This window comes from Oncorhynchus clarkii, chromosome 33 (genome assembly GCF_045791955.1).
Source record: "Oncorhynchus clarkii lewisi isolate Uvic-CL-2024 chromosome 33, UVic_Ocla_1.0, whole genome shotgun sequence".
Classification (NCBI taxonomy): Eukaryota; Metazoa; Chordata; class Actinopteri; order Salmoniformes; family Salmonidae; genus Oncorhynchus; species Oncorhynchus clarkii.
Window position 1 is genome coordinate 4,058,635 of NC_092179.1, and position 60,948 is coordinate 4,119,582.

Consider the following 60,948-nt stretch of genomic DNA (forward strand, 5'->3'; position numbering starts at 1 on the left):
ATGCAGATAAGAAAACTTAAAAGTGAAGAGCCTGACAAAATCTATTTGTTCTGTTCCAATCTGACTAAGTTAAGACATTGTGAAAAAAACAAGAGTTATGTTTTTTAACAGATCGAGTGGTAACACTGGAGGGTGGCTGACAAAGTACATTTTCCTAGCTTCTATTCCACTATTGAACTAGGCTATACCAGCTCTCAAGAACCCAAGGGGGGTATGTCCAGTCCTTGAATTCTTAACTGAAGGTATGGACCATATCTGGATCAATGAACTACTATCCAGACACTCTGTTTTAACATTTATGAACTGTATTAATCCTCGCCAGTGATACGGTTTTGGAAATCTTTGGAACTTGAATTGAATTCATTTTTGGGTAACAGACATATACAACAAAATGTACAATGTGGACCCAGAGGATATCACTTGAAAGTATTCATTAAAACGCTTGTTTCCAAAGTGGTCCTCGGCGGTAAAAATGTTCATATAAGCGAGAAAGAATCTTTCAAATACAAAAGATACACTTACTGTACGCCGTTTAGCAAGGTTGAACCCAGCTGTTTTCACACACTGCTTCGACTACAACACATCCTTTCACCTTGCGCTAGCTTTTCCATTGGACCATTCCATTCCAAATTTCCGGTTGGATTGTATGTGGTTCTGGAAATATAGCCGGGTACACCTTTACTAAACTGCGTACAGTATGTGTATCTGTTGTAAATTATATCTCGCTGGTATGAAAGTTAAGTTCCAAATGTTTCCAAAGCCATCGGACAGCTTCGGAGTGTCAGTGCATTTTCCTCACATGGCAAAATGTGACGTGGAATATCTCCACTGTCATGGATTGGAATTAGAGTCATGAGAAGGGCTAGGCTATATTGAACTCTTGGGCTGATAGTCCCGACATGACCATGCTATCCAATCCCTGGAAAGGAGGGCCACGTATTATTGCATAGATGAAAACCTAAACATCTCTTGTCTGTCACAAATGTTGGATAAAATTATATTTTAACTTACTCTACCAATTGTCCATGGGGTTGGTTCTCATATAGGGTGGAATTTGAGACTATGAGTCCCCCAGACTACAAGTCCCCCATGAGTTATTGCTTGTTTGTGCACATTTGGCACAAGTCCAGGACTTTTATTTTGACAGGAGGAAAGCTGAGAAGAAGTGGGTCTACAACAGACCCACGTTTGGAAAGTCTGTTTAATAATACGTTCCTGTGGATATTTTGTCTCAAATTCCACCTATAGAAAAACCAACCCCACAGACAATTGGTAGAGTAAGTTCATATATGTGGATAAACAATAAGGAAGTACGAAATGTGATTGATTGATGTAAAAAATATTACTGTGTATATCACTAAGTATTTACTGTGGAAAGGAATGCCCATGCGATTTGAGGAAGGTAATCAACCAAGAACCAAACGGCAATGTATTGTTCCTTTTTATACTCCGTAGTTACGTCATCATTATTCCGTAGGTACGTCATCAAAACAAGCCAGAGTCGGTCGGATCGCATTGACACATTTCTGACCTTCACTTGGACAGTTACCCAATAAAGTAAGTCGATTTGCCTATTTATATCTTGACATTAAAATAGCATTACTGTTAAGTTCAATGTTGAGGTTGCTGTTTTGCTTGTGTGCTTTTTTTATTCATGCCAACGCGAAGTCAGATGATCAAGAAATGCTAACGTTAACTGGCAAGCTAACGTTAGTTTGCCGTTCATCCAATCTATCTGGTGGTGTCATATCACAGTTTGTATATAACTAGGCAAGTCAGTTAAGAATAAATTATTATTTACAATGACGGCCTAACCCGGCGACGCTGGGCCAATTGTGCGCCGCCCTATGGGACTCCCAATCACGGTTGTGATACAGCCTGGAAGCAGGGTCTGTAGTGACGCCTCTAGCACTGAGATGCAGTTCCTTGGACCACTTCGCCACCCAGCAGCCAAAGTCTGTGGTCAAATACTTTAAATAGGTACAAGGCTTATCAGTTAAACAACCCTCGTGCAACTTTGTCATCCTATTTAGCCTGTCTGTGTGTAATGTGTTCTAGGAATTTGTAAGCTTTAGCAGGATGTCTGTAAAACAGGCTTCAGTCCATGCTAAATGGATCATCGGCAGAGTGATCGGGACCAAGATGCAGAAGACAGCAAAAGTTAGAGTCACCAGACTGGTTCTGGACCCGTACCTGCTCAAGGTAAACACAGACGGGGTCAGCCCAGTGTCACAGGTGGGATCTCCCACGGGAGAAAAAAAACGTCTTGACCATTAGACCGAGAGGGACACTGATTTTGAAGTTGCTGGCAGGGCTACCTCATCACGAGACAATGAGCCTGACTCATGCCCACTACATTAGTACTCTGGGCCAGTCCAGCACATTCACTTAATAGGTGCATATCTATGGAGGCAACCTCTCCTCGTCGGCTTTACGTCATCTGCACTGATGTAAAAAAAATAATAACTAGACAGATACCGGCAAATTTGTATAGAAAATTCTCTATTGCTTTGGTTATTTCTCACTCAATGTTATAGCTTATTTTTTATTCAGGGTACTGTAACATCTACCATCCCTAGTTGTCCAACAACTGTACCAGTCCTCACTCTCACCTCTCTCTTACAGTACTACAACAAGAGAAAGACCTACTTCGCCCACGATGCCTTGCAGCAGTGCACCGTGGGAGATATAGTCCTTCTGAAGGCCCTTGCTGAGCGCAGGTCGAGACATGTGAAACATGAACTGGCGGAGATCGTCTACAAGGTGGGCAACGTGGTGGACCCCCTGACAGGGAAGAGGGTGGCGGGGAGCGAGTTTCTAGAGTGCCTCACTGACCCCCCACACAGTCTGGAGCAGGAGTGTCCGACGCTAACAGAGAAATTACAGGAACTCAACATCTCTGCTGCTACCTCTTCAGGTGCAACCTTGGTCTCATCATCCACAACCACACCTTGATTTTGCATCATTATTTGATTGAGGTGATTTGTATTTTGTATATGTTGGTTTTTTTCTAACTCAAAGTGCTTGACGTTGTATGGGGGTGTAAACTAATAACCAATTCCACCTGCTGTTATTTTATGTTTTTGTTTGTCATTGATTATGTTGTCTTGGTTTATATGCAATTCTGCAATCAAGTCTAAAATGTTTCCATATTTAAATTCAAGGTGAATTCAATAGATTTTTTTTCAGGTGTTGCATAGTTCAGCTGTTTTGAATTCAGGTTGTGTAAATCTATCAACCACATCCAATGCCATACAATTATATTTTATCATCAAATAAAAAGACCCCAATGGGAAAACAGTCATTTCCCCCTGCATTTGTTCCCCCACATAAGCCTACATGAAGTTGTTGATACAAACTTTTGCTTCATTCATTTGGATTTATGTTGATCAGAGGCATGCATTTCATTCTTATTTTGATAAAAGATCATTCAGATGACTTCACGTTGACACATGCAATAATTTTTGGTCATAGCATCCTGTGGTCACTTTTTCAGATTTGTCGGTATTGATGAATGTGGCTTTATCGCCATCTAGTGGAAACAGTTTATATTCTATTTTGTATGACCTGGAACGTTATAGCACAGAGTTTCTATACCCAGATACGAAACTTCCGCGAACGCTTGCGACCAAACTGACCGTGGTTTGGAGTTCGAGAAGTCAATGAGAAAAGTGACATTCTTCCTTAGTTGTTCATTTTGCAAACTAGTTTTTCCGAAATCGAAAAGCACAACCAGGAGTCGAGGCAATATCTTAAGCAGTTTAACTTATTCCTCCAACCTCGTGAAACAAACCCGTTTTCATTTGCGTCGAAAACAACTTTATATCGAAGGAGTCCCGTTGACGGCCTGCACATGCGCAGTTATGCGTAAAACGACGCGATTAGGTGCTTCAACGCATGAGTTTAGCTGGCCAACGTCGCTGTGACATCGCCTACAAGCAGTGGCGACCCATCATTCAGAGCCCCACCTGTTTTGAGCCCCACATTTTTAGCAAAAAAAGATATACATATTTTTGGGAGGGGTTTCCTGTTTTCCATTTTATTTTGGCAATTAACATGTGTCACATCTCAGATTACACTATCAAAATAAAGAAAGTCGCACACTCCATGTATAATCTCCCAGCAATTTAATGGGTATTTACCAATGTTTCGGCATCACCGTGCCTTCCTCAGGGTAATGTAATGAATACTTGAACCAGGTTATGTAGACACACAGTGCAATTAGTGTAACCAATGACAGTGGCGAGGGGTGTGTCATAATGATTAAGTTAATTAAAATAAATTAGTGAAACTGTTAAAAAGTAGTAATGGCATATAAAATATTATGCTATTTTATCATATAGAAACATAATGGAATATTGTACATCATATTAGCGTCAACATACATTATTGTTTCATTCAATTTCACATAATTTCGTATTTCATTTTTGTTACATGTAATCTTTTGGTTCAACCTTAATATATAATGAACATCAACAGGGGGAACATATTAGGTGTACGCTAAAAAGCTGTAAAAATATTTCTTACATTTATAAGACTTGTTCAAAGGAAAATGTGTTCATAAGAAGGGCCTGAGATCAAAGTCAACATTCAGACCACTAGGGGTCAATTTTTTTGGCAGGATATCCAGTAAGCCTTTCTTTGTAGTAGTAGGATCTCAATGTTACCTCTCCTTGGTAGAGCAACAAGCTCAATGTCTGTATATTTGAGGGAGGAGATGGGATGGTTAGCTTCAACAAAGTGAGCTGCTACTGGATAGTCAATGTTCGTACACCTGATTGAGCTGCGGTGTTCAGCTATGTGTTGTTTTAATTGTATTTTCGTTTGAGATAGATTACTTCCTTGGTTTGAGATAGATTACTTCCTTGGTCTTGCATGAGATGATACCCCTCACAGGGATCTTTCAACCTGTATGTGAGTGTCTGAAGAAAGACATTTTTATGGTGCTATTACACTGTGCGCATGAGCCACATTTGTAATTCCCATTTGGGATAGGTGTCAAGAGTGTCTGAGTGGGCTCAGGGGGCAGGTCAGATCTCACCAAACTATCTCCAATATTGTGACCACACTTATAGACCACCAGTGGGGTTTCCTTGAAGAGGTGTGCAATTTTTTTTGTTGTCTGATTGCAGAATATGCCAGTGCTTTTTCAGAATTGCTTTCATTTTCTCCAAACCCTTGGTGTACTTAGTACAAAAGACGGTTGCCCTGTTTTTCTTCTTTGGTTAGTTTTTAGTAATTCCGTTTTTTAGTTTGCCGTTAGTCAGCACCTCCACACAAGCTATTTTTCTGGATGTGTGCCAGCTCATGTTTTTTTATCTGTTGTTTTTTTACATATCAGATTACAAACAATGTAAAAAAAATGACCATATGATTCAGTTAATAAAGCTGCATACAAACATGGTCTATTTTTTGTTTTCTAGAATAAGGAAGCTCCAAAATGCAGGTGTTTCAGCCTAGTTCAGTGCTTTTTGTGGTGGTGGGGCAAGCCAGCAGAAAATACGGAGCGTTGCGCCGTGATTGGCTCAATGTTCTGTCACTCATGGGGACACTATATCACGTCCAAGTCTAAGGGTAGAGCTAGACAATTCAAGCCCTATAGTTACATTACCTGCCATAGAGTTACATTAGAAGTGCCCATCCAAGAAGGCTCAAGGTCATTGGCCACAGATAAAATGACATCAAATCACGTATCTACAGTAGCATTATATCTACATACTTTCAAAATCTTAGCTAGCAGTAATCATCATGAGTCAAGTCGACAATCTACTGGCAAATCCTTTTTAATCCCTGTCATATGAAGATAAATAATGAAGAGAATTATAAACAAAACGTATCAGTGCTCATTGGCCATTGGACATAAACATTACACAACAAGTTGGAAATCGCAAATTCAACAATGAGTGGTTTGGAAGGAATCAGTGGCTAACTGCAAGCATTGCAAAGCAATCATTAGCCTTCTATTCAGTGGAGTGGCTGTGTGGTACCACGTCTAAGATTAAGGGTCCCTTTTCCTAGTTTAAAATGATAAACATTCAACATTGTCAATGAAGCATGATTTGTGCCACGCTCAAAAAAAGTGTTAACTCTGAACTTCAAAATCTGACTTTGAGTTCATGACAACTGGGAACTTGGGAAAAACGAGCTACGACTGAGAAAATACGTTTTGAACTGTCATCCAACTTGGAATTGTAAATTCAGAACTCAGACCTCTTTCTAGAGCTACGACCTGAAGATCACTAACGTCATCATGATTTAACCTTTTTTCTTCGAGTTCCCAGTTGTCTTGAAAGCACCATACATCCAGAGAATGACAGACTTTGATGATAAGGTTTGATGACAAAATTTGCCCACGAAGGACCGCCGCGCCACCTACCTGTTCAAGTGAGCACAGCACAACAAAGTAATTCCAAAAATGTCTTGCATGCTGCTGCATAAATTATATGCCAGGAAGATATGTATACTGTAGCTAAAACAATAATGCTGAGTGTATGTTGTGTAGTAAGCTGTTAGTAACCCATGTGCCTCACCCTAATAATTTGGTCTATTTTCACCTCTTAATTTCACCTACTTTTCTGACTTTGTGGTGCACATGTAGCCTATAACCTGTTTTTTACAAATGTAATCATTGAATATTGTAAGAGCTTTCATTGTCTGCTTACAGTGCCTTGCAAAAGTATTAATTTCCCTTGGCATTTTTCCTATTTTGTTTTGTATTGTTTTCCTATGAACTTACAGTTCATATAAAGAAATCATTCAATTGAAATAAATGCATTAGGCCCAGTCCATGGATTTCACATGACTGTGAATACAATTATGCATCTGTTGGTCACAGATACCTTTAGAAAAAGTTAGGGACGTGGATAAGAAAACCAGTCAGTATCTGGTGTGACCTCAATTTGCCTCATGCAGCGTGACACATCTTGGCATAGAGTTGATCATGCTGTTGATTGTGGCCTGTGGAATGTTGTCCCACTCCTCTTCAATGCATAGCCACCGGAAGTAGCAGTGCTGAGGGTGCTGCAGCATCCCCTGAAAAATCAGAATTAGAAATATCTGAATAAAAAAATACAAATGTGTGTCAACATTTTTTTCTCTCAGAAAAGTAATATGCACTGGGCCTTTAATAGTCCTTTATTTAGTGGACTGATATATCTGTCTGCAGCGCCAGAAAAAATATTTCTACAGCACCCCCACCTCCAAACTACTTTCCGCGGCTATGCTTCAATGACTGTGCGAAGTCGCTGGATATTGGCGGGAACTGGAACACGCTTTCGTACATGCCGATCCAGAGCATCCCAAAAATGCTCAGTGTGTGACATATCTAGTGGCTATGCAGGCCATGGAAGACCTAGGACATTTTCAGCTTCCAGGAATTGTATACAGATCCCTGCTACATGGGGCGCTGCATTATCATGCTGAAACTTGAGGTGATGGCGGCGGATGAATGGCACGACAACGGGCTAAAAATACAATTGTGTTCGTTGTCCATAGCTTATGCCTGCCCATACCATAACCCCACTGCCACCATGGGTTACTCTGTTCACAATGTTGACATCAGAAAACCACTCGCCCACACGATGCCATACCACATGGTCTGCGGTTGTAAGGCCGGTTGGACATACTGACACATTCTCTAAAATGACGTTGGAGGCGGCTTATGGTAGAGAAATAAACATACAATTCTCTGGCAACAGGTCTGGTGGTCCTTCCTGCAGTCAGCATGCCAATTGCACGCTCCCTCAAAACTCGAGACATCTGTGGCAGGCATTGTGTTGTGTGGCAAAACTGCACATTTTAGAGTGGCCTTTTATTGTCCTCAGTACAAGGTACACCTGTTTAATAATCATTCTGTTTAATCAGCTTCTTGATATGCCACACCTGTCAGGTGGGTGGATTATGTTGGCAAAGGAGAAATGCACACCATCAGGGATGTTAACAAATTTGTGCACAAAATTTGAGAGAAATAAGCTTTATGAGACCAACACTTTACATGCTGCGTTTATATTTTTGTTCAGTACATGAAGACTATGCCTTTGTACATAGATGGAAACTGGTACAAAATACACAAAAAAAACATTTTTAGTTTAGGCCTACTGTTGGTCAAGGTCTAAGACTCCGTTTACACAGGCAGGCCAATTCCAATTATGGGCAAAAGAGCTAATCTGATTGGACAAATATGGTAAAAAAATATAGAATTGGTCTGTCTGTGTAAACACAGCCTAATGCTGTACATAATAACAATACACATCTAACAAATACCACATTATTTGATGTCTAGATTGAGGAAAGTACAGTGCGCTCTAAAATAGAGACCTCCCAAGCTATGAAGTCAGCGCTAAGTGAAAAACCCAGTTCAGTGAAGGCAAAGGTTGTTAACTGTATCAGGTTTCCCTCTCTCTGTCTGGGTATAGCTCACATGCAGTTGTTGACCAGGTAAATATACAGTATATAAGAATACTGATTAAGTTACCTCTTACCTACTTATGGGACCCCTTTGTGATAAACCCATGTATTCTTTATCCAACAGGCAGCTGATTTTAGGGAAGCTGTCGATCAAATCAAATAAAAAATGTAATTGTATTAGTCACATGCGCCAAATACCACAAGTGTAGACCTTACAGTAAAATGCTTACTTACAAGCCCTTAACCAACAATGCAGTTTTAAGAAAAATACGTTTTAAGAAATAACAAACAATTAAAGAGCAGCAGTAAAATAACAGTAGCGAGGCTACATACAGGGGGTACCGAGTCAATGTGCGGGGGAACAGGTTAGCCGAGGTAATTGAGGTAATATGTTCATGTAGGTAAAAGGTAAAGTGAGTGTGCATAGATAATAAACAGAGAGTAGCAGTAGCGTAAAAATGGGGGTGGGGGGGTGAGTCAATGCAAATAGTCCAGGTAGACATTTAATTAGCTTATGGCTTTGGGGTAGAAGCTACGGTAGCAAAGAGAACAGTCTCTGACTAGGGTGGGTGGAGTCTTTGGCAATTTTTAGGGCCTCTGACACCGCCTGGTATAGATGTTCTAGATGGAAGGAAGCTTGGTCCCAGTGATGTAATGGGCCATATGCCCTACCCTCTGTAGTGCCTTGCGGTCGGAGGCCGGGCAGTTGCCATACCAGGCGGGGATGCAACCATTCAGGATGCTCTCGATGGTGCAGCTGTATCACTTTTTGAGAATCTGAGGACCCATGCCTCTCCTGAGGGGGAATAGCTGTTGTCGTGCCCTCTTTGGACCATGATAGTTCGTTGGTGATGTGTACACCAAGGAACTTGAAGCTCTCATACCGCCCCCGTGTTGAGGATCAGCGTGGCAGATGTGTTGTTACCTACCCTTACTACCTGGGGGCGGATCGTCTGGAAGTCCAGGATCCAGTTGCAGAGGGAGTTGTTTAGTCTCAGGGTTCTTAGCTTAATGATGAGCTTTGAGGGCACAATGGTGTTTAATGCTGAGCTGTAGTCAATGAATAGCATTCTCACGTAGGTGTTCCTTTTGTCCAGGTGGGAAAAGGCAGTGTGGAGTGCAATAGAGATTGTGTCATCTGTGGATCTGTTGGGGCAGTATGCAAATTGGAGTGGGTATATGGTTTCTGGGATAATGGTGTTGATGTGAGCCATGACCAGCCTTTCAAAGCACTTCATGGCTACAGACGTGAGTGCTACAGGTCGGTAGTAATTTCAAATCAAATCATATTTTATTAGTCATATGCGCCGAATACAACAGGTGTAGAACTTACAGTGAAATGCTTACTTACGAGCCCCTAACCAACAATGCAGTGCACATAAGAATAAGAAATGAAAGTAACAAGTAATTAAAGATCAGCAGTAAAATAAACAATAGCAAGACTATATACAGGGGGATATCGGTACAGAGTTAATGTGCGGGGGCACCGGTGAGTCAAGGTAATTGAGGTAATATGTACATGTATGTAGAGTTATTAAAGTGACTATGCATAGACAATAACAACAGAGAGTAGCAGCAGTATAAAAGGGGGGGCGCAATGCAAATAGTCTGGGTAGCCTTTCGACTAGATGTTCAGGAGTCTTATGGCTTGGGGTAGAAGCTGTTTAGAAGCCTCTTGGACCTAGAGTTGTTGCTCTGCTACCACTTGCAGTGCGGTAGCAGAGAGAACAGTCTATGACTAGGGTGACTGGAGTCGTTGACAATTTTTAGGGTCTTCCTCTGACATCGCCTTGTATAGAGATCCTGGATGGTAGGAAGCTTTGCCCTTAGTGATGTACTGGGCTGTACGCACTACCCTCTGTAGTGCCTTGCGGTCAGAGGCCGAACAGTTGCTATACCAGGCAGTGATGCAACCAGAAGGCTCTCGATGGTGCAGCTGTAGAACCTTTTGAGGATCTGAGGACTCTTGGGGGGAGAATAGGTTTTGCCTTGCCCTCTCCACAACAGGCAGGTTACCTTGGTTTTCTTAGGCACAGGGTGGTCTGTTTGAAACATGTTGGTATTACAGACTCGGTCAGGGACAGGTTGAAAATGTCAGTGAAGACCCTTGCCACTTGGTCAGTGTATGCTCGGAGAACATGTCCTGGTAATCCGTCTGGCCCTGTGGCCTTGTGAATGTTGACCTGTTTAAAGGTCTTACTCACATTGGCTGTGGAGAGCGTGATCTCACAGTTGTCCAGAACAGCTGGTGCGCTCATGCATGCTTCACTGTTGCTTGCCTCAAAGCGAGCAAGGAAGGCAAGAGAGAGCCAGTGTAGTACGATTCAATCTTAGTCCTGTATTTACGCTTTGCCTGTTTGATGGCTCGTCAGAGGGCATAGCGGGATTTCTTAGAAGCATCTGGGTTAGAGTCCCGTTCCTTGAAAGCGGCAGCTCTACCACTTAGCTCAGTGCGGATGTTGCGTGTAATCCATGGCTTCTGGTTGGGATATGCATGTACGGTTACTGTGGGGACGACGTCATCTATGCACTTTTTTGATGAAGCCAGTGACTGATGTGGTGTTGTCCTCAATGCAATCGGAAGAATCCGGGAACATATTCCAGTCTATGCTAGCAAAACAGTCCTGTAGCTTAGCATCTGCATCATCTGACCACTTCCGTATTGAGCGAGTCACGGGTACTTCCTGCTTTAGTTTTTGCTTTTAAGCAAAAATCAGGAGGATAGAGTTATGGTCAGATTTGACAAATGGAGGGCGAGTGAGAGATTTGTACGCGTCTCTGTGTGTGGAGTAAAGGTGGTCTAGAGTTTTTTTCCCTCTTGTTGCACATGTAACATGCTGGTAGAAATTAGTGAAAACGGATGAAAGTTTTCCTGCATTAAAGTCACCGTCCACTAGGAGCTCCGCCTCTGGATGAACATTTTCTTGTTTGCTTATGGCTTTATACAGCTCGTTGAGTGCGGTCTTAGTGCCAGCATAGGATTGTGGTGGTAAACAGACAGCTATGAAAAATATAGATGTTATTGTGTGGTCTACAGCTTATCAAGAGATTTGTATTTGTATTTATTATGGATCCCCATTAGCTGCTACCAAGGCAGCAGCTTCTCTTCCTGGGTTCCTGCTAAATTAAGGCAGTTATACCATTTTAAAAACATTACAATACATTCATTACAGAATTCACAACACACTAAGTGTGCCCCCAGGCCCATACTCCACTACCACATATCTACAAAGCAAAATCCATGTGTACGTGTGTGTATAGTGCTTATGTATGCATGTGTCTGTGCCTATGTTTGTGTTCACAGTCCCCGCTGTTCCATAAGGTGTATTTTTACCTGCTTTTTAAATCTGATTCTACTGCTTACATCAGTTACCTGATGTGGAATAGAGTTCTGTGAAGTACTGTGCGCCTCCCATAGTCTGTTCTGGACTTGGGGACTGTGGTGGCATGTCTTGTGGGGTATGCATGGGTGCCAGTATTTTAAACAGACAGCTCAGTACCTCTTACAAAAACAAGTTATGAGGAAGTCAATCTCTCTTCCACTTTGAGCCATGAGAGATTGACATGCATGTCATTCATGTTAGCTCGCCGTGTACTTTTAAGGGCCAGCAGTGCTGCCCTGTTCTGAGCCAATTGCAATTTTCCCAAGTCCCTCTGTGTGGCACCTGTCCACACGACTGAACAGTAGTCCAGGTGTGACAAAACCATGGCCTGTTGGCCCTGCCTTGTTGATAGGGCTGTTAAGAAGGCAGAGCAGCGCTTTATTATGGACAGACTTCTCCCCATTTTAGCTACTGTTGTATCAATATGTTTTGACCATGACAGTTTACAATCCAGGGTTACTCCAAGCAGTTTAGTCACCTCAACTTGCTCAATTTCCACAATATTGATTACAAGATGTGGCTGAGGTTTGTCCTAAATAGAATGGTTTTAGTTTTGGAAATATTTAGGACTAACCTATTCCTTGCTACCCATTCCGAAACTAACTGTAGCTCTTTGTTAAGTGTTTCGGTCATTTCAGTTGCTGTAGTAGCTGACGTGTATAGTGTTGAGTCATCCGCATACATACCTTCTCATGGCTACACATGTATTTCCATGGAAATATAACGTTTATTTGGAAAGTAATAAATATATATATATTTTTAAAAGCATTCATGATTTGCATAAATGTAATATATTAACTATTACTGTTGTTAAAAATATGAAATGGTATTACATTTGGTGAAGAGCACATTAGGGACTCGAAACTCAAAGTTTAGAACTTGAGACTTGACTTGATCCTTGACGGTCTTGACTTGAGACTTGACTCGGACTTGCCTGTCTTGACTTGGGACTTGACTGCTAAGACTTGAGACTTACTTGTGACTTGCAAAACAATGACTTGGTCCCACCTCTGATGATCGATAATCTCAAAAGCTGCACTGAAGTCTAACAAGACAGCCCCCACAATCATCAGTCATTTGTGTACAGTGGCTTGCGAAAGTATTCGCCCCCTTAGCATTTTTCCTATTTTGTCGCCTTACAACCTGGAATTAAAATAGATTTTTGGGGGGTTTGTATCATTTGATTTACACAACATGTCTACCACTTTGAAGATGCAAAATATTTTTTCTTGTGAAACAAACAAGAAATAAGACAAAAAAAACAGAAAACTTGAGTGTGCATAACTATTCACCCCCAAAAGTCAATTCTTTATAGAGCCACCTTTTGCAGCAATTACAGCTGCAAGTCTCTTGGGGTCTCTATAAGCTTGGCACATCTAGCCACTGGGATTTGACTAGGCCATTCCAAGACATTTAAATGTTTCCCTTTAAACCACTCAAGTGTTGCTTTAGAAGTATGCGTAGGGTCATTGTTCTGCTGGAAGGTGAACCTCCGTCCCAGTCTCAAATCTCTGGAAGACAAATAGATTTCCCTTAAGAATTTCCCTGTATTTAGCGCCATCCATCATTCCTTTAACTTCTTGACGCACCCATCCCGTTAGCGGGATCATTTTCATCAACACTCACTGAATTGCAACGCGCCAAATTCAAATTAAATTACTAAAAATATTAAATTTTCATGAAATCACAAGTGCAATATAGCAAACACAGCTTAGCTTGTTGTTAATCCACCTGGCGTGTCAGATTTCAATACAGCTTTTTGGCGAAAGCATAACAAGCGTTTATGTAAGAACATCTCTCTCAATAGACAAAACATTACAAACACCTGGCAGCCAAGTAGTTTGGTCACGAAAGTCAGAAAAGCAATCGTTCAATCGCTTACCTTTGATGATCTTCGGATGTTTGCCCTCACGAGACTCCCAGTTACACAATAAATGTTCCTTTTGTTCCATAAAGATTATTTTTATATCCAAAATACCTACATTTGTTTGGCGCGTTATGTTCAGAAATCCACAGGCTCGAGCGGCCACGACATCACAGACGAAAATTCCAAATAGTATCCGTAATGTCCACAGAAACATGTCAAACGTTTTTTATAATCAATCCTCAGGTTGTTTTTTAAATATATAATCGATAATATATCAACCGGGACTGTCGCTTTTTCAATCGGAGAGGGAGAGACAATGGCTGCCCCACTCTGTTGCGCAAGCAAAACTCTGCGAACACCCAGCTATCCACTGACACAATGTTATCTTTCTCACTCATTTTTCAAAATAAAAGCCTGAAACTATGTCTAAAGACTGTTGACACCTTAAGGAAGCCATGGGAAAGGGAATCTGGTTGATATCCCTTTAAATGGAGGCAAGGCATCCAATGGAACAGAGAGCTTTCAGGAAAAACAGCACTTCCTGATTTGATTTTCCTCAGGTTTTTGCCGGCAATATCAGTTCTGTTATACTCACAGACAATATTTTGACAGTTTAGGAAACTTTAGGGTGTTTCTATCCTAATCTGACAATTATATGCATATTCTAGTTTCTGGGCCTGAGAAATAGGCAGTTTCAAATGGGTACGTTTTTTTTGTTGCCAAAAACGAAAATCCTGCCCCCTACACTCAAGAAGTTAATTCTGACCAGTTTCCTAGTCCCTGGCGATGAAAAACATCCCCACAGCATGATGCTGCCACCCCGCTTCACTTTGGGGATGGTGTTCTCGGGGTGATGAGAGGTGTTGGGTTTGCACCAGACATAGGGTTTTCCTTGATGGCCAAAAAGCTCACTTTTAGTCTCATTTAACCAGTACCTTCTTCCATATGTTTGGGGAGTCTCCCACATGTCTTTTGGTGAACACCAAATGTGTTTGCTAATTTTTTTCTTTAAGCAATGGCTTTTTTCTGTCCACTCTTCCATAAAGCCCAGTTCTGTGGAGTGTATGGCTTAAAATGGTCCCTTGGACAGATACTCCAATCTCCTCTGTGGAGCTTTGCAGCTCCTTCAGGGATATCTTTAGTCTCTTTGTTGCCTCTCTGATTAATGCCCTCCTTGTCTTGCAGGCTTGTTGTGGTGCCATATTCTTTCCATTTTTTAATAATGGATTTCATGGTGCTCCGTGGGATGTTCAAAGTGTATGATATTTTTTTAGAACTCAACCCTGATCGGTACTTCTCCACAACTTTGTCCCTGACCTGTTTGGAGAGCTCCTTGGTCTTCATGGTGCCGCTTGCTTAGTGGTGTTGCAGACTCTGGGGCCTTTCAGAACAGGTGTATATATACTGAGATCATGGGACACTTAGATTACACACAGGTGGGCTTTATTTAACTAATTATGTGACTTCTGGGGGTAATTGGTTGCACCAGATCTTATTTAGGGGCTTCATTGCAAAAGGGGTAAATACAGTGCCTTGCGAAAGTATTCGGCCCCCTTGAACTTTGCGACCTTTTGCCACATTTCAGGCTTCAAACATAAAGATATAAAACTGTATTTTTCTGTGAAGAATCAACAACAAGTGGGACATAATCATGAAGTGGAATGACATTTATTGGATATTTCAAACTTTTTTAACAAATCAAACACTGAAAAATTGGGCGTGCAAAATTATTCAGCCCCTTTACTTTCAGTGCAGCAAACTCTCTCCAGAAGTTCAGTGAGGATCTCTGAATGATCCAATGTTGACCTAAATGACTAATGATGATAAATACAATCCACCTGTGTGTAATCAAGTCTCCGTATAAATGCACCTGCACTGTGATAGTCTCAGAGGTCCGCTAAAAGCGCAGAGAGCATCATGAAGAACAAGGAACACACCAGGCAGGTCCGAGATACTGTTGTGAAGAAGTTTAAAGCCGGATTTGGATACAAAAAGATTTCCCAAGCTTTAAACATCCCAAGGAGCACTGTGCAAGCGATAATATTGAAATGGAAGAAGTATCAGACCACTGCAAATCTACCAAGACCTGGCCGTCCCTCTAAACTTTCAGCTCATACAAGGAGAAGACTGATCAGAGATGCAGCCAAGAGGCCCATGATCACTCTGGATGAACTGCAGAGATCTACAGCTGAGGTGGGAGACTCTGTCCATAGGACAACAATCAGTCGTATATTGCACAAATCTGGCCTTTATGGAAGCGTGGCAAGAAGAAAGCCATTTCTTAAAGATATCCATAAAAAGTGTCGTTTAAAGTTTGCCACAAGCCACCTGGGAGACACACCAAACATGTGGAAGAAGGTGCTCTGGTCAGATGAAACCAAAATTGAACTTTTTGGCAACAATGCAAAACGTTATGTTTGGCGTAAAAGCAACACAGCTCATCACCCTGAACACACCATCCCCACTGTCAAACATGGTGGTGGCAGCATCATGGTTTGGGCCTGCTTTTCTTCAGCAGGGACAGGGAAGATGGTTAAAATTGATGGGAAGATGGATGGAGCCAAATTCATGACCATTCTGGAAGAAAACCTGATGGAGTCTGCAAAAGACCTGAGACTGGGACGGAGATTTGTCTAATCTAATCTACAATGGAATGGTTCAAAAATAAACATATCCAGGTGTTAGAATGGCCAAGTCAAAGTCCAGACCTAAATCCAATCGAGAATCTGTGGAAATAACTGAAAACTGCTGTTCACAAATGCTCTCCATCCAACCTCACTGAGCTCGAGCTGTTTTGCAAGGAGGAATGGGAAAAAATGTCAGTCTCTCGATGTGCAAAACTGATAGAGACATACCCCAAGCGACTTACAGCTGTAATCGCAGCAAAAGGTGGCGCTACAAAGTATTAACTTAAGGGGGCTGAATAATTTTGCACGCCCAATTTTTCAGTTTTTGATTTGTTAAAAAAGTTTGAAATATCCAATAAATGTCGTTCCACTTCATGATTGTGTCCCACTTGTTGTTGATTCTTCACAAAAAAATACAGTTTTATATCTTTATGTTTGAAGCCTGAAATGTGGCAAAAGGTCGCAAAGTTCAAGGGGGCCGAATACTTTCGCAAGGCACTGTAGGTGAGGGTGGGAAAGTCACTAACAGGCAGCTGCCTGGTGGATAATGGTATACCACAGGGGAGTTTGATTAATCCTATGTTGTTCTCAATCAGGATTAATGATGTTGACTCTTAGGTAGAGACGGATATTGGGAGGTCATTATTTGCAGATGGGGCCTTATGGACGAGGGGAAGAAATGTGCCATACATAGTCAGGAAGGTACAGTAAGTGATTGGGCATTAATGTGGGGTTGCAGGTTCTCTGTAGAGATAACTCAGACAGTTTTCTTTACCAGGAGGAAGGTGGGAGACAAGGTTTGCTTGAGGTTATATGGGAGAAACTATGAGAGGGCGGGGGCCATCAGGTTCCTTGGGGTATACTTTGACACGGGACTGACCTGGGCAGAACACATCAAGAGAGCAGTGGGATGTAAGAAGTGTAAGAAGGTGCTAAATGTGATATGCTGTCTGACGGGGAAGGAGTGGGGGGCTGGGCGTTACTCACTGAGGACCATGTATGTTGCATTGATCCAATCTGTAATAGACTATGGCAGTATAGTTTATGGTTCGTCAGCCCGGACCTCATTGGAAAGGCTAGATGTCATACAAGGGCAAGGACTCAGAATATGTAGTGGGGCGTTTCGGACCTCCCCAGTGGCTGCACTACAGGTGGAGATGGGGGATATGCCATTGCAGATTAGGAGACATCATCTGGCAACGAATTATTGGGTCAACCTACAGGGACATGGGGTGTCTCATTTACAGGCATGCTGGAAACATGAACGAAGACAGAACACGAGCTTTGGGTGGGTGGGTAATACCAACGGTAGCTATTCCTGTAAATCCACCATGGCTACTCCCGCCTCCAATTGTTGGTCCAGAAGTTTTGGAGAGACTAGAGAAAGATAGGGTGTTGATCCATTTGATTAGTTCAAGAGATGTCTGGATACTGTGCATCAGGATTTTGTGGTCATTTTTTAATCCTTTATTTAACTAGGCAAGTCAGTCAAGAACAAATTCTTATTTACAATGACGGCCTAGGAACAGTGAGTTAACTGCCTTGTTCAGGGGCAGAACGACAGATTTTTACCTTGTCAGCTCTGGGATCCGATCATAGCAACCTTTCGGTTATTGGCCCAACACGCTAACCACTAGGCTACCTGCCACCCCATTTACACAGATGGTTCAAAAGATCCAAAGACAGGACGTACTGGGTCAGCATTTGCAGTGCAGGAATGTGGTGTGAAAATAAGGAAACGTGATTAGAAAGCATCCAACAGGAAAGTGTGACTATTGCCAGGAAACAGAGACCATGGAGTATGAATTGCTACAGTGTGGTCAGTATCAGAGGGAAAGAGAGAGGCTTAGATCTAGTATGAGGGAGAAGAGGATACAGGAAATTAATTTAAAGAGTATATTGAGTAGAACGTTATTAGATATAGTCTCAAATATTGTGTTGTTTTTTTAAGAGCAACAGGGCTGGCAGGTAGGATTTAGTTTCTCCCTGTCGCTGGAAAAAACTCCAGTACAGTAGGTGACGGTAAAGCACCATAACGTTGGATGCCACCGCCGATAAACACCACCGAAGAAGAAGAAGAAGAAGAAGAAGAAGAAGAAGAAGAAGAAGAAGAAAAAGAACAACAATTCTTCCTCTCTGGCTATAGCAAGTATTCAATCAAGCCAGGGAAAGATGGCGAGCCGAATCCTTCAGAAGGTGGGCAACGGCCTAAAACAGACGAGAAACGGAGTCCAGATGAACGGACAAGTCATACTTACAATCAGGTTAGTTGGATATTTGTATGAGAAAGTAAGTTTGAAAGTAAATATGCATTTGATCGTTAACAACTCTTGACACTTCCCACTAAGCCAGTGCTAGCTATCTAACTTTATCGGAAACTGTTTACATTTTAAGAAGCAAACGGAACGGAACAGGGAGGGACCTACCTTAATTTACCCAATAGAAACTCTCGTTTTCGTTGCAAAACCTTTTCCGTTTGGAGGAAGTAGTTTCTGTTGCAAAACGTTTTGCAACAGAATTTGCGTAATGAATACACCTGAATGACGCTGGAATGCGAAGGAAAGCCAGCTAACTAAAAGGCTAAGCTAGGAGCTTAACACTTAAAGGTTATGCATGACTTGGTAGGAAATTTCTACAAAACTGTTGCAACGTATCGACACTTTTAAATGTGTTTTGCACAGTTTATATATAATACTTGTCCTATCGTTGCAAATCAGTACACATGACAAAACATGACAGAACATTTGCCCGTGGAATTGCACTGCAGGTTAGTTGGCTGCGTAATAGTACATTTGTAGGATACAAGGGAAGTTCAATTAACATCTCTTTCAAGGTCATAAACAGTGTTGGGGAACGTTAATTTTAAAAGCAACTCATTAGTTTACGTTACTGGCATTGAAAGTAACGTTAGTCGTCATTACTTTTGCGTTTCCAAAACCAGAAAACCCTCATGCCTTGCGTGTGATGGTATTTTTATGCCAAGTAGAGGGCGCACACTACCTTAGAATGACTTGCCTACTTAGTACCAGAGGTGTGGACTCGAGTCACATGACTTACACTCACACGTTTGATGACTTGAGGCTCCGGTCCAAACACTTAAGACGCACCTTATCCCCTCAGCCCTCAAATTAAGTGGACACTCCTGATGACCTCTCATGACATGTGAGGAGTATACATAACAAGCAAAATAGTAATAGTCACATGCATACATGCAAACTCCTAAACCTAAACAAACAAATCATATGAATTAATAATACACGTTTTAATTACCTTTTGTTTTTCATTTTAGTGGTGCCATATTGTTTAAATTCATTTATAAAGTGAAAAAGTTAGGTTTTGAATTAGACCATTTGTGAATGTGAAATGTACCTAATATTAGCAGTTGAATTAAATATACTGATCTCTATCTATGTCAGAATTTCTGAAAAATAATTATATCAAACTATTAAATAGTACAACCGGTCCTATTTTTATTTATTTTTTTGTAACAAAATTCTCTATGTCAATCCCAAAAATGGTACTATAAATACAGGCAAAAAAAAATGCAACATTTTCTCCTCCATTCCACAGAAATCACATTTATAGTCAATATTCAGCTTGAATCTTTCCAAAACATTTTATTCTCAAACCAGTTACAAAAAAGAGACTCATTTTTAAATCATATATCTTTGTTGTTCCATAGAAAGTATCTGTGAGGGGAAACATTGTTTATACGCTAACATCCAAGCTAAAATTGCCTGCTTATGGAATTTGGCCAACTTTACCTGGATTTTATCAACATCAAAATTACATCGAAGCAAAAAATTCTAAACCACCAACAGAGTCCAATAAATACCCAGGGAAGACATTTCAAATACTGTTCTGGTTCTTAATATACTTAAGAATCCAATTTATTTTAAAAGTATTATTTAGAGTATTGAAATCTAAAACCTCAAGACCTCCTTGTTCTTGGGTAGTGAGGCTTGTTAATCCTTTTAAAATTATAAAGGATCTTATCTAAGTCCTTTAATTTTAGGGGGTAATTGAAGTGGTAACGAGACATGAACCGATCTGGATAACCCTTCAGCTTTGGACAATAAAACCCAACTGTGTAAAGAAATATCTCTCAGCAACCAGAGGTTCAATTTCTTCTGTGTTTTCTCAATAATGGGGTTAAAGTTGAATTCACTTATTTTTTTCCCCATCCTTGCATATAACAATTCCAAGATAAGTAACCTTGTCTTTAATTGGGATACCATATACTTCCTGTAAAACACAATCCTTGAGTGGAAATAAGACTGACTTATTGATATTAATTTTCAAACCTGAAACTAAGGAAAAGTATTCAATACAGGAAACTGCTTTAGAAACCTCATTCCTGTCTCTCAAAAATATGATTGTATCATCAGCCAGTTTACATAGTTTAAATTCATTGCCAAGTTCTGAAACACCTTAAAAATCCCCTTCATATGAAGAGCCATCATTTGAGTAACAAATAAAAATGGACTAATTGGGCAGCCCAGCCTAATGCCACAGCCAATATCAAATCTTTGGGATGTCCCTTAAACTATTTTTTACAGAGCTAGTACAATCACTATATAAAGTTTTGACTGCTTTCAGAAAATAACACCAAACCCCCCAAAAATTGCTTTGAACATGAACTCATGTTCTACAGTGTCAAAAGCTTTATAAAAATCAACAAACATAAGAAAACTATCATCAAGGAGGAGGTCATTATAGTCAATCATATCTGTGATCAACCTGATGTTATTACTAATGTGTCGACCATGCATAAAACCAGATTGTTCTTCATCAATTATATGATGCAAGTCTTGTTTCAACCTCTTAGCAAATACAAGGGCAAATCATTTCCCATCATTATTCAACAGGCTAATGGTTCTCCAGTTGTGTATATATCTTTTTTTAAATTTTACCTTTATTTAACTAGGCAAGTCAGTTAAGAACAAATTCCAACGCTCTAACCACTAGGCTACCCTGCCTCCCCTAGACTATCCTTATTATGTTTGGTGTATACAGCCCAGCCAACTTCCAATATGGATATTTTCTTAGACAATGTAGCAAATATTGCTAAGAAGATAAATAACGATTTCAGGGATTTTTGTGATAATCAATGGTTTCATTAATTACAAAATTATTCAAAACTGCTACATTGTATGGTTAGTTATCATTTTTTGTGAAAATCTAATTGCAACTGCAGCCTAAAACTATAAACTTTGTGAGAAAGCCCTAAAATTGTTCCTCAGCTAGAAATGTTAAACCCTCTCATGCCGCCATCTTGAGCCCCCCTGGAAGGATTTTTAAATGGACCACCTTTGGCCGGAAAGTCGTCACTCGTTCATCCCGCGATTGTTTTCAGCCACCGGTATAGCTTGTGGAGGCTTTATATGCGCTACAGTCAATTATGAGTGCATGTCTACTTATATTTAATATATATACGTGCTGTAAGTTAGCTAATTAATTTGCTAGCTATCAAATGTTAGCCTGCCTAGCAGGGACTTCTGAGGGAAGGAAAATGTTTTATTTCTACATTTTCCAAAAGATAACCAAGATAACCATTTACTTACACTTGTATGTTGACTTCTCCATTTGGTAAGTTTTGGTGGACTTTTCTTAGCGGATGTACAATCGTCGCGAATTGAATTATGGGGAGTTTCAGGTCCCGGAGTGAACATAATTGTACCCTTGCAAAGCCGACTAAAAACGAGGGCTGAGGAGCCGACGTTGCAATCTTCCCTTGCTTGGCTAATCATTTGGACCACCCTTCAAGATGGCGGTGGGGTTCCCCCAAGGGCATAAGGCCCTGAGGGTAAGTGGACGAGGGTGTGTCTTTTAAGTGTTTGAACTGCAGCCTGACTTGGTATAAAATAACTTCAGACTTCGACTTCCAGCTGGCTGTTCCGACTCCGATAGCATGTCTCGAGTGAGCCATGTTTCCGTGAAGCAAAGAACATTGGCCTCTTATATCTCTCTGGAATGCTACCCTTGCTCGGATTTCATCAACCTTGTTGTCAAGAGACTGGACGTTGGCGAGTAGTATATGCTAGGGAGTGGAGTGCGATGTGCCCGTCTCCGGAGCCTGACCAGAAGACCGCTTCGTCTGCCCCTTTTACGGCGTCGTTGTTTTGGTTCACCAGCTGGGATCACCAGCTGGCAACTCTGCCTAGAAGGCCAGCATCCCGGAGTCTTTGCTGTTTTTGAGCATAATCCATGTTCTCCTAAGCATACACAGCAATTGGCTGGTGTGGGTCTTTCTCCATCAGTCTTGTGGAGCTGTGTTGGCCTAAAGGTGCTTCTTGTTATTTGAAGTTGAGCTCTTTGCAGTTGACACATGCACTTATCCCCGAGGCACAGCTTGCAATTTGTTTTTCTCCTTTTCTTCTACCAATTCAAAATAATGTTAATACTGCTACGATTTAAAGGCTGTCTTGCTAGCTATCTAGCTTTCTGTCACAACGTTCTTGAAGAAAAAGGAAACGATATTTCAAATTAACAATTTGCTTATTTGAAAAAGTAACTGATAGATTTTAAAGAAGTAAACGTGTTAAGTTAGTTGTTACCACAAAGTAATCTGAGTAATCTAATGCATACTCCAACACTGGTCATACATACATTAATACTGTTTTGTTAGTTTTACACTGTGTTCATAACTATGTTCAATGATATTAACAAAGATATTTAACCTGTCTAGGACTGGGGTTCTGCTAGCGGACAACCTCGCCAACAGCCAATGAAATTGCAGGGCGCCCAAATACAAAATCAACATATCTCATAAATCAAATTTCTCAGACATACAAGTATTAGGCACCATTTTAAAGAGAAAATTCTCATTAATCCAGCCACAGTGTCTGATTTTCAAAAATGCTTTACAGCGAAAGCTCCACAAACGATTGTTAGGTCACCACCAACTCACAGAAAAACCCAGCCATTTTTCCAGCCAAAGAGTCACAAAAAGCACAAATAGAGAGAAAATGAGTCACTAACCTTTGATCTTCATCAGATGACACTCATAGGACTTCATGTTACACAATACATGTATGTTCAGTAAAGTTCATATTTATATCCAAAAATCTTATTTTACATTGGCATGTTATGTTCAGTAGTTCCAAAACATGCAGTGATATTACAGAGAGCCACATGAATTCACAGAAATACTCATGTCGATGAAAATACAATTTTAAACATGGAAATATAGATACACTTCTACTTAATGCAACCGCTGTGTCAGATTTCAAACGAAATTTACGGAAAAAGCATAATCTGAGAACGGCGCTCTAGCCCAAACCAGCCAGAGAAATATCCGCCATGTTGGGTAGTCAACATTATTCATAAATAGCATTATAAATATTTACTTACCTTTTTGATCTTCATCAGAATGCACTCCCAGGAATCGCTGTTCCACAATAAATGCTTGTTTTGTTCGATAATGTCCATTTATGTCCAATAGCTTCATTTGTTAGGGCGTTTGGCAAACATATCCAAATGCGCGATCTGGTCCATTCGGATGAAACGTTCAAAAAGTTATATTACAGGTCGAAGAAACTTGTCAAACTAAGTATAGAATCAATCTTTAGGATGTTTTTATCATAAAAGTTCAATAATGTTCCAACCGGAGAATTCTATTGTCTGTAGGAAAGCAATGGAACAACAGCTACCTCTCAAGTGAAAGCGTGTGACTGAGAACGAGGCTGTAGGCAGACCACTGACTCAAAGAGCTCCCATCCGGTCCCACATCACAGTAGAAGCCTGAAACAACATTCTAAAGAATGGTTGACATCTAGTGGAAGCCTTATGAAGGAAAACATACCCCTATTGAATACACAGTGGGATATTGGTTGAGTTCAAAAACTACAAACCTCAGATTTCCCACTTCCTGTTTGGATTTTTTTCTCAGGTTTTTGCCTGCCATATGAGTTATGTTATGCTCACAGACATCATTCAAACAGTTTTAGGAACTTCAGTGTTTTCTATCCAATACTAATAATAATATGCATATATTAGCGTCTGGGACTGAGTAGGAGGCAGTTCACTCTGGGCACGCTATTCATCCAAAAGTGAAAATGCTGCCCCCTATCCCAAAGAAGTTAACCAAAGAGTTAATCTGTGTCGTTTTCAATGGAAGCGTAGTGGTCAGGACAAGCACGGAGGTTGGCAGAGCCAAGCACGAGCTAGCAGGATCCTATTGGCACGTTTTAGCATATATTTCCATTAGGGAAAGTACCCGTGTGTAATAACTCAATTCGCCCTTGCACTCCTTGTAAACAATCCCCATTTTTTTCCTTTTTTCTTTGGCTAATGATCTTGTCTACAAAACTTAGTGCACTCTGTACGTTACATAACTGTATTGAGATCAGGCTTTTCTTCTGTGAGAAAATCAGCAGAATGTGGGCCCAGTTCCATCTCATTACATACACTCCCACTGCCGGGCCACTGGGCGTCCTCTCTGTTAACTCCAAATGACACAACGACAAGGTTCCAGTTTAACAAAGTGTACTATACCGTATGAACACCCACAAAGGTAGCCATTACACTCAAGGTCAGGCCCATCAACGACTACACTTCCTGCGCATGTGCCCACTTGACTGAGTGATAGCCCCATAATAACAGAAATATAGGGATACATAAACCATGAACTTAACACTCCTCACCATAATTGGTGGGGTGTGGAATTTCCAACCAAATTATTCAGATTGTTATATCTGGTGAAACATCTGGCTCCTTGTTCGATCTGTGATATTGTCTGCTGTACTTCCTCTTTGAAGTTGTCAGACCGTCAACTCTGTGGATATGAGCTAACGTTACTGTAGTGGCTTTAAACAATGTCCCAACGCTAACTAGGCCACTTCTATAGATGCCATAACAGTATGTTCCAATGCGTTTTCCATGTATCCAAGAAAAGGCAAACCACTTTTGGGGATTTCTGGTATATCTTAAAAAAATCTATCGCAGCATATTTTTGGCCTCATTTAGCAGATTTAAGTAGAAACCCATTGGAAATTAATGTTAAGTTCAATTTTATATTCCCAAAATTGTTATTGCTGTTTCCTGTTGACAAGACTTTTTGATAAATAGCTGAATGTCAAAAGTTTTGTATCCAAACCAATATGCAGAAACAGTTTGCGATTATTGAAAACGTACTATCTACACATACAGTGGGGCAAAAAAGTATTTAGTCAGCCACCAATTGTGCAAGTTCTCCCACTTAAAAAGATGAGAGGCCTGTAATTTTCATCATAGGTACACTTCAACTATGACAGACAAAATGAGAAAAAAAAAATCCAGAAAATCACATTGTAGGATTTTCAATTTATTTATTTGCAAATTATGGTGGAAAATAAGCATTTGGTCACCTACAAACAAGCAAGATTTCTGGCTCTCACAGACCTGTAACTTCTTCTTTAAGAGGCTGCTCTGTCCTCCACTCGTTACCTGTATTAATGGCACCTGTTTGAACTTGTTATCAGTATAAAAGACACCTGTCCACAACCTCAAACAGTCACACTCCAAACTCCACTATGGCCAAGACCAAAGAGCTGTCAAAGGACACCAGAAACAAAATTGTAGACCTGCACCAGGCTGGGAAGACTGAATCTGCAATAGGTAAGCAGCTTGGTTTGAAGAAATCAACTGTGGGAACAATTATTAGGAAATGGAAGACATACAAAACCACTGATAATCTCCCTCCATCTGGGGCTCCACGCAAGATCTCACCCCGTGGGGTCAAAATGATCACAAGAACGGTGAGCAAAAATCCCAGAACCACACGGGCGGACCTAGTGAATGACCCGCAGAGAGCTGGGACCAAAGTAACAAAGCCTACCATCAGTAACACACTACGCCGCCAGGGACTCAAATCCTGCAGTGCCAGACGTGTCCCCCTGCTTAAGCCAGTACATGTCCAGGCCCGTCTGAAGTTTGCTAGAGAGCATTTGGATGATCCAGAAGAAGATTGGGAGAATGTCATATGGTCAGATGAAACCAAAATAGAACTTTTTGGTAAAAACTCAACTCGTCGTGTTTGGAGGACAAAGAATGCTGAGTTGCATCCAAAGAACACCATACCTACTGTGAAGTATGGGGGTGGAAACATCATGCTTTGGGGCTGTTTATCTGCAAAGAGACCAGGACGACTGATCCGTGTAAAGGAAAGAATGAATGGGGCCATGTATCGTGAGATTTTGAGTGAAAACCTTCCATCAGCAAGGGCATTGAAGATGAAACGTGGCTGGGTCTTTCAGCATGACAATGATCCCAAACACACCGCCCGGGCAACGAAGGAGTGGCTTCTTAAGAAGCATTTCAAGGTCCTGGAGTGGCCTAGCCAGTCTCCAGATCTCAACCCCATAGAAAATCTTTGGAGGGAGTTGAAAGTCCGTGTTGCCCAGCAACAGCCCCAAAACATCACTGCTCTAGAGGAGATCTGCATGGAGGAATGGGCCAAAATACCAGCAACAGTGTGTGAACCTTGTGAAGCCTTACAGAAAACGTTTGACCTCTGTCATTGCCAACAAAGGGTATATATTCGTCGCCAGACCCACTGGCTCCAGGTCATCTATAAGTCTTTGGTAGGTAAAGCCGCACCTTATCTCAGCTCACTGGTCACCATAACAACACCCACCCGTAGCACGCGCTCCAGCAGGTATATCTCACGGGTCATCCCCAAAGCCAACACCGCCTTTCCTTCCAGTTCTCTGCTGCCAATGACTGGAACTAATTGCAAAAATTGCTGAAGTTTGATACTTATTTCTCCCTCGCTAACTTTAAACACCAGCAATCTGAGCAGCTTACTGATCGCTGCAGCTGTACACAGCTCATCTGTAAATAGATTGGATGGGCTATATACCTCATCCCCATATTGTTTTTAATTTACTTTTTTGCTCTTTTGCACACCAGTATTTCTACTTGCAAATCATCTGCACTTCTATCACTCCAGTGTTAATTTGCTAAATTGTAATTACTTCTCTACTATGGCCTATTTATTGCCTTACCTCCTTACTCCATTTGCACACACTGTATATATTTATTTGTATTGTATTATTGACTGTACACTTGTTTATTCCATGTGTAACTCGGTTGTTTTTGTCGCACTGCTTTGCTTTATCTTGGCCAGGTCTCCGTTGTAAATGAGAACTTGTTCTCAACTGGCCTACCTACTGGCCTACCTACTGGCCTACCTACTGGCCTACCTACTGGCCTACCTACTGGCCTACCTACTGGCCTACCTACTGGCCTACCTACTGGCCTACCTACTGGCCTACCTACTGGCCTACCTACTGGCCTACCTGGTTAAATAAAAGTAAAATAAAATATTTGATTAATCCCTCAGGGGCAGTTCACAGTTTCACAGTTCATGGTGTGCAACATTCTGGCCCCTGTTTGTCAGACTGATGGATAATCAGACAGGATAGAGGACACAGAAATAAGTTCATAGATGACCAGCAGGGTTAGATTTGAACCGTAAAGGCTATATATGATACACACACTGCACGACCCATGTTCAGATGACTTAGCTGGTTGTCTTTTGTAGGGGAGGTGGGGATTTAGATAATGTTAGCTGACTAGGGGTGATTAGGGGAGGGAGGGAGATTTCAGTCACTAAGCTTCTCGTGACAGTCTTAACATATGTTAGAGAACTATTCATTATTTTCTGATTGTGGTTTTCTATTACTAATCAGGTAGCAGCTTAACAGTGCAACACGGATGCAGATAGCTCTTTAATGTAATGTCAACAAACTCCTTGGCTTTTCGTGTGTCTTTTTTAGTTTTGTTGCTTTTTGTCATAATCATTTTAAATACTCCAGTAATTGTTTTATATAGTCAATAAGTTACCTGGCCATAGAGGATCTTTTCGCATATCGGAGAAAGCAAACCTCAATCGTTCCGGAGCCAATGCTGAAAGCTCCTCAAACTGTCTGGTTGAAAGCCTCCCCTCTTACCCAGGCCTGCATCCCACCTGTCTGGTACAGGTATCCCTGCCACTTACCTCCTACTCCCCTGAGTTTCGCTCACCTCCAGCACACATTTCACGCACACACCGTGGTTCTGATCCTAATTTTACCTTTAGCCTGTGGACATCTGGACTTTTACACAGGAATTTGTATTAATTGGCTTTATTGTTATTTTATTGTAGATTATTTATTGTAGCTTAGGCCCATCTGTTATTAGTGCAACCTCCATAATATTTTAGACTGGAGTCTTAAACGTAGTTTCTTTTTTTCTCACATTGATAGGCTACAAATGAATATGTTGCTATTGTCTATCTTTGACTTTTAAAATGAGGATGATGCATTTTCGTCCTGGGAGAGACCATATGCTTTCCCTCTATTGTACTAGAGAACTATTGCGCTTACATGTCTGGACTGTTTTGATACTTAACCATGTCTCTGGACTGTACGCACCTTTTGAAATATGTTGTTAAAGACTGGTTCCTTTTGGACTATAGTCCTAGTGCTGTCCGTGAATCCAAATGCAGTAAAATCCTATCTAGATTTTCCATTATTTTGCTGCTTTTACTGTCAGGAAATATGCAATCTAACCCAGGTCCTGACATTTCTACCCCCCCAAAGTCAGAAGGGTCGGAAGTTTCTGCAAATAAATGTAAAGTCTTCTTCCAAAAGTAGATTATAATTTTTTTAAACAGCCGAGCCAGATGTATTTATGCTTGCTGAAATCTACCTAAAAAAAATCTAGCTCCCGCAAAAACTCATGCTGCTTATGCCGAATCCTTGACTCTGCCAAAAGCATGATGCAACAGGAACCGGGATTCGTCGGACCAGGCAAGTTTAATTTTTTTTTTCTCAATTTTCTAGAGTTGGTGATTGCGTGCCCACTGGAGCCGCTTCTTGCTTTTAGCCGACCCAGTGTGGTCGTCTTCTGCAATATCCCATCCTTGACAAGGACAGACGAGTTGTGCATTCCAAGATGCTGTTCTGCACACCATTGTTGTATTGCGCTGTTATTGTCTGGTTGTTGCCCGCCTGTTAGCTTTCACGATTCTTGCCATTCTCCTTTGACCTCTCATCAACAAACTGTTTTCCCCCACAACCCTTGGTTCTCAGATGAAGTAGCTGAAATCATAAGGAAACTAAATGCTATGTTGGCTAAAGCAAGAGGGTCTGATTCAGCTGATAATTGGATGGCTTTTAAACACCTTTGAAATCAAGGTGTGTCTGACTCGAAAGCAGACCACTACCTCAAATCTGCTGCTGATAATTTGAGTAATCCTTACAAATTTTGGCAAGTAGTGAAAGGTTTGAACTGCAAAAAAGATGCACAGCTTCCAAAACAACTGCTGGTAAACTCAGTCTTTTAAAACTGAAGTCTTTTTAATCTTTTTTTTTTTTGTGATGCCGGTTCCCTTCTAATTATTTACCTTAATTCATCAATCAAGTACAAGGGTGGATCGAAAACCTGCAGACACACGGCCCTCCATGGAATAAGTTTGACATGTGATCTAGACCCCTGCCTACTACTATTTTTAGCTGCAGATACCATTGCTCTACCTTCTTAACATGCACCTTCAACCTCACCCTAGAATGTAATGAAATCTCCAAGTTGTGGAAGGCAGCAAATGTCCTACCTCTTTTGAAAGGTGATCCCACTATCTAGTGAACAACTATAGGCCTATATCTCATTTCTGTTTTGGCAAATTTATTGGAGTCCCTAGTCAAGCAGCTTAAAGCCTACCTACAGGAAAACAATATGTTGTGTGGCATGCAATCACGTTTCAGGTCAAGCCACAAGCACTGTTACAGCAACTTTGAAGGTTTTGGATGATATTTACAATGCCCTGGATAAGAAGTGACATTGTGTATCTGTGTTCATAGATATGTCAAAGGCGTTTCACACTAGACCACACTAAAGTTTGTTGGGATTACTGTTCACGTTCTGGAGTGGTTGTGAACTACATGTCAAATAGAACCCAGTGTGTGAAGGCAGATGGTTTTAAGTCTGACACCATAGAGCTGCACTCAGGTGTGCCTCAGGATCAACAGGAGCTTTTTATCTATATTAACAACATTGGGAGACGGAGTCCGCTGATGTACATTTTTATGCTTCTTTACACTTCTCTTAAGTGGCAGCAGTTTGACTTTTGAAAAAGCTCAAACAGCATTTAACATCCATTCAACAGAGTCTTTACGATTTTAAAGCTCGCTCTGAATTCCTTAAACAAAATGCATGGTCCAATGCTAAACATTCTGATAGCCATGTCATGGCTACTGGATCAAATAGCCCACCAATCAGCCTGTTACCAACCCTTTGGAAACTTTTGAAATAAATTGTTTGACCAGATACAATGCTATTTTACAGTAAACAAATTGACATTGCTTTCAGCACACTTATAGGGAAGGACATTTCAACAAGCACAGCACTTACACAAATGACTGATGATTGGCTGGGAGAAATTGATTATAAAAAGATTGGGGGGGCTGTTAGACATCAGTGCGGCTTTTGACCTTATCGATCGTAGTCTGTTGCTGAAAAAACATGTGTTATGGCTATATTGTGGATAAAGAGTTACCTCTGCAACAGAACAGAGGGTGTTCTTTGATGTAAGCCTCCAACAAAATCCAGGGAGAATCAGGAATTCCCCAGGGCAGCTGTCTAGGCCCCTTTTTTCAATCTTTACTAATGACATGACACTGGCTTTGAGTAAAGTAAACTATACACGTCAGCTACCACAGCAACTGAAATGACTGCAACACTTAAGAGCTGCAGTTAGTTTCAATGTGTGGCAAGGAATAAGTTAGTCCTAAATCAAAAACTAAAAACATTGTATTTGCAACATCATTTACTAAACCTCAACTAAATCTTGTAATGAATAATGTGGTAATTGAGGCAGTTGAGGAGGTCAAAACATTGATACAACAGTAGCCAGAGAAGTCTGTCCATAATAAAGTGCTGCTCTGCCTTAACAGCACTATCAACAAGGCAGGTCCTGCAGGCCCTAGTTTTGTCGCACCTGGACAACTTTCAGTCGTGTGGTCAGGTGCCACAAAAAATAAAAAAATTGCAATTGGCTCATAACAGGGCAGCACAGCTGGCCCTTGGATGTACACAGCTAATGTTAATGATATGCATGTGAATCTCTCCTGGCTCAAAGTGGAGGAGACATTGACTTCATCACTACTTGTATTTGTGACAGGTATTGCCATGTTGAATGCACCGAGCTGTCTGTTTGAACTACTGGCACACAGCTCAGACACCCATGCATACCCACAAGACATGCCACCAGATGTCTCTTCACTCCCCAAGTCCAGAACAGACTATGGCAGGTGCACAGTACTACATAGCCATGACTACATGGAACTCTATTCCACATCAAGTAACTCATGCCAGCAGTAAAATTAGATTAAAAACCAATATAAAGATTTGCCTTATGGAACAACACAAGCATAGACACATGCACACTATAACATACGCACTATACACACATTTACACATGGGTTTTATGTTGTAGGCCTGAGGGCACCTATTTGTTGTGAATGTATTGTAATGTTTAAAAAGTGTATAACTACCTTAATTTAGCTGGAACCGAGGAAGAGTAGCTGCTTCCAAGGCAGCAACTAATGGGGATCCATAATACACATACCTTGGAAGGAAATTCCATAGAGCAAGTCAAAACTTACAAAGGTTTGGGAATGAGAAGCTGAGCTTCACTACTCATGTTGAGAACCTGGTAAAGAAACTCAAATTGAGAATAGGTTTATTACCAGCCAAATTCTTTATTACGAACCAAAACTGTGACATATTACTGTGATCTCTAGTGCTTTTGGCTGGTCTTCGTTGACTCTACTTATGATTAAACATTGTGTGTGTGTGTGTGTGTGTGTGTGTATATTGGGAAAACTGCTGCTATCTTGGTGGGGTGTTTCTTTAAAAAAATGATATCTCAATGAGACTATCCTGGATAAGTAAAGGTTAAATAAAAATAAATGATTGTGTCCTAATGCTGTCTCACGTCTTGTCAAGGAGTCAATCAGCGTCCACCAATAAGAACCGTGAGGACAGCTGGTTCAAGTCTCTGTTCGTCAGGAAGGTCGACCCCAGAAAGGATGCCCACTCTCAACTACTGGCTAAGAAGGAAGACACCAACCTCTACAAAATACAGTGTAGGTTATCTCTCACACACACACACTCTCAAGGGTTTAGTTGTGACGCCTGTGAGTCTACATTACAATAGTCTCATTGTGTTTTTGTAACATAGATTTAAAGGTGTCAGACTTTTTTTCCCCAGGCCACGCCCGCACTCTGTTACACGCTGGATTACCTCTTTCTCTTTTACAGTTCACAATGTCAAGCCCGAGTGCCTTGACGCTTACAACAAGGCAAGGTAAGGTACACCTACCTCCGATCAAACTCTCGAACAGCAGCATTGTTAGACAATGGAGAGTCTAAATGCTTTCGAGGATGTCTGTAAAAAGATTAGTACAGCGTCCCCAAGATTCTGAATGATTATTTAATTTTTGTTTTGTTATGCGTGTCCTCAGTGAGGAGGTTCTGCCCTCCATCAACGCTGACTCTCACTACCCCTGTGAGCTGATTGGCACCTGGAACACATGGTATGGAGAGCAGGACCAGGCAGGTAAGGACACACTCATATACACATGCTCGCACACGCACACACTCTCACCTGGTAGCCTAGTGGTTGGGCCAGTAACCGAAAGGTTGCTGGATCGAATCCCTGAGCTGACAAGGTAAAAATCTGTCGTTCTGTCCCTGAGCAAGGAAGTTAACCCACTGTTCCCCAGGCACCTAAGACGTGGACGTCGATTATGGCTGCCCCCCGCACCTCTCTGATTCAGAGGGGTTGGGTTAAATGCAGAAGACACATTTCAGCTGAAGCCATTCAGTTGTACAACTGACTAGGTATCCCCTTTCCCTCCTCTCTCTGTGTTGCAGTTCACCTGTGGCGATATCGGGGAGGCTACCCAGCCCTGACAGAGGTCATGAACAAACTCCGGCAGAATAAGGTTAGTAGAAAAGTTGGCTCACAAATGTCACTATATAGGCTTTCTATAATGAAAAGTAAGAAATTCCTGCACAGTACTTACAATACTGTAGTCTACTTATTACTTTTAATTTCATCTTTTGAATCATGTTAGGTATGCATTACAACAAACCTGCATATGCCTCCTACCAAATTTGGGAGTGCATTTCCTTTCCAGTTCTTGAACCATTACTTGTGGTTTTGTAGGAGTTCATGGAGTACAGGAATGAGCGGGGGAAGATGTTGCTGTCTCGTCGTAACCAGCTGCTCCTGGAGTTCAGCTTCTGGAACGAGCCCACCCCCCGCCCAGGACCAAACATCTATGAGCTCCGCTCATACCAACTCAGGGTTAGACTGACTTTCTCTCTCTGTCTCTCTTTATCTCTCTCACTCCGTCTAATCCTCCTCCTCTCTTCTTTCAGCCTGGAACTATGATTGAGTGGGGAAACTACTGGTAAGGCAGTTTCTCTTATTTTTCTGTAGGATTAGCATAAATATCCTCCTTTTTAATTTGACACTTCTTAGACACCGACGTCACTTGGTTCCTTCTATCATGTAGTTGATACACCTGTACGGTTCCTCTGATCTGCACTTCCGTTTCACGACGTCTTGAGCATGACTAAAAGTGGACGAGGGATTGCTATGTGAAATACAATTATTTGATATTGCGACTATAAGTAGAATATGGCTGCTGTAATTTGTCAATTCAAACCACTGTTTGACAGAATTGAAATGACAGAACAACAATGTCAAATCCTAATACATGGGGGACTGAACAGCGATGCAGGAAATTGGATGATTGGAACATTGCATTGATTAATACATGAAATCGATAACTCAATGGTGAAATCGTTTTATTTATAGTTTTTAAAAATCTGTCTGAAGCAAGATAGTGTGTTCAGCAGTATTCCCTCTGTGCTCTGTTGTAGTTATTTAATAAAGCACAGGATGAACAACTGCAGTCATAAGGCTGCTTGATTGGCTGCTGTGTGTCATGTGACATCAGCGTGTGTCCGTGTGTACGGCAGGGCTCGGGCCATAGAGTTCCGGCAGCAGAACAGTGAGGCTGTGGGAGGGTTCTTCTCGCAGATCGGCAGCCTCTACATGGTACATCACCTCTGGGGTAAGACGGGACAACCACAAGGATCAAATCACATTTTATTGGTCACATAAAATAAACTTTCAAAGTTCTTGAAATGTTCCATATTGACTGACCATGTGTTAAAGTAATGATGGGACTGTCGTTTCGCTTTGCTTATTTGAGCTGTTCTTGCCATAACATGGACTTTGGTCTTTTACCAAATAGGGCTAACTTCTGAAATCAAATGTTATTGGTCACATAAACCTGTTTAACAGATGTTATTGCGGGTGTAGCGAAATGCTTGTGCTTCTAGTTCCGACAGTGCAGTAACATCTAACAATTACACAACATATACCCAATACACACATCTAAGTAAAGGAATGGAATATATAAATATTTGTACGAGCAATGTCAGAGCAGCATAGACTAAGATACAGTAGAATAGTATAGAATGCAGTAAATACATACAGTAATGCAAGTTATGTTAACATTATTAAAGTGACTAGTGTTCCATTTATTAAAGTGGCCAATTATTTCAAGACTGTGTATAAAGACGTGTATAAAGAAGTCTCTATATAGCCCCTCTGTGCTAGAGATGGCTATTTAACAGTCTGATGGCCTTGAGATGACCCCTCTCAATCACCTCTCTCTACAGTTTTATTTAGTGAGTTGCTTGAAGTACTTGAATTTGTCACTCTGAAATTCAAGTACTGGAATACCTTGAAAATAAGACATTCTCAAGTTGGTACTTCAAAATTACTTTAATTAAAAAGAGAGGAACATTTTAGAAAAATGTATTGGTCTGGCTAATTAATTTCCAGGCAGACCCCCCGCCCCCACACACTGCCAATCAGACACGTACAGAATTGACTGCCAAATGCCACATCGATAGCTAAAATGCTGGGAAACTAGATTCAACCCTGCCTTTTGTGCGTATGGAACATTTCTGAGATATTTTATTTCAGCTAATTAAACATGGGTCCAACACTTTACATGTTGTGCTTTATATTTTTGTTCAGTATAGTTTACCCACTTTTTGGTGTCAGACTTGCGTCAGACTTTGACAATGCTAACATGGGTGAATCGGCCCACAAGAGCCACATAAAGGGGGAAAGATGCAACGCTGCATCTGGCGCTAGTTCTACATTGACTTTTTCTCTGCAACAAACTCCAGAGCTTTTTTTGCCAATCGCCTCATTCACTTAGCGCCGGCGATAGCGGCAGCCTGTTCCTGCAGTTCTGGGAGCCGTTCACGTGCCGTTTTCCTCACATAAAAGAAACTTAACTCTTTGACTTGCCACTGTCAGTACGAACCCTGATTTTTGGGCAGTGTTTCTTAATCCTGGGGTCCCAAAAAGGTGCACTTTTTATATTTTTTTGCCTTTTTTTGCCATACCTTATTCAAATAATCAATTCATCATCAATACTTTAAGTGGAATCGGGTGTGTAGTACTCGGGCAAAAACTATAATGTCCACCCCTTTGGGTCCCCAGGACCAGAATTAACTAACATTGGGTGACATGGAAATGTACCTGTGACACATTTTGTACCAACTCAATTATTATAGTTTCACTCTGGTATCTCGTTTTGAATTGACTGTATTTTGTTGAGTTGTACATACACTGTACCTACTCAACAAAATAATGAATCAACTATACAGCATGGACATTTTTCAGTGACTTTGATATGAATGCTTTCTGTGTATTGTCTGTTTTTAGCCTACAAAGACCTCCAGTCAAGAGAAGACACCAGGAACGCAGCTTGGCAACATGAAGGCTGGGATGAGGTTGTCTATTACACAGGTCAGTTGGCTCTTTTTCTGTGTATCTCACTCGCTCTCTGTCCATCCTTCGAGCGACATTATATATGAAGCGCTGAAAGTGTAGTAATATGTTTAAGTGACCCTCTTCATTCCTCTCCTCTGTCAGTTCCGCTGATCCAGCACATGGAGTCCAGAATAATGATCCCCATGAAGACCTCGCCTCTGAAGTAACCCCTGCCAGCACCCAGGGGAGATCCCGACTACCAAGCCCACCACCACACTGATATGTAGACAACGTAACTGACCAACAATGTGCTCTCACTGTACTTCCAGGAGTTTCAGCAATGACATCAACATGCTTGACACTTCTGCTTTCACTTATATATTTTTGTTGTCTTTCCTGTGTCGGCATCAAATGTCTTATTTCGGTCAAAATGACCTGCGTACAGAATGTAGATAGTAGGGCTCTAACCAGACTTGGAGATGTTATCATCATTAATTGTAAATGACTAGTTGGACTGTGACTCTCCCATACTGCTAGACAGAGGGACAGGATAGGAACGGTTTCTCAATGTATTACATGTGAAATCCAGTGCTTTATTAAGAATCGTGTACATATAGAATTAAACTTCTGATGAAAGATAAGTCTGTCTCGCAAGCTCTGCTACACATATCTTCATTAAAATGGGAGAGGAATACAGCTGTGGGTCTTGGTAAATAACTTAACAAAACAGACCTTAAACCAGAGCAGTCCTGTAGGATTTCGCGCCAACCATAATCTAGCGCACCTGATTTGAATAATTAGCTGGTTGATAAGCAGAAGCAGGAAAACCGCATCTATAATGTCCCCATAATCTAAAATAGACAAGTGGCATGGACAATATCCTTACTATTAATGGAAGTCAGACATGCTTTGTTTCTTAAAAAATATATATTTTACTTCAAAAACCAGCTCGGTGACATGTTTTTGTAAATGACAGCTTGTCATCAAGACAGATGCCAAGATATTTGTAGGAAGTGTCGTGTCTCTGACTTCTTTAATGTGATGACAAGCTATTTTATCAAATTAAACCATGCAACAGTTAACTCGTCAATAACCTGGGGCACCACGGAAGCATTAGTTTATATAGAGATGCTATATCCTGGATCCACTCTTAAAGATCTGAAGATCTTTTATATCAATAGCAGTCGATCATTAATTATTCTTTACCTTCTATCAGTCTCATCTGAACGTCGTAAAATTCTTGGTTATCTGCACGAACACATTGTTCTCAATTTTTTAAATACACAAACTGGCTCAATTATTGATTCACTAACTAATTAAACAATACATAACATTGAGCTGGTGGTGTGATGCTCTGGTTTGCCCAGTTGAGGTCGCTTTTGTAGAATCTTCTGGGTCGTCGTCGAGTGAGATGATGTGGTTTTCTGTGTCGGTCAATGTTCTTACTAGATTTGCTACCTTTCCAGCTGCAGTCTGTAAACTTCTTCTTGAGTGATCAATAGTTCAGAATTCATACCATTTCACGCATGGTGCAAGCTCTCACGTTTTCTGGCCTGTAGAGTTGAAATTAGATTTGGCCCTTTTTAAAAGTGAGGACAAGTCCTCACGGTATTTGGAACTGAGGTGACTTTTTGTCACGGAGGTTTTTATTTAAGTGGAAAAGGGGTTGGTTCATAATTTCCAACCAATGTCTACTCACTTGGGTGTGGCTACTGACTTAGTTCAACTTTACAATTCTCTCATTTTAAAGGTTAACATCACATTGCATCATTTTGCAAATAGTTTCATCTTTACTCGTTAATTTTTATACAAAAATTAGATGCAAGCCTCACAACTGGGAACCTGTATAAACAGAGTTAGGGTAATGTGGCTGTATTGTCTTTTATGAGGTCACAAACATGAAACAAACGGACCGGGTCGTAGCTGGCTTCTCCACTGACCGTTTCAACAATAGTCCTATTTTGGAGAATGTGTAATTCTCAAATTGTGGGATGTAGTAGAATTTGGCGGGAGAGTTCTATTGTGACCCTCTCTCCCAAACTGCATGGTCAGGGCGACTGTATACTGTTCAAACTAGGCATTACAAATGCATTTAAATCTGGGTTATGGGACCTAGAAGAAAGCATGCATTTTGTTTTGTTTGCGTATAGCACTAACTTTAGATCAATCAATCAAATGTATTTATAAAGCCCTTCTTACATCAGCTGATGTCACAAAGTGCTGTACAGAAACCCAGCCTAAAACCCCAAACAGCAAGCAATGCAGGTGTAGAAGCACGGTGGCTAGGTAAAACGCCCTAGAAAGGCCAGAACCTAGGAAGAAACCTAGAGAGGAACCAGGCTATGAGGGGTGGCCAGTTCTCTTCTGGCTGTGCCGGGTGGAGGTTATAACAGAACATGGCCAAGATGTTCATAAATGACCAGCAGGGTCAAATAATAATAATCACAGTAGTTGTCGAGGGTGCAACAGGTCAGCACCTCAGGAGTAAATGTCAGTTGGCTTTTTATAGCCGATCATTCAGAGTACCACTCCTGCTGTCTCTAGAGAGTTGAAAACAGCAGATCTGGGACAGGTAGCACGTCCGGTGAACAGCTCACGGTTCCATAGCCGCAGGCAGAACAGTTGAAACTGGAGCAGCAGCAAGGCCAGGTGGACTGGGGACTGCAAGGAGTCTGATCAGGCCAGGTAGTCCTGAGGCATGGTCCAATGATGACCTCTGCGGTGCTTAAACTGACTTCAAATGTGAAAAGGCCAACCAACGAAGCAATGGAAAATAACACAATCTACATACAATTTAATTGATCATTTGTTTTACAGCATTATCAACATTATTTATTTAGAGTGTAAACATTGGTGGTGTATCAAACCTTGGGGCACCCCTTTATTTAACACAATCTACCTTGATGGCCTGAGTTCTCATTTAAATAATTATGAAACCGTCTGCAATAATCTGTACCCAACCCTATCGAGGACAGCTTATTCAACAGAATAACAGTGTACAGTACAGTATCAAAAGCTTTTGACAAGTCTACAAACATGCCAGCACAATTATTTTTATCTAAGGCATTTGCAATATTATTTACAACAAGCATGGTAGCCATAGTGGTGCTATGATTAGGTCTGAATCTGGATTGATTAACATTAAGAATACCATTTACAGAGAGGAAATAACGTAGCTGTTTGGGTCAAATTGTCAGCCCCTAATGACTTATTGGTGTCAATAGCTAATAAGGCAGCAATAACTTCTGTTTCTGTGAATTGCCGATAAGACAAACCCCGACTACCATTTCCCATGTGGCGTGAGGTTGACTGATCATCCATCGAGGCAACTGGAGGCTTTAATTGGGAAGAACGGTTGACTGACTGGCCAAGACCAGTATGACCCCCATTTCTTTCATATAGAATGCAGCGGAGATAAAATTATGATTAATTAAAAGCATCACATCTGAACTTTTCCAGTAATAATACAGGAGTCTAAAACTACTTGCTTAGGCAGGGAAGTAGATGAATTACCCCGCTTCAGTGAATTCAGTGAATTTTCCAGAATTTAGTGGGATCACTAACAGAGCCTGTCATAGTGCTAGGGAGTAGTTTGATTAAGACTGTTTAACCGAGGCAGTGCACACACTTCTCAATTGCCTAAATAGCTGCCAATCAGTTAACATGCTAGTTTGTCTAGCCTTGGCCCAGGCTTGATTTCTTATCTAGAGGTCTGAGAGTACAGGAGAGTACCATGGGTTATTTCAGTTTTTGACTCTTGAGTCACTTGAAAGGGGCATGTTTATCAGCCAGAGGTAAAAATGGATGAGAAGAAATGTGCCAAAACAGGGTCTGGAATGCAAGCCAGTAGAAAAAAACTAATGAAGGAACGCCTTGGGTGAGATTTTTTCACAATTATTATACAATGGTCAGAGTTCTTCAATTGTGTATCTCTTATGCAAGTTGTAGGGCAGTGGTCGCTGATATAATTTGCAAAACACTACTGGCCAAATACTTATTTTTACATTAATCCGAGTGGGTTTCATTATCAGCTGTCAAATTGAACTCAAGACAGGGATTCTTAAACTGATCTGTGGCATGTGTAAGCAAATCAAAATGTAGATCTAACAGAACCAGGTCAGCTACCAGAAAGGGTTTTAACTAATCATAAATAATATCAACAGCCTCCACCGAGGCGATAGACCGCAGCAATAAAGATATGCATATTTTGGCTTATGGGCACTTTTATAACCAACAGCTTGTTAGGGACAGAGATGCTAAGAGAACATGATGCCATAAGAGAAGATCTTACATAAATAGACACCCCTCCTCCCTCCCCCTTTTTTTATTCTATCATCTATGAAAATGTTCTAGTCTGTATTTGTTTTTATCCCATAATCAAATGATTCAGCCATGTCTCTGAGATAACTGGGGATAATTCCAACGTGTGTAGTACATGGGGATGTGTGAAACTTACTCCTCAGCCTGAAGTGTCCCAACTTGCACCAGCAAATAGCTAGCTTGTTTGCATGGTGCAGACTGGTAAGACTCTTCAGGTGGGCGGTCACGTGTGCTAGCAAGGCAGAGGTCCAGAGTTCGTGCTAGGTATTGGCCGAATTGGGATGAAGTCAAACTCGCTAAGTGTGACGTCCTTTACACACATACGATCCAATAAAATAGAGGAATCCAAGAATATGTTTAGTTATTATCCTTTTAATAATTCAAAATCATGGATGTCAATCATGGAACTGTATAACAACGTTCAAGTCGTCATGATCTGTTCTCCAGGTTTAATCTTCTACGTGGGGTCTGTTTGAGGTTTTATACTGATAACAAGTTCAAACAGGTGCCATTAATACAGGTAACGAGTGGAGGACAGAGGAGCCTCTTAAAGAAGAAGTTACAGGTCTGTGAGAGCCAGAAATCTTGCTTGTTTGTAGGTGACCAAATACTTATTTTCCACCATAATTTGCAAATAAATTCATTAAAAATCCTACGTGATTTTCTGGATTTTTTTCCTTCTCATTTCGTCTGTCATAGTTGAAGTGTACCTATGATGAACATTACAGGCCTCTCATCTTTTTAAGTGGGAGAACTTGCACAATTGGTGGCTGACTAAATACTTTGTTGCCCCACTGTATATGCATGTGCTTTTCTCTGTTTTATTTTACAATTTGCGTCATGTTAAATATTAGACACTAGCATCATTACATTCTGTTTATCTTTCTTCTGTCATGTCCTTGTAAATTATCCCTGAGGGTCACTAGCATTAGTGGATCATATTAGGATAACTTGTGCAATGATTAAGGACATGTAGCCTATTGAATCATGATACAACTCAGACCCCACGTAGAAGATTAAACCTGGAGAACAGTTCATGACGACTTGAACGTTGTCATACAGTTCCATGATTGATGATAATCAAGGTAGATTTATTGGATTAATGTTCTACCCCTGTTGTACACTTTTTTCCACCTTACAAGATTGTATGAATTGAACTAGAATATGACGACCATGGAAATAAGAATGAATAGATCAGGCTTGGAACTTCTAAACCTTGCAATTTGACTGGTAAACTCATAGGTAGACTTGCAATGGAGGACCTGGTATTGTGATGCAGGGTAAAGAAATGCCCTGTGCATGTACATTTACTGAGCGCCACAAAGTAACCAGAGGAGTGGAGGCAAAAATACTTACCTTCCATAGGGGACAGATCAGAATTGACTGGGGGAGGGATGTTAAACATATTTTTTTTGCGTTGGGGCGGGTTGTGTGTTTTTTTTTATTGGGCACAGGGGAGGGTTCTCTGGTTTACATTTGCTCTTTTGCAAGTTTTACTATATGATATCTTCCATCCTTGCCAAATTTCCTCATCTGCTTGCATGTGCCTCCCCTATATCAAGGTGTTTTGGTACTTCCTTTATGTACTATGTTTTCTCATGTGCTAACTTTTACGATACCACAGGTCAGTATAGTCTATCAGTCCAATGGTCTATCCTGCCCTCTACAGTGGTATGTGGATTGTTTCTCCAGATCTGCAATAGGCTAACTAGCAATCATACCACACATAAAAACAGTCAAAGCTGCATACATTTTTTATATGAATCGACAAGAAAGAATAGTAAAAGCTGATAGGCAGCGGAGAGGCCAGGTGCATCATTGCTCATGAAAGAACAGTGAAGACATGAGACACACAGCTCAAATCTCACCTATTGATCAATTATCCTACCTAGACTAGCCTACAACAACACAATGCAATGAATAATTACATTATTGTTTTCAAGTAAGTACAACATTCTAGCCTACTCTAGGCTGCAGTGAAAATGTCATTTGAATAACGGCACAAAAGGCCTGTGATTTGCCGTTTCATTCAATTTGGTTCAGATGTGAATCTACTCTCGACAGCTTATGAGGTCTAGAAAGGCACAGCAGCAGACCAGTCTGGCTGTATTTTTACAACTGATACTAAATGCGTTGTCTGTTGCAGATCATCATTCTGCCAAGTCGTCCTATTGTAATGTGGTCACATATGCCCCCCTGCAGGCCTAGTTATTGAGGAAAGCTTAACACATACTCTGCATTCTTTACAATTCAAGCGGCTATTCCTCGCTTCAATTTAGCCTAAATACCTTTTATATGTGGCATAAACACAACCAGTCGCTTGACCAATCTTTCAATCTGATTAGGCTACTTCAAAAATGTATTACATTTTTCCCCCTTCATCAATTACACACAATACCCCATAACGACAAAACAAAAACTGTTTAAAAAAAAACCATTTGAGCTAATTTATTAAAGTATTCAGACCCTTTACTCAGTACTTAATTGAAGCACCTTTGGCAGCGATTACAGCAACAATTCTTCTTGGGTATGACGCTACAAGCTTGGGTCACCTGTATTTGGGGAGTTTCTCCCATTCTCTGTAGATCATCTCAAGCTCTGTCAGTTTGGATGGGGAGCTTTGCTGCACAGCTATTTTCAGGTCTCTCCAGAAATGTCCAGTCGGGCTCAAGTCTGGGCTTTGGCTTGGCCACTCAAGGACATTCAGAGACTTGTCCCGAAGCCACTCCTGCATAGTCTTGGCTTTGTGCTTAGGGTCGTTGTCCTGTTGGAAGGTGAACCTTCACCCCAGTCTGAGGTCCTGAATGCTCTGGAGCAGGTTTTCATCAAGGATGTCTCTGTACTTCGCTCCGCTCATCTTTCCCTTGATTCTGACTAGTCTCACAGTCCCTGCCACTGGAAAACATCCCACAGCATGATGCTGTCACCACCATGCTTCACCGTAGGGATGGTGCCAGGTTTCCTCCAGACGTGACGCTTTGGCATTCAGGCCAAATAGTTCAATCTTGGTTTCATCAGACCAGAGAATCTTGTTTCTCATGGTCTGTGAGTCTTTAGGTGAATTTTGGCAAACTCCAAGCAGGCTGTCATATGCCTTTTACTGAGGAGTGGCATCGGTCTGGCCACTCTACCATAAAGGTCTGATTGGTGGAGTGTTGCAGAGATGATTGTCCTTCTGGAAGGTTCTCCCATCTCCACAGAGGAACTCTAGAGCTCTGTCAGTGACCATCAGGCCCTTCTCCCCTATTCCTCAGTTTGGCCGGACGGACAGCTCTAGGAAGAGTCTTGATGGTTCCAAACATCTTCCATTTAAGAATAACGGAGGCCACTGTGTTATTGGGGACCTTCAATATTGCAGAAATGTTTTGGTACGCTTCCCCAGATCTGTGCTTCGACATAATCCTGTCTCGGAGCTCTACGGACAATTCCTTTGACCTCATGGTGCTCTGACATGCACTGTCAACTGTGGGAGCTTATATAGACAGGTGTGTGCCTTTCCAAATCATGTCCAATCAATTGTATTTACCACAGTGGACTCCAAGTTGTAGAAACATTTCAAGGATGATCAATGGAAACAGGATCAATGGAAACAGCTTAATTTCATGTCTCATAGCAAAGAGGCTGAATACTTACAGTAACAGTCAAAAGTTAGGACACAACTACTCATTCAAACTATAAATTGACTTGATTATTTATTTACTAACAAGCTAAATTTCTACATTGTAGAATAATAGTGAAGACATCAAAACTATGAAATAATACATGGAATCATGTAGTAACACAAAAAGGTTTAAGGCACACCTGTTAAAATGCATTCCAGATCTCATGAAGCTGGTTGAGAGAATGCCAAGAGTGTGCAAAGCTGTCATCAAGGCAAAAGGTGGCTACTTTGAAGAATCTAAAATCTATTTTGATTTGTGGTTACTATATGATTCGATATGTGTTATTTCATAGTTTTAATGTCTTCACTATTATTGTACAATGTAGAAAATAGCAAAACAATTTTTTTTAAACCTACCAACTAACAATACACTCATTAAAAACCCACTACCGAAATTCCACTACTTTGGCCCTATCTGCTCCTGCACCATGCCAATAACCTAAGAGAACGGGACACCACCACTCAACACACCCTGTAACTCTGAAGTCAAATCTCATATATCCAAATACTTCTCTGCAGCTGCCACCAACACATCTATTTTCTGTGATTTACACTCCATTTCTGCCGTACAGTTTATAACCATTGCTATGAACGCTAAGAATCCAATCTTACTGAAGCATATATCACTCGTTGGCCTATCCCTCTGTGCTGGCACAGATCTACTACTCACAGGGATCCCCTCCAGATCTCTAACCCTTGACCCATACATCTCTACAATCTTCAATTCCTCAGCATACAACACCTTCTGCCTCTGGCCACCTCAACCTGACTCTCTCACACCGGACACCTTCGATCCCCAGCAACATGAGCACCCCCTACAGTTGAAACACAATTCTATCCACACAATCCTCTGTCCCATGCCCCCCGGCACATTTCCCATATCTTGGCATCTCCCTCCTCCACACTGCTGTAACATGACCATAAAGTTGCACCTGAAACAGAGCAGTGGATTCGGTACAAAAGCTCTAACCGGATACCTGATATATCCTAACATGACTGTCGGGTAAAAACTCTTGACTGACAGTGACTCCTCTGTTTCACCACGCTCACCACCGGGTCTGCGCCACACCAAAAGGCAGGCGTCACAAATACCAGGAATCTTCAACTTCAATTGCTCCACCTCCACACGTATTGCTACCCCAGATATCATTCCTTTCAATGATGCCCTATTCCTAAGTGTGAAGCAAGAAACAGATCTTGACACAAGTTGGAGCACCCGCTCCCTCTGGACAGAAGAAACACAAACAAATAAGTCCACTACAGGTTACCTTCACTGATTCAACTGAACCCAACCATTTATTGGACCATGCTGGTCATTTATGAACATTTGAACATCTTGGCCATGTTCTGTTATAATCTCCACCCGGCACAGCCAGAAGAGGACTGGCCACCCCACATAGCCTGGTTCCTCTCTAGGTTTCTTCCTAGGTTTTGGCCTTTCTATGGAGTTTTTCCTAGCCACCGTGCTTCTACACCTGCATTGCTTGCTGTTTGGGGTTTGAGCCTGGGTTTCTGTACAGCACTTTGAGATATCAGCTGATGTACGAAGGGCTATATAAATTAATTTGATTTGAACTCCTTCCCCACCCATCCTGAAACCACAAATGGATCCACCAAAAGGCAAGGATCTACTTTCTCCCAAAAATGCACTCATACTGGACCAGAAGGCTCCGAGCTCTTCACCACACCTTCCACCTAACTTATCTCACCCTCATTCGCTTTCATTTCACCTCCAGAACTTGGTCTGGCGCATGGCTCACTGTTTGCCCTTGACATCAATCTCTTCAACACCCCATCGCCATCTCCACCCTCTGCTTTCCTCATTCTCCTCCACCCCCATCCTTCCACAGGAACCCACCTTTCTGTGTCTCTGTCCCAATAGTCCTCTTCTGTCACCATCTGAGAATTTTCAGATCTCTTGCAATTATGTCAGCCAATGAACTCATCCACATTACGCAACGTCACGTAATGCCGGGCATTTTACACATCAATGTTAGCGTCTTATAATCATAGCTAACTAATTTAAATATGTAACACCTTAAAACCGTCATCACATGTGCACATCATACAGCTTTGTTTACAAAACCGTTAGTTAGCTCAAGCAGAGCATTGCAGAACGATACTGGTAATTATACAACGGGTGGGTCTAATGCTGGAGGCGGATTAGTTAAAACCGCATTCCAGCCGGTGTCTATTCCACAAGTTACCACTGGCTAAAGCTATGACGTTGAAATGCCTTTGAATTTTCCTGTTACTATTTCACATTCCATCTCCTTTCTTCTTTCCACTATCATCAAGCTGTAATGATAGATATTTTAGAAAATTCAACATCTACCCTGTCTGCACATCTTCCCAGGCAACCACCGCAGCAGGAATGCTGTGATACAAAATCAGCTTTCCCAAGGCAAAAGGGGGATATGCTGTGAAGCCTGTAAAGACAGGCCAAAGGGGGATATGCTGTGAAGCCTGTAAAGACAGGCCAAAGGGGGGATACGCTGTGAAGCCTGTAAAGACAGGCCAAAGGGGGGATATGCTGTGAAGCCTGTAAAGACAGGCCAAAGGGGGATATGCTGTGAAGCCTGTAAAGACAGGCCAAAGGGGGGATACGCTGTGAAGCCTGTAAAGACAGGCCAAAGGGGGGATACAAGCCTGTGAAGACAGGCCAAAGGGGGGATATGCTGTGAAGCCTGTGAAGACAGGCCAAAGGGGGGATATGCTGTGAAGCCTGTAAAGACAGGCCAAAGGGGGGATATGCTGTGAAGCCTGTAAAGACAGGCCAAAGGGGGGATATGCTGTGAAGCCTGTAAAGACAGGCCAAAGGGGGGATATGCTGTGAAGCCTGTAAAGACAGGCCAAAGGGGGGATATGCTGTGAAGCTTGACCCAACATACTGTAAGGCATAGTTATTATTTAAAAATAGAATTTCAGGCACATACATTCCAAATACTAACATTGAAAAAAAATTGCAATACCAAATATTGTATATTCAGACTCAGTACTCGTCAGTGAAGAGCACTTTTTGACAGTCTTGTCTGGTCCAGCAACGGTGGGTTTGTGCACATAGGCGACGTTGTTGCCGGTGATGTCTGGTGAGGACCTGCCTTACAACAGGCCTACAAGCCCTCAGTCCAGCCTCTCTCAACCTATTGCAGACAATCTGAGCACTGATGGAGGGATTGTGCGTTCCTGGTGTCTGCCACTGCGAGGACGATCAGCTGTCCGTCTTGTCTCCCTGTTGCGCTGTCTTAGGTGTCTCACAGTACGGACATTGCAATTTATTGCCCTGGCCACATCTGCAGTCCTCATGCCTCCTTGCAGCATGCCTATGGCACGTTCACGCAGATGAGCAGGAACCCTGGGCATCTTTCTTGTACTGTTTATCAGGGCCAGTAGAAGGGCCTCTTTAGTGTTCTACATTTTCAGAACTGTGACCTTAATTGCCTACCGTGTGTAAGCTGTTAGTGTCTAAATGACCGTTATACAGGTGCATGTTCATTAATTGCTTATGGTTCATTGAACAAGCATGGGAAACAGTGTTTAAACCCTTCACAATAAAGATCTGTGAAGTTATTTGGATTTTTACAAATTATCTTTGAAAGACAGGGTCCTGAAAAATGGGCATTTCTTTTTTTGCTAAGTTTATATCACATTTTGTAAATTATTATTATTTACAAAAAAATGCATTTGGACGGGAGATGAGTGTTCAAATTTCTATGTGGTCCTGCAAACTGGAGTGTGGTGGGGTGCCTATATTGGGCATATGGCTCCAATATACAGTGGGGAGAACAAGTATTTGATAACCTGCAAAATCGGCAGTGTTTCCTACTTACAAAGCATGTAGAGGTCTGTAATTTTTATCATAGGTACACTTCAATTGTGAGAGACGGAATCTAAAACAAAAATCCAGAAAATCACATTGTATGATTTTTAAGTAATTCATTTGCATTTTATTGCATGACATAAGTATTTGATCACCTACCAACCAGTAAGAATTCCGGCTCTCACAGACCTGTTAGTTTTTCTTTAAGAAGTCCTCCTGTTCTCCACTCATTATCTGTATTAACTGCACCTGTTTGAACTCGTTAGCTGTATAAAAGACACCTGTCCACACACTCAATCAAACAGACTCCAACCTCTCCACAATGGCCAAGACCAGAGAGCTGTGTAAGGACATCAGGGGTAAAATTGTAGACCTGCACAAGGCTGGGATGGGCTACAGGACAATAGGCAAGCAGCTTGGTGAGAAGGCAACAACTGTTGGCGCAATTATTAGAAAACGGAAGAAGTTCAAGATGACGGTCAAGCACCCTCGGTCTGGGGCTCCATGCAAGATCTCACCTCGTGGGGCATCAATGATCATGAGGGAGGTGAGGGATCAGCCCAGAACTACATGGCAGGACCTGGTCAATGACCTGAAGAGAGCTGGGACCACAGTCTCAAAGAAAACCATTAGTAACACACTACGCCGTCATGGATTAAAATCATGCAGCGCACGCAAGGTCCCCCTGCTCAAGCCAGCGCATGTCCAGGCCTGTCTGAAGTTTGCCAATGACCATCTGGATGATCCAGAGGAGGAATTGGAGAAGGTCATGTGATCTGATGAGACAAAAATAGAGCTTTTTGGTCTAAACTCCACTCGCCATGTTTGGAGGACGAAGGATGAGTACAACCCCAAGAACACCATCCCAACCGTGAAGCATGGAGGTGGAAACATCATTCTTTGGGGATGCTTTTCTGCAAAGGGGACAGGACGACTGCACCGTATTGAGGGGAGGATGGATGGGGCCATGTATCGTGAGATCTTGGCCAACAACCTCCTTCCCTCAGTAAGAGCATTGAAGATGGGTTGTGTCTGGGTCTTCTAGCATGACAACGACCCGAAACTCACAGCCAGGGCAACTAAGGAGTGGCTCCGTAAGAAGCATCTCAAGGTCCTGGAGTGGCCTAGCCAGTCTCCAGACCTGAACCCAATAGAAAATCTTTGGAGGGAGCTGAAAGTCCGTATTGCCCAGCGAAAGCCCTGAAACCTGAAGGATCTGGAGAAGGTCTGTATGGAGGAGTGGGCCAAAATCCCTGCTGCAGTGTGTACAAAGCTGGTCAAGAACTACAGGAAACATATGATCTCTGTAATTGCAAACAAAGGTTTCTGTACCAAATATTAAGTTCTGCTTTTCTGATGTATCAAATACTTATAGCATGCAATAAAATGCTAATTAATTACTTAAATCATACAATGTGATTTTCTGGATTTTTGTTTCAGATTCCGTTTCTCACAGTTGAAGTGTACCTATGATAAAAATGACAGACCTCTACCTGCTTTGTAAGTAGGGAAACCTGCACAATCGGCAGTGTATCAAATACTTCTCCCCACTGTATATATATTTTTGTTACTGTCAAATGATGTTTTGCCATGATTTTAACCTTTTATTTCTCGAGTGTTGATCAATATCTTGGCTATGAAAAATTTCAAATAAATGCAATTGTGTATTGCTGCTGTTTGTCTGATATCCAACAGTTCATGATCAGCTCTGTTGACCATGAGCATTTTGCAGAGAAAGTGGGGTGAGGTATACTATTTAGGCTCGGAATGACATGTGGCCCATTGTTCCCCTTGTTACCTGGCAACGATCACTAGGGTGCTTCCAACAACTGTCAGTCAAGGCGAGCTCATGAATATAAGCTCCCCGCCCACTCAACTTGTTCATTCAGGCTTCCTGATAGTTAGAGATGAAAGAAAAGGTGCCGTTTCTTCAATACTGAGCATCTTAGTGTACAAAATATTATGGGTCATGTTTTGGTTATTCAAAGGCAATTTTTATTTGGGACCTTTAATCAGAGGAGTTCTAGCAGGGATAATCAACTATATTGAGCAACAAGCAGATTTATTTTCTTGAGACGTTGGTCGGGGGGCCGGAACATAATTACAAATAATTTGTAGACTGCAAATTGACTGCAAGAAGCCCAAACAGATATGCTTGACTAAAACAATCATTTCAAACCTAGCTTACGATCACGTCCCTCTATTACATATGAGAATACTTGATCAGATTTCTTTAATTAAAATCACTTGGAACTGATTTCTGGTGTTTTTACAGCCTTTTATGTCCACCAATCTAAAGCATGTATTTTTTAAAAAGCTTTTTTTGCTCAGAAAACTTGCGGGGCTAAATAAAACCATCTGCGAGCCAAATTCAGCCCGCCAGTTGGGGAAACCGGAGTTATAGGAAACATTACCACTGCTGTTCTAAGAGGTCCAATTTGTATTTTATGACAACACATGAGCCTTTCATATACATTTGATTTGTGAGCTTAATCATATACATTAATAAAGAATAAGAAATGAAAAGCGCTTGAATTTAGTTTTTGCAAAAATCATCTTTATCTATGCTCATTTATTTCAGAGTGAAAGAATCTTTCACAAGGTAGGTGCAATATGCTATCTTTGGTCTTGGCCATTTGATTCCTGTCATTGGGTTTGTCTTTTTCTATGGTGCTGTGCCGGTCCATAGACTGGATAGGGTATCAGACGAGCAGGGAGATGAGCCATGTTATCAGTGTGTTTCCCTCCACAATGGCTCCACTGGCTGGGTTGAAGCAGCGCTCCAGATCACACAGACTATGTAGGCTGGCCTCAAACGGAACCTGGCACGCAGAGGGAGGGAATCATTTCTCAAGTAATATCTGCATGTCTAACAACCTTAACAGGGTAAACGGGTAACAAAAATGCCATGGAAGAGGCATAAGATCAAATGTTTCACACATTCAAGCCATAGTAAAACATCAACAGTACAGTATATCTTAGGTTTGTGTAAGTGTAATGGACATGTTTAGTGTCCTCTGTAAATGTGTGACTACATGTAGCATGTTGTTTCCTGATTATTGTGTTAGGATGTTCTGGGACTGCTCTCAGGGAGGGGACTGATAGGACAGAAACAAGGGAACACAATGTTACTTTGGCCCAACACCTAGAAACTACGTGTGTAAGGTCATGATCAGTCTATTGCACCCTGAGAGCAGAGACACCTAGTTTGTGCATGAGTATAAAACGTGCTAAGGGAGAGCATCCCTTCAGAGCTTCTTACAGACTTGTACTTTGATGATGAAGCTTGTTGTAACCTCTCTGGCCGTGATAATAAAGATCTGTTCATTTAACTTTGAGTCCTTAGTGGTAATTTCCACTAAACAAGTTAACCCTTTACCGGTATGTGAACTTTGGGGGGTGTTGAATCAGTGTGTGGTGTGTTTAGCCTACCTCAGTGAGAACAGCTGCCTCTGAACCAGGTTGCAGTAAGTCCTTTATAGCAGCACAGCAGCACCTGGTCTGCTCCTGTAGCATCTGAAACAACCAACCAACACACAAAACATGTACTCATTTACAGGTAGATTCACTTACATGCACATTTGACCAGTGCTTAATTTGTAAATGGGGAGGTGACGGAACAAAAGTGAGCGCTAGAGGGGGGGTGAAGCTTACAGGGCATTAGTGCCACAAACAAAGTTAACTACCCACAACGAAAGGAAGGAAAAAGGGCTACCTAAGTATGGTTCCCAATCAGAGACAACAATAGACAGCTGTCCCTGATTGAGAACCATACCCTGCCAAAACATAGAAAACAAAACATAGAATGCCCACCCCAAATCACACCCTGACCAAACCAAATAGAGACATAAAAAGCTCAGGGTGTGACATACACAAATCGAGGGTTGCTGCTACCCCCCCCCCCCCCCCCAAAGGTGCGGACTCCGGCCGCAAGACTTGAACCTATAGCGGAGTCTGGGTGGGCATCTATCTGCAGTGGCGGCTCAGGTGCGGGACGCAGACCCCGGTTCACTACTGGCTCACCCCACTTTGGTGGCACCTCTGGTGTGGGCACCCTCGCTGCGGGCCCCGGACAGGGCACCCTCGCTGCGGGCCCCGGACAGGGCACCCTCGCTGCGGGCCCCGGACAGGGCACCCTCGCTGCGGGCCCCGGACTGGGCACCCTCGCTGCGGGCCCCGGACTGGGCACCCTCGCTGCGGGCCCCGGACTGGGCACCCTCGCTGCGGGCCCCGGACTGGGCACCCTCGCTGCGGGCCCCGGACTGGAGGCCGTCGCTGGAGGCTTCGTGCCATGGATCGTCCTTGGAGGCTTCGTGCCATGGATCGTCCCTGGAGGCTTCGTGCCATGGATCGTGCCTGGAGGCTTCGTGCCATGGATCGTCCCTGGAGGCTTCGTGCCATGGATCGTCCCTGGAGGCTTCGTGCCATGGATCGTCCCTGGAGGCTTCGTGCCATGGATCATCCCTGGAGGCTTCGTGCCATGGATCCTCCCTGGAGGCTTCGTGCCATGGATCATCCCTGGAGGCTTCGTGCCATGGATCATCCCTGGTGGCTTCGTGCCATGGATCATCCCTGGAGGCTTCGTGCCATGGATCATCCCTGGAGGCTTCGTGCCATGGATCATCCCTGGAGGCTTCGTGCCATGGATCATCCCTGGAGGCTTCGTGCCATGGATCATCCCTGGAGGCTTCGTGCCAGGGATCGCCACCTGAGGCTGGGTGCGTAGAGCTGGCACAGGGCTTACCGGGCTGGGGAGACGTACAAGAGACCGGGTGCGTGGAGCTGGCACAGGATATACTGGGCCGTGGAGACGGACCGGAGGTCTGGAGCGCAGAGCTGGCACAACCCATCCTGGCTGGATGCTCACCCTAGCCCGGCAACTGCGCTGGCACAGGACGCACTGGGCTGTGGATGCGTACCGGCAACACAGTACGTGTAACTGCAAAGCATGGTGCCTGAAGGGTCACACGCTCCTCAAAGCGACTGTCTTGCTCCAGACTCCAACCCCTCCAAAAACTATTTCGTCCCTCTCTGCCAACCACTCCTCGCTCAAAAGGTCAAAAAATTCCTCCTCGGTCTCGGACTCACCCCTCAGCACCGACGCCCACGTCATCTGCCCCCCCCCCCCCCCCCCCAAAAAAATATATATTTTGGGGCTGCCTCTCAGGTTTCCGTTGTGTCCTCTCCTCCTGACCACACAGCTTGGTCCTTTGGTGGTCGGTAGTTCTGTCACGGCCGTTGCTGGAAGAAGACCAAGGTGCAGCGTTGTGAGAGTACATTTTCCTTATTTCAAAATGTCGCCAACAAAACAACAAACAAAAAAACTACCGTGAAGCTTACAGGGCATTAGTGCCACAAACAAAGTTAACTACCCAAAACGAAAGGAGGGAAAAAGGGCTACCTAAGTATGGTTCCCAATCAGAGACAACAATAGACAGCTGTCCCTGATTGAGAACCATACCCTGCCAAAACATAAAAACACAAAATCATAGAAAACGAAACATAGAATGCCCACCCCAAATCACCCCCTGACCAAACCAAATAGAGACATTAAAAGGCTCTAAGGTCAGGGCGTGACATACACAAATCGAGGGTTGCTATCCAAGCCAGCTGATCGTTGGTTTTATCGGTTCGGCTGCCAGAAAAGTGACCCAGTCGTCAAGTCTTTTTGTTCTGTATCTATGGATGTGACCCAATCATTCTAAATGTTCTATTGCCATACTGGCTGGCAACGTTCTTATCCCTTGCTTGCTAGTTAGCCAACTACGGATAATTTAGAGTCACGTCAAACAGTGCAGCCAGATTAACAACAAAGTAGCTGCATTTGCATTTGTTTAAGCGGTTTCGAGTGACATTTATTTGGACACATCTATAACAATGAGCTAATGATACACGATTTTACCTGGCATAGAAAATGTGCTCTCTTGTCACGACATTGTTGTTCAGAGGAGCTAGCCAACAACACAGCTAACACAATCACTTCAAACTGAAAAAGGAAAGACTGCAAACTAGCTGCATTTAGCTTCGTTTGACCCATTTTCTGTGGACATTTCTTTATATATCCATGAAAATGATGCCAATTCCAAAATGATGCCAAGTCTGCACATCTTCCCAGGCAACCACCGCAGCAGGAATGCTGTGATACAAAATCAGCTTTCCCAAGGCAAAAGGGGGATATGCTGTGAAGCCTGTAAAGACAGGCCAAAGGGGGATATGCTGTGAAGCCTGTAAAGACAGGCCAAAGGGGGGATATGCTGTGAAGCCTGTGAAGACAGGCCAAAGGGGGGATATGCTGTGAAGCCTGTAAAGACAGGCCAAAGGGGGGATATGCTGTGAAGCCTGTAAAGACAGGCCAAAGGGGGGATATGCTGTGAAGCCTGTAAAGACAGGCCAAAGGGGGGATATGCTGTGAAGCCTGTAAAGACAGGCCAAAGGGGGGATATGCTGTGAAGCCTGTAAAGACAGGCCAAAGGGGGGATATGCTGTGAAGCCTGTAAAGACAGGCCAAAGGGGGGATATGCTGTGAAGCTTGACCCAACATACTGTAAGGCATAGTTATTATTTAAAAATAGAATTTCAGGCACATACATTCCAAATACTAACATTGAAAAAAAATTGCAATACCAAATATTGCATATTCAGACTCAGTACTCGTCAGTGAAGAGCACTTTTTGACAGTCTTGTCTGGTCCAGCGACGGTGGGTTTGTGCACATAGGCGACGTTGTTGCCGGTGATGTCTGGTGAGGACCTGCCTTACAACAGGCCTACAAACCCTCAGTCCAGCCTCTCTCAACCTATTGCAGACAATCTGAGCACTGATGGAGGGATTGTGCGTTCCTGGTGTCTGCCACTGCGAGGACGATCAGCTGTCCGTCTTGTCTCCCTGTTGCGCTGTCTTAGGCGACTCACAGTACGGACATTGCAATTTATTGCCCTGGCCACATCTGCAGTCCTCATGCCTCCTTGCAGCATGCCTATGGCACGTTCACGCAGATGAGCAGGAACCCTGGGCATCTTTCTTGTACTGTTTATCAGAGCCAGTAGAAGGGCCTCTTTAGTGTTCTACATTTTCAGAACTGTGACCTTAATTGCCTACCGTGTGTAAGCTGTTAGTGTCTAAATGACCGTTATACAGGTGCATGTTCATTAATTGTTTATGGTTCATTGAACAAGCATGGGAAACAGTGTTTAAACCCTTCACAATAAAGATCTGTGAAGTTATTTGGATTTTTACGAATTATCTTTGAAAGACAGGGTCCTGAAAAAGGGACATTTCTTTTTTTGCTGAGTTTATATCACATTTTGTAAATTATTATTATTTACAAAAAAATGCATTTGGACGGGAGATGAGTGTTCAAATTTTACAAGTCTATGTGGTCCTGCAAACTGGAGTGTGGTGGGGTGCCTATATTGGGCATATGGCTCCAATATACAGTGGGTATTTGATAACCTGCAAAATCGGCAGTGTTTCCTACTTACAAAGCATGTAGAGGTCTGTAATTTTTATCATAGGTACACTTCAATTGTGAGAGACGGAATCTAAAACAAAAATCCAGAAAATCACATTGTATGATTTTTAAGTAATTCATTTGCATTTTATTGCATGACATAAGTATTTGATCACCTACCAACCAGTAAGAATTCCGGCTCTCACAGACCTGTTAGTTTTTCTTTAAGAAGTCCTCCTGTTCTCCACTCATTATCTGTATTAACTGCACCTGTTTGAACTCGTTAGCTGTATAAAAGACACCTGTCCACACACTCAATCAAACAGACTCCAACCTCTCCACAATGGCCAAGACCAGAGAGCTGTGTAAGGACATCAGGGGTAAAATTGTAGACCTGCACAAGGCTGGGATGGGCTACAGGACAATAGGCAAGCAGCTTGGTGAGAAGGCAACAACTGTTGGCGCAATTATTAGAAAACGGAAGAAGTTCAAGATGACGGTCAAGCACCCTCGGTCTGGGGCTCCATGCAAGATCTCACCTCGTGGGGCATCAATGATCATGAGGGAGGTGAGGGATCAGCCCAGAACTACATGGCAGGACCTGGTCAATGACCTGAAGAGAGCTGGGACCACAGTCTCAAAGAAAACCATTAGTAACACACTACGCCGTCATGGATTAAAATCATGCAGCGCACGCAAGGTCCCCCTGCTCAAGCCAGCGCATGTCCAGGCCTGTCTGAAGTTTGCCAATGACCATCTGGATGATCCAGAGGAGGAATTGGAGAAGGTCATGTGATCTGATGAGACAAAAATAGAGCTTTTTGGTCTAAACTCCACTCGCCATGTTTGGAGGACGAAGGATGAGTACAACCCCAAGAACACCATCCCAACCGTGAAGCATGGAGGTGGAAACATCATTCTTTGGGGATGCTTTTCTGCAAAGGGGACAGGACGACTGCACCGTATTGAGGGGAGGATGGATGGGGCCATGTATCGTGAGATCTTGGCCAACAACCTCCTTCCCTCAGTAAGAGCATTGAAGATGGGTTGTGTCTGGGTCTTCTAGCATGACAACGACCCGAAACTCACAGCCAGGGCAACTAAGGAGTGGCTCCGTAAGAAGCATCTCAAGGTCCTGGAGTGGCCTAGCCAGTCTCCAGACCTGAACCCAATAGAAAATCTTTGGAGGGAGCTGAAAGTCCGTATTGCCCAGCGAAAGCCCTGAAACCTGAAGGATCTGGAGAAGGTCTGTATGGAGGAGTGGGCCAAAATCCCTGCTGCAGTGTGTACAAAGCTGGTCAAGAACTACAGGAAACATATGATCTCTGTAATTGCAAACAAAGGTTTCTGTACCAAATATTAAGTTCTGCTTTTCTGATGTATCAAATACTTATAGCATGCAATAAAATGCTAATTAATTACTTAAATCATACAATGTGATTTTCTGGATTTTTGTTTCAGATTCCGTTTCTCACAGTTGAAGTGTACCTATGATAAAAATGACAGACCTCTACCTGCTTTGTAAGTAGGGAAACCTGCACAATCGGCAGTGTATCAAATACTTCTCCCCACTGTATATATATTTTTGTTACTGTCAAATGATGTTTTGCCATGATTTTAACCTTTTATTTCTCGAGTGTTGATCAATATCTTGGCTATGAAAAATTTCAAATAAATGCAATTGTGTATTGCTGCTGTTTGTCTGATATCCAACAGTTCATGATCAGCTCTGTTGACCATGAGCATTTTGCAGAGAAAGTGGGGTGAGGTATACTATTTAGGCTCGGAATGACATGTGGCCCATTGTTTCCCTTGTTACCTGGCAACGATCACTAGGGTGCTTCCAACAACTGTCAGTCAAGGCGAGCTCATGAATATAAGCTCCCCGCCCACTCAACTTGTTCATTCAGGCTTCCTGATAGTTAGAGATGAAAGAAAAGGTGCCGTTTCTTCAATACTGAGCATCTTAGTGTACAAAATATTATGGGTCATGTTTTGGTTATTCAAAGGCAATTTTTATTTGGGACCTTTAATCAGAGGAGTTCTAGCAGGGATAATCAACTATATTGAGCAACAAGCAGATTTATTTTCTTGAGACGTTGGTCGGGGGGCCGGAACATAATTACAAATAATTTGTAGACTGCAAATTGACTGCAAGAAGCCCAAACAGATATGCTTGACTAAAACATAATCATTTCAAACCTAGCTTACGATCACGTCCCTCTATTACATATGAGAATACTTGATCAGATTTCTTTAATTAAAATCACTTGGAACTGATTTCTGGTGTTTTTACAGCCTTTTATGTCCACCAATCTAAAGCATGTATTTTTTAAAAAGCTTTTTTTGCTCAGAAAACTTGCGGGGCTAAATAAAACCATCTGCGAGCCAAATTCAGCCCGCCAGTTGGGGAAACCGGAGTTATAGGAAACATTACCACTGCTGTTCTAAGAGGTCCAATTTGTATTTTATGACAACACATGAGCCTTTCATATACATTTGATTTGTGAGCTTAATCATATACATTAATAAAGAATAAGAAATGAAAAGCGCTTGAATTTAGTTTTTGCAAAAATCATCTTTATCTATGCTCATTTATTTCAGAGTGAAAGAATCTTTCACAAGGTAGGTGCAATATGCTATCTTTGGTCTTGGCCATTTGATTCCTGTCATTGGGTTTGTCTTTTTCTATGGTGCTGTGCCGGTCCATAGACTGGATAGGGTATCAGACGAGCAGGGAGATGAGCCATGTTATCAGTGTGTTTCCCTCCACAATGGCTCCACTGGCTGGGTTGAAGCAGCGCTCCAGATCACACAGACTATGTAGGCTGGCCTCAAACGGAACCTGGCACGCAGAGGGAGGGAATCATTTCTCAAGTAATATCTGCATGTCTAACAACCTTAACAGGGTAAACGGGTAACAAAAATGCCATGGAAGAGGCATAAGATCAAATGTTTCACACATTCAAGCCATAGTAAAACATCAACAGTACAGTATATCTTAGGTTTGTGTAAGTGTAATGGACATGTTTAGTGTCCTCTGTAAATGTGTGACTACATGTAGCATGTTGTTTCCTGATTATTGTGTTAGGATGTTCTGGGACTGCTCTCAGGGAGGGGACTGATAGGACAGAAACAAGGGAACACAATGTTACTTTGGCCCAACACCTAGAAACTACGTGTGTAAGGTCATGATCAGTCTATTGCACCCTGAGAGCAGAGACACCTAGTTTGTGCATGAGTATAAAACGTGCTAAGGGAGAGCATCCCTTCAGAGCTTCTTACAGACTTGTACTTTGATGATGAAGCTTGTTGTAACCTCTCTGGCCGTGATAATAAAGATCTGTTCATTTAACTTTGAGTCCTTAGTGGTAATTTCCACTAAACAAGTTAACCCTTTACCGGTATGTGAACTTTGGGGGGTGTTGAATCAGTGTGTGGTGTGTTTAGCCTACCTCAGTGAGAACAGCTGCCTCTGAACCAGGTTGCAGTAAGTCCTTTATAGCAGCACAGCAGCACCTGGTCTGCTCCTGTAGCATCTGAAACAACCAACCAACACACAAAACATGTACTCATTTACAGGTAGATTCACTTACATGCACATTTGACCAGTGCTTAATTTGTAAATGGGGAGGTGACGGAACAAAAGTGAGCGCTAGAGGGGGGGTGAAGCTTACAGGGCATTAGTGCCACAAACAAAGTTAACTACCCACAACGAAAGGAAGGAAAAAGGGCTACCTAAGTATGGTTCCCAATCAGAGACAACAATAGACAGCTGTCCCTGATTGAGAACCATACCCTGCCAAAACATAGAAAACAAAACATAGAATGCCCACCCCAAATCACACCCTGACCAAACCAAATAGAGACATAAAAAGCTCAGGGTGTGACATACACAAATCGAGGGTTGCTGCTACCCCCCCCCCCCCCCCCAAAGGTGCGGACTCCGGCCGCAAGACTTGAACCTATAGCGGAGTCTGGGTGGGCATCTATCTGCAGTGGCGGCTCAGGTGCGGGACGCAGACCCCGGTTCACTACTGGCTCACCCCACTTTGGTGGCACCTCTGGTGTGGGCACCCTCGCTGCGGGCCCCGGACAGGGCACCCTCGCTGCGGGCCCCGGACAGGGCACCCTCGCTGCGGGCCCCGGACTGGGCACCCTCGCTGCGGGCCCCGGACTGGGCACCCTCGCTGCGGGCCCCGGACTGGGCACCCTCGCTGCGGGCCCCGGACTGGGCACCCTCGCTGCGGGCCCCGGACTGGAGGCCGTCGCTGGAGGCTTCGTGCCATGGATCGTCCTTGGAGGCTTCGTGCCATGGATCGTCCCTGGAGGCTTCGTGCCATGGATCGTCCCTGGAGGCTTCGTGCCATGGATCGTCCCTGGAGGCTTCGTGCCATGGATCGTCCCTGGAGGCTTCGTGCCATGGATCGTCCCTGGAGGCTTCGTGCCATGGATCGTCCCTGGAGGCTTCGTGCCATGGATCATCCCTGGAGGCTTCGTGCCATGGATCATCCCTGGAGGCTTCGTGCCATGGATCATCCCTGGAGGCTTCGTGCCATGGATCATCCCTGGTGGCTTCGTGCCATGGATCATCCCTGGAGGCTTCGTGCCATGGATCATCCCTGGAGGCTTCGTGCCATGGATCATCCCTGGAGGCTTCGTGCCATGGATCATCCCTGGAGGCTTCGTGCCAGGGATCGCCACCTGAGGCTGGGTGCGTAGAGCTGGCACAGGGCTTACCGGGCTGGGGAGACGTACAAGAGACCGGGTGCGTGGAGCTGGCACAGGATATACTGGGCCGTGGAGACGGACCGGAGGTCTGGAGCGCAGAGCTGGCACAACCCATCCTGGCTGGATGCTCACCCTAGCCCGGCAACTGCGCTGGCACAGGACGCACTGGGCTGTGGATGCGTACCGGCAACACAGTACGTGTAACTGCAAAGCATGGTGCCTGAAGGGTCACACGCTCCTCAAAGCGACTGTCTTGCTCCAGACTCCAACCCCTCCAAAAACTATTTCGTCCCTCTCTGCCAACCACTCCTCGCTCAAAAGGTCAAAAAATTCCTCCTCGGTCTCGGACTCACCCCTCAGCACCGACGCCCACGTCATCTGCCCCCCCCCCCCCCCCCAAAAAAAAAATATATATTTTGGGGCTGCCTCTCAGGTTTCCGTTGTGTCCTCTCCTCCTGACCACACAGCTTGGTCCTTTGGTGGTGGGTAGTTCTGTCACGGCCGTTGCTGGAAGAAGACCAAGGTGCAGCGTTGTGAGCGTACATTTTCCTTATTTCAAAATGTCGCCAACAAAACAACAAACAAAAAAACTACCGTGAAGCTTACAGGGCATTAGTGCCACAAACAAAGTTAACTACCCAAAACGAAAGGAGGGAAAAAGGGCTACCTAAGTATGGTTCCCAATCAGAGACAACAATAGACAGCTGTCCCTGATTGAGAACCATACCCTGCCAAAACATAAAAACACAAAATCATAGAAAACGAAACATAGAATGCCCACCCCAAATCACCCCCTGACCAAACCAAATAGAGACATTAAAAGGCTCTAAGGTCAGGGCGTGACATACAC

The 60,948-nt window shown here is 42.6% G+C and overlaps 2 protein-coding genes across 3 annotated transcripts; both read left to right on the top strand.

Annotated features, from left to right (window-relative positions):
• The first annotated feature begins 1,457 nt into the window (after nt 1-1,457).
• LOC139392829 (mitochondrial ribosomal protein S17) lies at nt 1,458-3,304 on the top strand. Of its 2 annotated transcripts, none has more exons than XM_071141112.1 (3): nt 1,458-1,557; nt 2,059-2,202; nt 2,626-3,304. In XM_071141112.1, the coding sequence occupies exons 2-3, from the start codon at nt 2,080-2,082 to the stop codon at nt 2,953-2,955; spliced, it is 453 nt and encodes a 150-aa protein (XP_070997213.1). In that variant the 5' UTR covers nt 1,458-1,557; nt 2,059-2,079; the 3' UTR covers nt 2,956-3,304. The 2 variants fall into 2 exon arrangements, with proteins under 2 accessions (XP_070997213.1, XP_070997215.1); XM_071141114.1 differs by having other exon boundaries at nt 1,476-1,557; nt 2,095-2,202.
• A 15,074-nt stretch (nt 3,305-18,378) lies between these two features.
• On the top strand, nt 18,379-36,758 carry LOC139392632 (protein NipSnap homolog 2-like). Its single transcript, XM_071140744.1, has 10 exons — nt 18,379-18,547; nt 32,253-32,392; nt 32,568-32,613; nt 32,771-32,865; nt 33,183-33,253; nt 33,478-33,618; nt 33,693-33,724; nt 34,299-34,393; nt 36,070-36,153; nt 36,280-36,758. Exons 1-10 carry the CDS (start codon nt 18,456-18,458, stop codon nt 36,342-36,344), a joined length of 861 nt encoding a protein of 286 aa, XP_070996845.1. The 5' UTR covers nt 18,379-18,455; the 3' UTR covers nt 36,345-36,758.
• Nucleotides 36,759-60,948: the final 24,190 nt, after the last annotated feature.

What these genes read in the sequence shown, in the direction of transcription:
- LOC139392632 (XM_071140744.1), top strand. Translation starts at nt 18,456, where the DNA reads ATGGCGAGCCGAATCCTTCAGAAGGTGGGCAACGGCCTAAAACAGACG. An exon ending in TCCGCTCATACCAACTCAGG is followed by an intron (nt 33,619 to 33,692) that starts GTTAGACTGACT and finishes CTCTTCTTTCAG; the next exon opens with CCTGGAACTATGATTGAGTG. An exon ending in ATTGAGTGGGGAAACTACTG is followed by an intron (nt 33,725 to 34,298) that starts GTAAGGCAGTTT and finishes TGTGTACGGCAG; the next exon opens with GGCTCGGGCCATAGAGTTCC.
- LOC139392829 (XM_071141112.1), top strand. Translation starts at nt 2,080, where the DNA reads ATGTCTGTAAAACAGGCTTCAGTCCATGCTAAATGGATCATCGGCAGA. An exon ending in TGGACCCGTACCTGCTCAAG is followed by an intron (nt 2,203 to 2,625) that starts GTAAACACAGAC and finishes TCTCTCTTACAG; the next exon opens with TACTACAACAAGAGAAAGAC.